Raw genomic sequence first — 72089 nt, forward strand, 5'->3', positions numbered from 1 at the left:
TACTTTGTCACCTCGGTGGCTGCACCATCGTGCACCTCGCTGACTCGTTACTTTGTCGCCTCGAGGGCTGCATCGCCGTGCGCCTCGCTGACTCGCTGCTTCGTCGGCTCGTGGGCTAGGCCATCGCCTGCCACGCTGACTCGCTGCTTCACCGGCTCGGGGGTTGGGCCACTGCCCGCCTCGCCGACTCGTTGCTTCTCTAGCTTGGGGGTTGGGCTATCGCCCGCCTCACCGAGTCATTACTTCGTCGCCTCAAGGGCTGCACCACCATGTGCCTCGTTGACTTGCTGCTTCACCAGCTCGGGGGCTGCACTATTGTGTGCCTCATAGGCTCTCTACTCCATCGCCTTGGGGGCTGCACGGCGGCGCGCATCGCCGACTCTCTACTTCATCGGCTCGAGGCTGGGTCATCGCCTGTCTCGCCAACTTGCTGCTTTGTCGACTCTAGGAGGCTACGCCACCGCCTCGTCAACTCGGGGGCTCAAACCTTTCAGCTGATTGTTTCTCAAGTCAACTTGAAGCTCGGGGGCTACACCCAATGGATGCAAAGGCGGAACAAAATTGCACTCAAAAGCATAAAACAATAAAAAAAAACATGATTCATTTTTGGAGTCTCGAGTCAATTATCCTAAAAATTGACTTGAGCACCCATTGGGTGCACCTGCAGTGGATCCAATAGATGCAAAGGCGGAACAAAGTTGTACTCAAAAGGCATACAATAGTAAAAAAACATGATTGATTTTTGGAGTCTCGAGCCAATTACCCTCAAAAATTGGCTTGAGCCTTAGGGGCTTGTGGGAGATAGATATCCCTCGGGTCCTTATGAGCACAGAAACGCAGTTCTGACTCGCCCGAGGCCAACCTCAGACGGGAGATGTAGTTCCGACTTGTCTGAGGCCAACTTCGGACTGGAGCTGCAGGTCCGACTCGTCCGAGGCTAACCTCGGACGGGAGAAGCAGTTCTGAGTCACCCGAGGACAACCTGGGAGAGGCTGTTCTGACTCGCCTGAGGCCAATCTCAAATGGGAGACACGGTTCTGACTAGCCCGAGGCCAACCTCGGACGGGAGATGCAGTTTTGACTCGCCTGAGGCAAACCCTCGGACAGGAGATGTTGTCTCGACTCGGCTGAGGCTAGCTCTGGACGGGAGACGTTGTTCTGACTCGCTCGAGGGCAACCTCAAATGGGAGACATAGTTTCGACTCGCTCGAGGCCAATCTCCCATTTGAGGTTGGCCTCGGGCAAGTCAGAGCTGCGTCTCCCGTCTGAGGTTGGCCTCGAGCGAGTTGGAACTGCATCTCACGTCCGTGGTTAGCCCCGGACGAGTTAGAACTGCGTTTATGTGCTCATAAGGACTCGAGGATATCTTTCTCCCCCAAGAAGTGCTTTTAGTTTTGTACTGCAAGAAAGCCGACTTTTAGAAAAAAGTTGCTTTCTGGTTCGTACCCTTTGGTTTGGCTTTTGACTTTTAGGGAGAAAAAGTTAAAGCCAAAAGTCAAACCAAACACACTTAGAGTGCCCCAACCCATAGGAGTAGTGGCATACGTACCACAGCAAGTCTCTACTATCTCTCTCTCTCTCTCTCTTAATGAAAAAATAAAGTAAAATTATACATAAAATAGAGTTTTAAACTTTGGTTATTAGCTTTATATTCAAACCCACTTAACCAATAGAACACATATATTTTTGTGTCTTATTATAACAAAAATCTATTTATATGATATATAGAAACCGTGATAATACACAAACATTTGAATAGTTGGTAATAAACTTAAGAGTGCATGGTTTCTATATATCATGTTCTTTAAATATGCTGCCCAATATTTAGCACATCTACAACCCTGAGTATTTAGATCGTTTTTTAAATGTAAGAGATAAATAAGAGACTGCATGATAAACTCTGAGCCCTTAGATATAAATGTAGGTAAGAGACAATATGTATATAGAGTCGTGTAGAGACGTGCTCTTCATGAAGAAACTATCAGTTATACTTTTCCAATTAATTCTCTAAAGATTTTTCAAGAAGCCTCATATTAAATGGAGTTATGCATGCTCTTATAGGAGAGGGGAAAAAGTATTATGACTACCTACGACCCTAGGAGACCCTTACATACAACTAGGTGCATCCTAGACATTCAACACCCTATTTGCAAGTACCCACTTGACGTTGTTCAGACCCTTTAATCCATACCAACTTATACTACTTTTATAATATTTTGTATTTATAAATTGTAGTTGCAGCAATCTGAACAACTTACTTTAATCCTAAGCGAGCAGTGTCGTCTCCGGTGACTTTGAGGGTTTCTCAGCACCATCTACCTCGATCGGCTGCCTCGTGTCGTGCTGAATGATGGATCAAGATGTCCTCTCAAAGGAAAGCCAGTAAGACTGTCTCTAGGAGAGTGTGTAAAATAGAGAACACGAAATTATAGATAACACTATTTATAGAGAGAAGTTTGAAATAGAGGATGATATAAGGAATCTGTTGGAGATGGCCTAATTATGTATGAAGCTTGTGTTATGAAGACGCCTTTTGGCGACTGTCACTCACTGGGCCTGCTTCGTCAGTGAAAGCCTTCTCGTGGGCGGCATGAATGCGTAGGACCCTTCAATCGAGGGTTGAGCCGGATGGCTTGTTTGTTAGAAAGGGATTACAGTGTATCGGGGGGATTAAGGGGAAAATAAACTATTTTCTCTTTTAATCTTCCTCAGAGCTTATCGGATTAAGAACGGATTGAAGTGGATTGTAGAGGATTAAATCATTTACTAGTCAAAATTGAGCATAAAGAGATTTAATTGTTCACAATCTTCTCATAACCCTATTTAATTAAGGCCTTGTTTGGAAACAAAGTTGTTTAAAACCATAGTTTTTGAAATACTACAGTATACTTTAGTCATGACAATACCACAACATAAAATACTACAGTTTTAGAAATTGGGATCTGGACCTAAGTTTAGAATACTTTAAAACAACTACAATATTTGCAATACTTCAGTTTTGAAAATAGAGATTTTAGCTAGCTTGCCAAACACCATTCCATATATAATACTATAGTATTTGAGAATACTGCGATACTTTTTTCAAAACTATGAAAAAACTTTACTCCCAAACACCCACTAAATAAGATCTCAGTTCCCCTTCAATCAAGAAGACCGAGACTATGTGCAGCGTTATCTGCCAGTCCCTCCCCTTCTATTGTTGTCGTTTAGTGTCATCCTACCACCGCAACACATGCCCCTGCCTATTCCCCTAGCGCGGACAACAGGTCTACGCCACATCGGGTGGCAGCAGGGCCCCTCCTTTCGAACCTTCGCGCACGACATTTCTTTTTAGTAGATGAAAAAATGGTAATAGGTGATGTATAGATATGAAAAGTAATATTTTATGATTGTAGTGGGAGTATAATGAAAGAATTTAGAATTTAGGGAGAACTCTTGCGGGGGATAAAAAAGTAGAAGGTGGAATTTGGCGATGTGGCATAGAAGTGGGACGTAGGGGGTAAAAATTTAGAAAAAAGTGTTGCAGATAGTCTGAAAGGACATGCACAGAAATAAAATGGGTGGGATCCACCATCGGTTGAAGAGGGGCGGGTGGCACATCAAAGGGGTTCCTCAAACGACATGTTTATTCCTTTGAATTTGTACAATACCTGATACATTACATGTAAAAATTACAGAAACTTGTACAAGTAAAATTCAAAGGAAATTAATTATAATATATCTCCACATACTTGTATATATAAGACAAATTAGAAAGCACACTATACAGAGCAAGAGAAATCTACGGTCAATGCCTTGGAAAGAATAAGAAGAACACTAGGGGCACGCAGTCGTGCTCATCCTCCTGTCCTGTCCCCTTCCCTTCCCTTTCCTTTCTTTCTCCCTCGCACAAATCCTTTGTGCCCGTCTCCTCCCAGCAATGTGGAAGAAGAAGAAGTGGATGCAGCAGCGGATCTTATGAGAGTATCACCTACAAGAATAGATAGCAGTCGGGGTTAGGGTTTGGGTAAAAGATTTGAGACGGAGAGGGAGAGGGAGAGGGAGAGGAGGCAACGACGATGGATTATGCGATGGCGGCGCCTCCGATTGTCGCTCTGCAGTCGTGTAGAGAAGAGTCAGGTGGAGTCGCATGGTGGAGAGTCAAGACACGGCCGTCGTGTCGAGGGATCTGACTGCGCCGTAAACCGAACGGTAATGAGATGGAATGGGACGGAGCTGACTCCCACCGTGATGGACCATAGTGTTGGGGCGAAGGCGAAGACGCCACCCTTCGCTCGAGGCCTTCGCCGTGGTCGTTGGTCTAGCGGAGACAAGACAACGGGCAAGGACACCCTTCGCTCCATACGACATCGGACGAAGACCTATGACGAGGTCATCCCACCGTGCGGCCTCGTCCAACATGGAGGCCCACGTGTGATCCGACCCATTGTAACAGGCCCTGCGTGGCCGCTGCGTGTTACGGGCCTAATTTGTAAAGGCGCCTCTGTAATTACAGTCTGTAACCCCGCTTTATGGGAATATTCCGGGGATAACCTAGGTGTCTGAGGGCACATGCGTCCTTAACACGAGACGCTGGGCACTCAGATACCTATAAATACCCCCGCACAGTGTCCTAGAGAGGCTAGATTAACAGAGCTATTGCCATCTTGCGCGAGAACCCTGTTACCGTCACTGTTCGCCCTCGTTGGATCCCCTTGCAACTGAGAGCAAGTTCCAACATTTGGCGCCCACCGTTCGTGCTACGAAAAAACCACCCGCGATGGCACCCAAGAAAGCTAACTCGAAGGCTGACGAGGCTACGAAGGCAGCACTACTTGCTGCAAGAAAGGGCAAGGCCCTCGCCCTCACCCAATCCACCCACCAAGAGGCCACTGAAGACGACGTTCTCCGCACCTGCGAAGACGATACTCTCCGCACCTGCGGCCCTGAAGGACAATCGCAGCCTCCCCCAGGCTTCGCCCCACCAGAGGGTGCAGACCTCGCCGAGGACGGTGAAGTCCTCGACGTCTCAGCGGAAGAACAGCTACAGTTGCGCGCCCTGTGCCTCAAGCACCGCAATCTGCAGAGGCAAAAGGAGATACTGGAGGCCAAGCGCCAGCTCGTGTCCGCACTAGCCAAGGTGCGGCAAATGATACGCGACGAAGAGCAGAAGGCCCAGGACCTCGAGCGGGAGATCGCGCTGATGCAGCGCGAAGGCCACCTCGGCCTGCAGCACGGGCCACCCCTGCAACAGCGCGCACAACTGGAAGACACGCGCGAAGGCCACCTCGGCCTGCAGCATGGGACACCTCTGCAACAGCGCGCACAACCGAAAGACCCGCGTTTCCCCAGCGCGACCACACCTTCCCGCACGCCACACCATTCCAAGGGGTCAACTACCTCGACGAGCGAAGTCCCCTTGCGCCACATCTGCAAGTGATGCCCTGGCCCGCAAACTTCCGGGCAGGGACCTATCCCAAGTACAACGGCAGCACCGACCCAGCACAATACATAATGAGTTATCAGGTCGCCGTTGCATCTTCCGGAGGGGACGACGCCACGATGGCCAAGTCTTTCATCATCGCCCTCGAAGGCCCAGCTCTCACCTGGTTCACCAGGTTGCCTCCTCTGTCCATTGATTCCTGGAGAAGCCTCCGGGACAAGTTCCTGCTCAACTTCCAAGGGTACCGCCCAGACACCGATGCCTTGGCCGAACTCTCGCTCTGCAAGCAGCTGGAAAAGGAGACCCTGTGGGAGTATTACCGCAAATTTCTAACACTCAAGTCACAGCTGCCCTCAGTCGATGACCAGATCGCCATCCACTACGCCATCAGTGGCCTTCGCGCCGGCGTCCTCTATAGCCACTGCATCAGAGATCCGCCCTGGGACCACCAGGAATTATATCAGCTATTTGAAAAATACGCCAAATCCGAAGAGCTCCACCAGCGCAAGGTTGAGTCTCAAAGGAAGCCCAAAGATGCTCCACAGTCCAGCCGCACGTGGATGAGGACTCCGCAGCAAGACTCCGGTCGAGATGGCCGCAATCAACAGCAAGTGCACAACATCGCCAACCAGCACCCCGCTGCTGATGCCCCTCGCCGCCAGGAATATCCCCCCAGGGTCGCGGAAATGGAACTCGCGGTAGGGGTCAGGGGCGTGCGCAGCTGCCGCACCGATTCTACTGTCTCTTCCATGGCGAAGACTGCGCCCACCAAATCAAAGACTGCCCAGAAACAAAGGCCATCAGAGACAGGATGGCACGGGCGCAGCCAGCCGACAACCCCAGAGTTGTCGCGCACACTTATCAGCAACCACCTCCACCCTACATCCACGCCCCGCCCCGCATCCACCGCACCACGCATACCAACACCACCAGGAAGTACAAATCGTACCTCCTCCACCGCCACCTCCACACCAGCAACATCAGAACATCCCCCACCCCCACGCCCCAAAACAAGAAGACTTCGCCGATCAGCCGTATCGCGGAGTCATTCATATGATCACTGTGTGGTCCAGCTCCGACTTCGACACAAAGCGGCAGAAGCGGGACCACTACCGCAGCATCAACCACGTCGCCATCACCGGCCCAGTCGTGCAGACGAAGTGGTCCCACGTACCGCTAACCTTCGACGCACGAGACGTCGACCTGCGCAGCGCCCCCCACATCGACGCCATGGTTATCAACTGCAGCGTGGCAGGCTGGGATCTGCACAAAGTCCTAGTCGACAATGGCAGTCAAGCAGACATCATTTTCCTCCATGCCTTCGACCGCATGGGCATAAGCCACAGCCTGCTCAAGCCTTCGGACAACCCGTTGTATGGCTTCGGCGGCAAGGGCACTTTTCCTGTCGGCAAAATAGAGCTGCCTCTCTCCTTCGGTGTAGCACCCAATGCCCGAAGTGAGCAAGTGACCTTTGATATTGTGGATATGGTATATCCGTACAACGCCATCATGGGCCGGGGCTCCATCAACAAGTTTGAGGCAGCTATTCATGGACTGTACCTGTGCATGAAGATACCAGGTCCATTAGGCGCCATTGCGGTCTACGGCAATCAACAGACCACGCGCAACATAGAGCGGGACTTCGTCCCCGGACAAAGAAACGTGCACTGCCTCACGGCCCAGCGCGAGGTCCCTGCGTCCGTCAGCCCAACCGACAGAGAGCACGACAAGGCACAGCTGTAGAGCAACGACGGGACCAAGACTGTCCCCCTCGACCAGGCCACGCCCAAGCAGACAGTCACTATCAGCGAAGACCTCACTTCGCATGAAGAGGAGAAACTCCTCTGCTGCCTGTCCAAGAACAAAGATGTCTTCGCCTGGTCAGCCCTCGACCTGGTCGGGGTCAGCCGATCCATAATTGAGCACAGCTTGGGAATTGACCCTTCGGTGAGACCGAAAAAACAGCGGCTTCGCAAAATGTCCGACGAGAAGGCAGAGGCCGCCAAGGCAGAAGTGCACTGCCTCCTGAAAGCCAAATTCATCGAGCCGATGGCTTACCCCACGTGGCTCTCCAACGTTGTGATGGTGCAGAAAAAGAGTGGGAAGTGGCGAATGTGCATCGACTTCACCAGTCTCAACAAAGCTTGCCCAAAGGACAACTTCCCGTTGCCGCGGATCGACAAAATTGTCGATAGTGCGGCCGGATGCGAAGTCATGTCACTCCTCGACTGCTTCTCCGGTTACCACCAGATATACATGAAGGAGGAAGACAAGGCTAGCACCAGCTTTATAACACCCTTCGGCACATATTGCTTCATCAGAATGCCGGAGGGACTCAAGAACGCCGGGTCCACCTTCTCCAGGCTCACCAAGACAGTGCTCGAAGGGCAAGTTGGCAGAAATATATTCACATACGTGGACGACATCGTCGTCGCCAGCAAGAGCAAGGAGGACCATCTCGCTGACCTAGCAGAGACATTCGCAAACATGCGAGACGTACGACTCCGCCTAAACCCAGAAAAGTGCGTCTTCGGCGTTCGCCAAGGCAAAATATTGGGCTACCTGGTATCACACCGCGGCATCGAGGCCAACCCAACTAAAATTCAGGCCATCATAAACATGACGCCTCCCCAGTCCGCCAGAGACGTCCAGCGCCTGACGGGCAGATTGGCCGCCCTCAACAGATTCATCTCCAGATCCGCTGAGCGAAGTCTTCCTTTCCTCAAAACTCTCCATGGCGCAAAAGACTTCGCGTTGGGACCAGAGCAGGCAGTGGCCTTCGCCTCATTAAAATAGTACCTGTCGGAGTTGGCCGTCCTTACAAGCCCCGACTCTTCGCTACCACTATTGCTCTATGTTGCGGCTTCGCCTCATGCAGTCAGCGCGGCACTGGTGCAGGAGCAGACAGTTGAGGGCGTGATCAGGCAGTGCCCAGTTTATTACGTCTCTGAAGTGCTGACACCGTCCAAATGTAACATGACAGAACTGGAGAAGATTGCCTACGCAGTTGTTATGTCTTCGCGCAAATTGCGCCATTATTTTGAAGCATTTAAGGTCCGAGTCACCTCAGACAGAGGACTCGGCGAATTGTTCAGAAACCCGGAAGCATCGGTGAGGATTGCCAAGTGGGCGGCCGAACTCTCCGGCTACCACATCAATTTCGAGCCCAGGACAGCCATCAAGTCACAAGTCCTGGCAGACTTCGTCGTCGACTGGACTGGGCCAATAACACAGCCAGACCCGTCCGCAGAGAAGGTTTGGACGATCCACTGCGACAGTGCATGGTGCCATGCGGGGGCAGGTGCCGCTGCAGTCATCACCTCACCAGCCGGGGTCAAGCACAGATATGCAGCACGCCTCAGCTTCGCTCTGGAATCTGACAGATGCACAAATAACATAGCAGAATACGAAGCAGTCATCCTCGGCCTCCGCAAGCTGAGGGCCCTTGGGGTCACCACCTGCATCATCAGAACAGACTCCAAGGTAGTTGCTGGCCAGGTCGAGAAAGACTATGCAGTAAAAGACCCCGCACTCATGCAATACCTCGCAGCCATCCGAAGTCTCGAGAGACAATTCAAGGGATTCACCTTGCAGCATGTGGACCGGGCCAAGAATGAAGAGGCCGACGCATTGGCCAAGGCTGCCGCTAGAGGCGAGTCCCTGCCCTCCGACGTGTTCTACCATGTCATCGGCACACCAGCCGTCCGGAGCCCCGAAGGGCTCCAAATAACCAATGACAGCGAGGGCCACCGCATAGTCAACCTCATCATGACCGAAGACTGGCGGGCACCAATAACCCTGTTCCTACAGGGGTTCTATCATCCAACCGACGTCAGCGAGGCCAAGCGCCTCAAACATCGAAGCCGGGACTTCGCACTGATTGAGGGCCAACTCTACAAGAAGGGGGTCAGTCAACCAATGCTTAAATGCGTCACCGAAACCGAAGGCGTTCAGATCCTACGCGAAGTCCACAGTGATACTTGCGGCTCACACGCAGGGCCAAGGGCCCTAGCTGCTAAGGTGATCCGCCAAGGATTTTACTGGCCCGCAATGATCTGCGCCGCAAATCGGGTCACAAGGTCCTGCGAAGCCTGCCAGAAGTTTTCTCCTCGATCAGGCAGCCCCTCTCAATTTACAAAGCTGATCGCCCACACATGGCCCCTCCAGCGCTGGGGCCTGGACATTGTCGGGCCCCTGCCCACGGCTCAGGGGAACCTTAAGTTCGCCTTCGTCGCTGTCGAGTACTTCACCAAATGGATCGAGGCAAGGGCAGTTTCCACAATAACATCAAAGACTGCCCAAAAATTCTTTTGGCAAAACATTGTTTGCCGCTTCAGAGTACCGTCTGAACTAACAGTTGACAACGGCAAGCAGTTTGACAGCCAAGACTTCAAGGATTTTTGCTTCTCCATTGGCACCAAGCTTGCCTTCGCCTCAGTCTATCACCCGCAGTCCAACGGAGTTGTGGAACGCGCCAATGGAAAAATCGTCACAGCTATCAAAAAGATGCTCCTCGACGAAAAAGGGCAGGTGGACCGATTTATTACCCGAGGCGGTCTGGGCGCTAAACACGACTGAATGAAGGGCGACCGGGTTCACTCCTTTCCGCCTTCTATATGGATCGGAGGCCATGACCCCACAAGAAATAAAGCATGGGTCCCCGCGAACAGTTCCGTCAGCCGTCCCCGACGTGGACGAGCCCACTTCGAAGGATCTCATCGATGGAGACCGAGTCTTCGCCTTACAGGCTCTAAATAAATACCAAGCCCAGACAAAAGCATGGCGCGACCACGCAGTCATCCCGAGGGAATTCAGCGAAGGGGACCTCGTAGTCGTCCGAAAAGCTCGGACAGAGTCCAGGGGCAAGCTGGAGCCCAAGTGGGAGGGCCCCTTCATTGTCAAGACGAAAGCTTCCCCCAGCGCTTACAGGCTCGCAACGCCAAACGGCGAAGACCTCGAGCACTCCTGGAACATCGACAATCTCCGCATATTTTTTGTTTGACTCATCAGGGCCGATTCGCCCTTGTAATTCACAGAAACAATTTTATTCTGGCCCGCACTCTTTTCCTCCCGGGGGGTGAGGTTTTTAACGAGGCGGAGCCATGTAATATACAAGTGAAAAATCCCCCGCAAAAACATGCGTCGAAAAAAGACCGCGATGACGGTCTTCGACATTCGACCAATACAAAGTCACTGCGAGGCTCAGCGCTAGCCATCCTCGCGTGCGACAAATCCGTGCAGAAGTCGCCTAAGGGTGCAACCGGACTAGCACAACAAGTGCGAAAAACCAAAGTCTACCGCGAAGACTATCCGTGCAGAAGTCGCCTAAGGGTGCAGCCGGACTAGTACAACAAGTGCGAAAAATCAAAGTCTACCGCGAAGACTATCCGTGCAGAAGTCGCCTAAGGGTGCAGCCGGACTAGCACAACAAGTGCGAAAAACCAAAGTCTACCGCGAAGACTATCCGTGCAGAAGTCGCCTAAGGGTGCAGCCGGACTAGCACAACAAGTGCGAAAAATCGAAGTCTACTGTGAAGATTATCCGCGCAGAAGTCGCCTAAGGGTGCAGCCGGACTAGCACAACAAAGTGCGAAAAACCGAAGTCTACCACGGAGACTATCCGTGCAACAGTTGCCCGAAGGCACAGCCAGACGAAGCGTAACAAAAGCGAAAACGACCACACCAAACTGTCCGCGCAAAGACCGACCACATGCGCACCAGTCCAGCATAACAATTACACCTGACCAAGTACGTAACGCCTTCGCGAGCATAGCCGAATGTGCGAGGGCACACAACTTCATCATACAAGCCATTACACATGTACAAGCGAGGGCATCACACTCTACATCGGCTCAACCTTCGGAATAATTCCCATCTCCCTATAGTTAAATAACATTATCCTAAGCTCCTCACCCGCAAAAAGACTTCGCAATTCCCCCTCACCTGTACTCACGGCGGCCGGCAAGGACAACAGTTCTTGCCGGCCAGCCCTACTCACACGAAGCCGACCGCCCTCCACACCACTCACTCTATGCTTCGCAACCGCCCTTCGCCGCCTACGCCCAGTACTCGGACCAGGCACATCTTCTGCATCTGCAGCGTGCGGTGAAGCCTCCGCCGCTGCCACATCCAAGGCCGCGAAGTAGTCCAAGTCCTCATCCGACGACTCCTCAGTCCACTCAACCGAGCTCCCAGAGTCCCCAAAATCAGAAAACTCATATGCAGACCCATCCGATTTATTACCATCACCCACGGTCGAAGCCGCCAAAAAATTAGTAGTGGCGGTTGCGTGCGCAGGCCCAAAATCTTGAACCTGCGCAGCAACCAAGATTCAGCAACATATCCAAAATTCCCTAACTACCCACACCCACTACGCCACCTGCGAAGACCCAGCCGTCGCGGGAGCCTCCGCTGTCGCCTCCGCCGCCACCATCACAGGATCCTCAGCCCTCGGCGCAGCGGCTGCGGGGGCATCAGGAGCGCCTTCGGCGGTCTCCGGGGGCGGGCCTCCGCCGGCCGCAGCGGCTGCGGGGGCATCAGGAGCGCCTTCGGCGGTTTCCGGGGGCGGCTCCAGGGCGGCCTCGGACACAGCCTCCGCCGGGTTCGACTCCGGGTCAGGCAGCGCGCTGTTCAAAGCCCCAAAGTCATCCACCCTCTCGCCACGCGCCGCCTGAGACACAGCACACAAATTCAGCAAACCCATACATAGCCCACATCCAACAAACATCAAACAAAAGCCAAACGTTACCTGACCCCTCGCCGTCTCGGCCCGCTCCCTAACCACCTCTCGACCGTGCGGGCCCCACATCCGGTCGTAGATGGCTCCGGTGGATTCCTTCACTATAGGGTCCTCAACCTTGTAGATATCACGCTCGAAATCCTCATCAGCTTGGTCGAAGACCTCATAGTGCCGGCACCCTTCGTGAGAGAGCGCATTCATCACCCCCTCGCAGGTGACCAGGGAGGCATAAGACATGAACCCCTCCACGATAGTGGGGAGTGCCTGCAACTCCTCCTGTACCCACTCCAGGCAGCAAAGTCCGGGCTCTCGGTCCGGCACTTCGAAGTCAGCGGTCCGCGCGCTCAGCTCATGGTATGAATCCATAAGCTGTTTGCGCGTCCGCTCAGCCTCCTTGCGCGTCGCGGCCTCGGCCCTCTCCACATGGCTCTGCAGGGCGTTGAGCAGCTCCTCCAGCTGCTCGGCGCGCTCCCTGGCAAGACTGCCCTCCACCCGCGCCAAATTAGCCTCCGCCAGCGCAGCCTGCGCCTTGGCGAGGGCCTCATTGGCCTCCCTCCTCTACTCCGCCAGTTGACGCCGGAGGTCAGTCTTCTCCCCCTACAGCGCGGCCACCTTGCCCGCCAGCTTGCGGCACTTACTGTCGGCGGCCGATTTTTCCCGGACGGCGTCAGCATGTTGCGTTCGAAGTCTCTCGACTTCGGCAGACACAACTGCCGTGAGGGCCCCCGACGCCGCGCGGTCTGCGAAGTCAGCCGCTTGCAAAACACACGTAAGACCACAACCCCAACGAAGCCAAAAAACCCGAAGTCTAGCTCAATGTACCTGACTTAGTGCCTCCTTCATCTCCTTCAACCGGCGGGACACAGCGCCTGCCTCATCCCTGACAGCAGCGAGCGCCGGCATCTCCCCGCCGGCACTAAGGGCACCGCCCTATGCCTTTGGCACTACGGTAGCCGCCGTGGTCGCCACGGTAGGCGGAACAACGACAAGTTGGCCTTCGCCCGACCATGCGACGTATCAACAAATTAAAAAAAAAGAGGAAAGAAAATCGAGCCAACGGCTTACCAACAAGATAGTTGTCCACGCTAATGTCGGTGGCGAAGTCGGCAACGCGCTTGCCCGGCAGCGGCAACTCCCGGGCCGCCTTCGCGGCCTCCGGCACCCTGCTGGACGCCGGTGCAGCCTTCGCAGACTTGGAACCACCGGCGGCAGCCGCAGCCTCCGGCGCCTTGCCGGATGCAGGGACGGCCGACTTCGCCGCCAGCAGCGGCTTGCCTCCGCCGGGGGCAGCAGCCTTCGCAGCCCCGCGCTGCCTTTTCGGCCTGGCTTCATGAAGCCTGACGACCGCCTGGCGCTTCTATGCAGCTCCCTGGCGATCCTTGTCCATCACTGCCAACACAACAGCAGCAATATTCCGCCCGTAAGGAAACACTTTCCATTCACGAACCATACGAGATGTAAAAAAGTCCTCGCCGGCCGCGCGGGGGATAGGAACATTATTAGGCCACCAACCCCCGGTAACCCTCAGCATACGCGCCGAAGACTCCCGGAGCTCGGGCGAAGACATCCTTCCCCCCGGGGCCGCGCATGTCCTCATCAATTCTCTAGCAAAACCATCGGAAACCCCAAGTCCTCCCATAGCAGTACCTAGTTTCCTCTTCTTAGAGGACGGGGCGACCGCCGGCGCGGGGTCGTCTCCAGACTCTACCACCGGTTTCTTCCCGCGACGATCCACATCGTCTTGGCCGGGATAACCGCCATATGGCAGACGATTCAACTCAAAAACCCTGTTCAAGCGGTCATTTGACCCGCGAATATCCCAGCTACGCTGGCCCTCTGTCCTCGGCACGTACCGACCAACGATTCGCACCGCCCCATCCTCCGCCTCACGCACAAAGGCGGCCGGATCGCGGCTATGCAGATCAAGCGCGAAGGCAGGACTTCGCACCAGCTTCCCACCATGGGAAGGCATCTGGCGAGGGCACACTTCGCCCAACGCCCAGCCATGCGCCAAAGGCCATACCCCGTACGCCACAAATTCCTCAACCAAATCGCGCCCGCTGCTCAGGCCGGCGGCGCACCGAAGGGCCCCTTCGTCCGCATCATCCTCCGCCACTTCAAAAGGCGGGTATGCTGAGTAAAGATGCGAACACATCTCGGACACGGGGAGCCCCGGATGGTCTTCGAATGTACCCTCCGCAACGTAAAACCAAAACTCATTCCAATTGCCCCACTTGTTGCGGGCGCAAGGAACCAACTCAACTACCTCCATCGTGGTCTTGCCGGTCTTCGGCGTAAATGTACAGGACCCAAACTGGGCAACTTCATCTCCAATCATCCTCTTCTGCCAGTGCAGGCAATAGTACTTCGCGAAGACTTCGACTGATGGCTGTCCGCCGTACGAAGTCGTCGCCCAGACGTACTTCGACAGAGCCACCACGGCATTCAGAGTCAACTGATGGATCTGAACATTAAATCTGCGCAGGACTTCTCCAACAAATCGGTGCGCAGGCAGGCGGAGACCGGCGGCGAAGAACGCCTCGAACACAACCAACTCGCCCTCCGGCTCGGGGACTTCCTCCGTCCCCGGGACACGAGCGACTCCGCCGCCAAAGTAACCCAGCCGCTACATATCTTGCACGCGGACTGACGACATCCGCGACACACCAAAATCCACCGTATCGCCGGCACGCAACTCCTCCACCGCCACAGTACTCAGCGTTTCCTCAGACGACGCGTCGGCCGGCGGCGTAGCGGCAGCAGAAGAAGAAGAGGTCGGCATCGCAACATACCGTTGGTGGCGGCGGGTGGTTTGCTTCACTCGAGCCAGAGCTCCGGCGAACAAGAGCAAGGAGGGCAGGCGAGCAGCGAGACAGTGGAAAAGGCGGCTAGGGTTTTCACGGAGTGCGGAAGGATAAAGTTCAAAACGCGCCGCCCCCCGCCCCCTTTTATACACAGGGCACGGCGCTTCGGGAAACCCGCAGTCCAACAGTACGGTGTCAATCAACGGTCATGTCAAAAACCCCCGCGGAACCACTTCGAGCGAGGGCAGCGTCTCCACCATCTAGCGACGTCTTCGGCACCAGATGACTTAGTCGAACTGGTCCCTCGGAGGGCAAATGTTGGGGCGAAGGCGAAGACGCCACCCTTCGCTCGAGGCCTTCGCCGTGGTCATTGGTCCAGCGGAGACAAGACAACGGGCAAGGACACCCTTCGCTCCATACGACATCGGACGAAAACCTATGACGAGGTCATCCCACCGTGCAGCCTCGTCCAGCATGGAGGCCCACGTGTGATCCGGCCCATTGTAACAGGCCCTGCGTGGCCGCTGCGTGTTACGGGCCTAATTTGTAAAGGCGCCTCTGTAATTACAGTATGTAACCCCGCTTTATGGAAATATTCTAGGGATAACCTAGGTGTCTGAGGGCACATGCATCCTTAACACGAGACGCTGGGCACTCAGATACCTATAAATACCCCCGCACAGTGCCCTAGAGAGGCTAGATTAACAGAGCTATTGCCATCTTGCGCGAGAACCCTGTTACCGTCACTGTTCTCCCTCGTTGGATCCCCTTGCAACTGAGAGCAAGTTCCAACACATAGACCATTCGAAACAAACAAAAGGAACAAGATCGAGTTGTGATGGAAAGGGTTACGGACCAAAATAAGCCCAACCAAACAACTCCTAAGTGTATTTACTAGGGTATAAAGATCAACAGGCTTCGCTCTTTCTATCTTCTTTCTTCTTCTCTCTTGATAATTTGTGATGACTTGGATGTAGTGTGTCCACTGTCCAGCAGTTCATTCATATGGCCATATAAAACACTGTTTTGCACGGCATACTGCACTGTTCGTAGAGTGGAGTTTGAATATAGCTATGGAGCTGTTGGATTTATTTATACGCATGCGACTGAGAACGGACACTACGCTGCCTAAACCCAATGCAAGTTGCTGGGCTAAACCATATGCAAGAGCGGCTGGAGAAGTACAAAATGGTCTAAATCATTATGTTAATTTATAGATCATGGACTAACTAATATTAGGCCATGTGAAGTTATGGGCTAAAGTGGATAAATCTTTGGGCTTCATTCTTTCCGCGTCTTCTATATAGTGTGCTTCAAACGGCTTCATTCTCTTGCTCTGTACAGTGTGCTTTCTAATTTGTCTTATATATACAAGTATGTGGAGATATATTTTTTAAAGGGAAAGGCAAAAGATTTGTCTTTCCAATATATTAGAAGAGAGAAAAAAACTTTACAAACTGGCCCAAACTGGCACAAACCCATACAACTTAACAATCCTACACTAGCCGGAACACTAACACTGAAACAAAGACCCGACCCCTTGACCAGAACAACCTAGTAAATAGACATCAAGAAAGAGGGTTAGGGCAACCAGCCGCTACAGACAAGCTAAACCTCCACCAACAAGCTCTTTCACCACCTGCGCAACTTGCTATGTCGTTCTCTGTTGTCCCTTGAAGATTCTGTTGTTTCTTTCCAACCATAAGCTCCACCAGAAGTAAATTAGTAGGCCATCGAAACATTTTCTTGATTGCTTGCTACAGAGCATCCTCAGTCTATGCCACCAAGTGTCCAGGGTTCCCATCTTTGGAGTACCATCCAGGAACCGCAGATCGGCCCAAGACAAGATCATGCTCCACACTTCCTCGAAGAAGGGGCAATCCTTACAAAGGTGCACTGCTGTCTGAGGAGACAAATTACAAATAGAACAACTTGGATTGCAAGGCCATCCCCGTTTTTGCAAATTATCTATAGTTAAAATTTTGTTGTGCAACAATGTCCAAGCAAAGAAACGGTATTTTGGTTCGGTTTTTGCTTTCCAAATGGGGTTGATTTTAATTTTACAGAAGTTCGTTGTGAACTGAATTTTGTAGGCACTACTTGAACTGTATTCCCCATCTGTCGTCCATCTCCAAGAAATGGTGTCTTCGAAATCATTGAGGCCTTGTGTACTGCTAATTGAATGCCATAGCGAGACGAATTCTCTCACTTCCTCCTCCCAAGTGAAAGGCGCGTAGAACTGTATCCAGTAATTGTTTCGAAGAGCCTTGGACACCCTGATGTTCTTTCTTCTTGCTTTATTGTATAGATTTGGTGCAATAGTCCTTGGTGCCTGTCCTTCAATCCAACTGGATCCCCAGAAGTCCGCCATCTTCCCGTTACCAATAGTCACAATTGTTGATGCGTTGAAGAGATCCACATCCGCCTTGTCACATGGTAATTGCATGCCAACCCATGCTTTTTCTTTAACCTTCCATCGTAGCCACAGCCATCTTAGTCTTAGCGCTCTTGCAAAACACTCAAGGTCTAGTATTTCTAGACCCCCCTATTCTTTGGCAAACAAGTTGTGGGCCAGTTATAATCAAGCAATAACCCCGTTACAAAATTTTGGACTATTCCCTTTCCAAAGAAAGCTTCTTCTTAACTTGTGAATTCTTTTAAGTAGCCATTTCTGCACCGAAAAGACCGTCAGATGGTAAATAGGCTGAGCAGACAACATAGCTTTAACCAAGGTTTCCCTACCTGCCTTTGAGACTAGCATGCCTTTCCATCCTGCTAGCCTTTTATTAATTTTATCAATAAGTGTTTGAACGTCAACTATCTTAACATTCCTGAAATGAAGAGGTAGACCAAGATACTTCCCCAGAAATTTGAGTATTTGCTAGGGAACACCTCCATCAGATCTGGCCATAGAGTCTGAGGGTAGCGAATCGGGAAAATTTCAGTTTTATCGAAATTGATCTTCAGCCCTGAACACCCTTCAAAAACTTCCAGAATCCTTTTCAGAACTTTCAAATCCTCTTTATCTGCTCTAACAAACACTCCTGCATCATCTACATAAAGAGAACAACGCAGTTTAGCCTTTTTTGGCAGAACCCGCTCCAGAAGCCTAGCATCTGCCGCCATCTCAATCATCCGCTGTAGAGGGTCCATTGCTAGGATAAACAAGAACGTGGATAGCGGATCACCCTGACGTACACCACACATGTGCTTAATTGCATTTGTTTGTTGACCATTGATGATGATTTTAGAAGAGGAAGAACCTAAGATTGTGGCGATCCAATTTCTCCACTTCTGGGAGAATCCTAGAGCTCTCAATACCTCTAAAAGATATGCCTAGTTGATGGAATCGAAAGTTTTTGATATGTCAAGCTTGACAAAAAGAGCTGGTTGTTTGTCCCTATGTAGTTTCTGAATAACTTTTTGTACGCAGAGAAAATTATCATGTATTGATCGTTTTTGAATGAACGCGTTTTGGGCAGTGGAGACGATCTCATTCATTCTTGGCGCAAGTCTATTTGCAAAAAATCTTGGTTATTATTTTCATGAAACTGTTGATGAGACCGATCGGTCTAAACATGTCAATCCTGTCAGCACCCTCTCTTTTTGGTAAAAGAGTGATATTTGCCTCATTAACGAGGTTCAGGTTTTTGCATTTATGATGATAGAAATCATGAATTGCACTGGATAGGTCATCTCTAATCAGATCAAAACAACACTTATAAAAGAGCCCTATGAAACCATCTGGGCCCGGTGCCTTTTCATAGTGCATCCCCATAACCACATTTTTAATCTCATCATCATTGATCATATAGTCTAGATCTGATAACTCAAAAAGACTATAGCCTAAGTTGTCCCACCGAACAACACTTTGTCTAGTACCCCCTGCCAATAACTTTAGTGAAGTGATGTTGAGCCTCATGCAATTTATCTTCCTGACTAGTGAGCAGTCTACCATCTTGAACAAGCGATCTGATAAATTTTCTTCTTCTTCTGTTATTTGCCATCAAGTGAAATTTTTTTGTGTTTGCATCTCCCAGGCGCACCCAGGCAAGTCTAGAGTGTTTTCTAGCTCTTGCTTTCTGAACTGCCACTAGCCCTAGGATTTTCATTTTTAGTCTTCTCCTGAACTCTAGCTCGTCCCCAGAAAGTTGTCTGGATTCCTGCGCTTTCTCGAGGAGGGTAAGGACAGTCTGAATGATTGCTAGTTGCACTTTAATATTGCCTACTGTATTTCGTCTCCAGATCTTTAGAGCTTTAGCCATGCGGGCCATTTTCACATGCAGCCAAAGGATGGCATCTGTGGATCTAACACTAGACATCCAAGCTTGCTGAACCACCTCATTGAACCCATCAATTTTTGTCCAAAAAACTTCAAATCTAAACCCCCTATAGAAACTAAAGGCGGACAGACCTTGCATAATTAAAGGGCAATGGTCCGAGGTCATGGTCCCAATGGCCTGCAGATCGGCCTGAGGAAAAATATCATGCCACTTCGTAGTCGCTAAAAATCTATCAATCCTAGACATCGTAGGGTCATCTTGTTCAATTGTCCATGTGAATAATTTACCATTGAGGTCAAGCTCTAAAAGCTGAAGGTAGTCAATTGTGTGGTTGAATTGTCTCATCAATCTTCTATTAATTGATCCTTTGTTTTTCTCCCTTGCTCTCCTTATCATGTTAAAATCACCTAGAATCAACCATTCAGGCTTCATCATATTACGTATATTGCGCAGCTCTGCCAGGAAGCTCATTTTATCATTTTCAGGTTGAGGGCCATATACTCCTGTGAGGTCCCACGCCACGTCCTCCAAGCGGGAACTGATTCTGACGGATAACGAGTAGACTGATGCGTAGGAAATAATATTTATGTCGAAAAAATCCGCAATGCATGCAATTAGGATCCCACCTGAGGCTCCTAGAGATGGTAAATGAACCGTCTAAGTTGCTAGTTTACATCCCATTGTTTCCTTTAGTAAGTAGCTATTCTAGCTCGTTATCTTTGTCTCCTGGAGACAAACAATAGTTGCCCCAGAAGAGAGAATCGTTTGTTTCACACTTTCCCTTTTAGCTGGGTCATTTAACCCCCTCACATTCCATGATAGAATACAACAGTTGGTATTCATTAATCAATAACAGCTCCCCTACTTAAACAAATAGTGCCACACATGGGGGACAAAGAAGAGGAAACAAGTTCCAACCAGCCTTCCAACGTCCACAGCAAATTTCCGGAAAGCGACAACACACGTCTTACAACTAAAACTAAGACAGACAGAAACACAAGTATTGAAAGCCAATGAAAAAGACACCACTGCCCAGCCAACAACTTGCTACACAAAGCAGCCATCAAAAGAAGTTGGGTGACCCATAGGCTAGTACACGAGCAAGGTAACATTCTGCACCAGACCTACCCAAACACCTCATAAAATCAACTCAGATTCTCTTAGCAGCCTCGATGATAGGAGGCTTGAGAGGTGTCACCTTGCTGCCCTTCTTCTTGGTCCCTTCCTTTTCCTTTCCCAGATTTGCCAGCTCCATAATTGCCTCCATTTGATCCTTAGTAAGAGGCCTTGTGAAATGTCTTCCAAGCTGCTCAAACAAATCCACCTGGTTATTAGAATTTAATGCATTTGAGCTTTGAAAGTGCTTTGATGCAGAGTTATTTAACTTAGCAACTAGAATTCCTTGGGCTTTGACTATGGCATTTCCATTTCTCCCAATCTTCAATTTTTTCTTTGCAGCCAGTCTAGCACTAGATCTCTTGCCATTAGAGGTGGAGCTCGCACTCACATCTACAGCAAGCTGCACTGGTCCCCCTGAAAGGGAAATGTGCCCTTGGGCCATTTCTAAGTATTTTGGTGATTTAGTGTCCAACACAAGTGCCTAAGTGTTAAATGGTGGACAAAGTACAAATCAAGTATAAAGGTATGTTTCTCAGACTTAGTACATTGTTTTAGAGACTAATGTATTGTGTCTAAGTGCTGGAAACAAGAAAAATCAAGTTGAAATTAAAGATGGCTTTGTTCAGCCAAAGTCAGCTCTGTCTGGGTGCACCGGACTGTCCGGTGGTGCACCGGACAGTGTCCGGTGCGCCAGGCTAGCTCAGGCGAACTTGCTGCTCTCGGGAAGTGATTAACGGCATACGGCTATAATTCACCGGACTGTTCGGTGTGCACCGGACTGTCCGGTGAGCCAACGGTCGGCCGGGCCAACGGTCGGCCGCGCGATCCGCGCGGGACACGTGGCCGAGCCAACGGTCAGAAGGGGGCACCGGACTGTCCGGTGTGCATCGGACTGTCCGGTGTGCACCGGACAGTGTCCGGTGCGCCAACGGCTCCAAAGCGCCAACGGTCGGCTTCGCCAAATAAGGAAGGAGATCCGCACCGGACTGTCCGGTGCGCCAGGCGACAGAAGGCAAGAATTGCCTTCCTGGAATGCACTCAACGGCTCCTAGCTGCCTTGGGGCTATAAAAGGGACCCCTAGGCGCATGGAGGAGTATACCAAGCATTCTCTAAGCATTCATAAGCACCAAGACTTCGATTCCGCGCATTTGATTCCTTGCGATAGCAATTAGAGCTCCGTTTGAGTTGTGAACTCGCTGAGTTGTGTTGTGAGCTCTTGTTGCGACTTGTGTGCGTGTTGGTACTGTGATTTCGTGTCTTGTGTGCGTTGCTCATCCCTCCCTTACTCCGTGCTTCTTTGTGAACATCAAAGTGTAAGGGCGAGAGGCTCCAAGTTGTGGAGATTCCTCGCAAACGGGATATAGTAAAGCAAAGCAAAACACCGTGGTATTCAAGTGGGTCTTTGGACCGCTTGAGAGGGGTTGATTGCAACCCTCGTCCGTTGGGACGCCACAACGTGGAGTAGGCAAGTGTTGAACTTGGCCGAACCATGGGATAAACCACTGTGTCTATCTGTGATTGATCTTCTTGTGGTTATCGTGTCTTGCAAAGACTCTTCTCTAGCCACTTGGCTTAATTGTGCTAACTCCTAATCAAGTTTTATGGATTAAGTTTCAAGTTTTTACAGGATCACCTATTCACCCCCCCCTGTAGGTGCTCTCAATTGGTATCAGAGCCGTTCTCTTCAAGAAAGGGACTAATCGCCCGAAGAGATGGATCCTAAGGGCAAGGGGATTGTGATCAATGATAAGGAGAAGGAGTTCTTCGTCAACGAGCCTAAAGATGACAAGTCTACCGACTCGGGCTCGGGCCACAAACGAAAAGATGGAAAGAAGAAGAAGACGAGGCGCATCAAGGAGATCGTCTACTACGATGACAGCGACGAGTCCTCTTCTTCCCAAAAAGACGATGACAACGACTACGAGAAAAAGAAGACGGTTAACTCAAACTTCTCTTTCGATTATTCTCGTATTCCGCATAGCTCAAATGCACATTTGCTTTCCATTCCTCTTGGCAAACCTCCTCACTTTGATGGAGAGGACTACGGATTTTGGAGTCACAAAATGCGTAGTCACTTGTTCTCTCTCCATCCTAGCATATGGGAGATAGTCGAGAATGGAATGAAATTTGATAGCTCGGATAGTCCTTTGTTTATCAATGAACAGATTCATAAAAATGCACAAGCTACTACTGTGTTGTTAGCCTCATTGTGCAGGGACGAGTACCATAAGGTGAGCGGCTTGGACAATGCCAAGCAGATCTGGGACACCCTCAAGATCTCACATGAGGGGAACGATGTCACCATGCTCACAAGATGGAGTTGGTGGAAGGCGAACTCGGGAGATTCGCGATGATAAGAGGGGAGGAGCCAACCCAGACTTACAACAGGCTCAAGACCCTCGTCAACAAGATAAGGAGCTATGGAAGCACGCGATGGACGGACCACGACGTCGTCCGACTAATGCTAAGGTCTTTTACTGTACTTGATCCACATCTTGTGAACAATATTCGTGAGAATCCTAGGTACACGAAGATGACGCCCGAGGAAATCCTTGGAAAGTTTGTAAGCGGGCGAATGATGATCAAGGAGGCTAGATATGTCGACGATGCATTAAATGGCCCAATCCAAGAGCCTCAAACTATTGCTCTCAAGGAAACAAGGAGCAAGGAGGCGCTACCTAGCAAGGTGGTGCAAGTTGAGGCGGCCGGGCTTAATGATGAAGAAATGGCCCTCATCGTCAAGCGGTTCAAGACGGCGCTAAAGGGTCGCAAGGAGCACCCCAACAAGAACAAGACAAAGGGGAAGCGCTCCTACTTCAAATGTGGTAAGATTGGTCATTTTATCGCTAATTGTCCCGATAATGGTAGTGACCAGGAAAAGAAGAGTGGAAAGTGGGAAAAGAAGAAGAACTACAAGAAGGCGAAGGGAGAGGCACATCTTGGAAAGGAGTGGGATTCGGATTGCTCCTCGTCCGACTCCGACAACGAAGGACTCACCGCCACCGCCTTCAACAAGTCATCCCTTTTCCCCAACGAGCATCACACTTGCCTCATGGCAAGGGAAAAGAAGGTAAGCACTCGTAATACTAGTACTTATGCTTCTTCAAGTGAGGATGAGTCTAGTGATGACGATGAAATAGATTATTCATGCTTATTCAAGGGCCTAGATAGAACCAAGGTTGATAAAATTAATGAATTAATTGATGCCTTGAATGATAAGAATAGGTTATTAGAAAAGCAAGAGGATCTTTTGTATGAAGAGCATGATAAATTTGTTAGTGCACAAAATTCTCTTGCTCTAGAAGTTAAAAGGAATGAAATGCTTTCTTGTGAACTATCTACTTGCCATGAAACAATTTCTACTTTAAGAAGTGTTAATGATGTTTTAAATGCTAAACTAGAAGTAGCAAATAAATCTAACTCTTATGTAGAACATGTTATGATTTGCAATAGGTGCAAAGATTTTGATGTTGATGCTTGTAGTGAACACCTAGCTTGCATTTCTAAACTAAATAATGAAGTGGCTAGTCTTAATGCCCAACTTAAGACTAGCAAGAGTGAATTTGACAAGTTAAAATTTGCAAGGGATGCCTACACGATTGGTAGACACCCCTCAATTAAGGATGGTCTTGGCTTCAAGAGGGAAGTCAAGAACTTAACTAGTCATAAGGCTCCCATTCCCGCCAAGGAGAAAGGGAAGGCCCCTATGACTAATAGTTGCCAAAAGAACTATGCTTTCATGTACCATGATAGGAAATTTTCTAGAAATGTTCATTATGACAGGAGTTGTAATGCTTACAATTCAAATGCCATGATTGCTTCGAGTTCTTCTATTATGCATGATAGAAATTTGACCAGGAAAAATGTTATGCCTAGAAGAAATGTTGTTCATGTTTCTAGGAAAGTAAACAATGAACCTTCTACAATTTATCATGCTTGCAATGCCTCCTTTGCAATTTGTAGAAAGGATAGAAAGGTGATTGCTAGGAAATTAGGGGCAAAATGCAAGGGAGATAAAACTTGCATTTGGGTCCCTAAGGATATTGTCACTAACCTTGTAGGACCCAACAAGAGTTGGGTACCTAAGACCCAAGCCTAAATTTGCCTTGCAGGTTTATGCATCCAGGGGATCAAGCTGGATTATCGACAGCGGATGCACAAACCACATGACGGGGGAGAAGAAGATGTTTACCTCCTACGTCAAGAACAAGGATTCCCAAGATTCAATAATATTCGGTGATGGGAATCAAGGCAAGGTGAAAGGGTTAGGGAAAATTGCTATTTCATCCGAGCACTCCATTTCTAATGTGTTTTTAGTTGAGTCGCTTGGATATAATTTGTTATCTGTTAGTCAATTATGTAATATGGGATATAATTGTTTATTCACAAACATAGATGTGTCTGTCTTTAGAAGAAGTGATGGTTCATTAGCTTTTAAGGGTGTACTAGACGACAAACTTTATTTAGTTGATTTTGCAAAAGAGGAGGCCGGTCTAGATGCATGCTTAATTGCTAAGACTAGCATGGGCTGGCTGTGGCATCGCCGCTTAGCACATGTGGGGATGAAGAACCTTCACAAGCTTCTAAAGGGAGAACACGTGATAGGTCTAACTAATGTTACTTTCGAAAAAGATAGACCTTGTGCAGCTTGTCAAGCAGGTAAACAGGTGCGAAGCTCTCATCATGCCAAAAATGTGATGACCACATCAAGACCTTTGGAGCTGCTTCATATGGACCTTTTCGGACCTGTCGCCTATCTAAGCATAGGAGGAAGTAAGTATGGTCTTGTTATAGTTGATGATTTTTCCCGCTTCACTTGGGTATTCTTTTTGCAGGATAAATCTGAAACCCATGGGACCCTCAAGCGCTTCCTAAGGAGAGCTCAAAATGAGTTTGAGCTCAAGGTGAAAAAGATAAGGAGCGACAACGGGTCCGAGTTCAAGAACCTTCAAGTGGAGGAGTTCCTTGAGGAGGAAGGGATCAAGCACGAGTTCTCCGCTCCCTACACACCACAGCAAAATGGTCTGGTAGAGAGGAAGAACAGGACGCTTATAGACATGGCGAGAACGATGCTTGGAGAGTTCAAGACCCCCGAGTGCTTTTGGTCGGAAGCCGTGAACACGGCTTGTCACGCCATCAACCGGGTCTACCTTAATCGCCTCCTCAAGAAGACTTCGTATGAGCTTCTAACCGGTAACAAACCCAATGTTTCGTATTTCCGAGTTTTTGGGAGTAAATGTTACATTCTAGTGAAGAAGGGTAGGAATTCCAAATTTGCTCCCAAAGCCGTAGAAGGGTTTTTGTTAGGTTATGACTCAAATACAAAGGCATATAGGGTCTTTAACAAATCATCGGGTTTGGTTGAAGTCTCTAGCGACGTTGTATTTGATGAGACTAATGGCTCTCCAAGAGAGCAAGTTGTTGATCTTGATGATGTAGATGAAGAAGAAGTTCCAACGGCCGCAATACGCACCATGGCGATTAGAGATGTGCGGCCACAGGAACAAAATGAGCGAGATCAACCTTCTTCCTCAACAATGGTGCATCCCCCAACTCAAGACGATGAACAGGTTCATCAAGAGGAGGCGTGTGATCAAGGGGGAGCACAAGATGATCATGTAATGGAGGAAGAAGCACAACCGGCACCTCCAACCCAAGTTCGAGCGATGATTCAAAGGGATCATCCCGTCGACCAGATTTTGGGTGACATTAGCAAGGGAGTAACTACTCGTTCTAGATTATTTAATTTTTGTGAGCATTACTCTTTTGTCTCTTCTATTGAGCCTTTCAGGGTAGAAGAAGCCTTGCTAGATCCAGACTAGGTGTTGGCCATGCAGGAGGAGCTCAACAATTTCAAAAGAAATGAAGTTTGGACAATGGTGCCTCGTCCCAAGCAAAATGTTGTGGGAACCAAGTGGGTGTTCCGCAACAAACAAGACGAGCACGGGGTGGTGACAAGGAACAAGGCTAGACTTGTGGCAAAAGGTTATGCCCAAGTCGCAGGTTTGGACTTTGAGGAGACTTTTGCTCCTGTGGCTAGGCTAGAGTCCATTCGTATTTTGCTAGCATATGCCGCTCACCATTCTTTCAGGTTGTTCCAAATGGATGTGAAGAGCGCTTTCCTCAACGGGCCAATCAAGGAGGAAGTGTACGTGGAGCAACCCCCTGGCTTCGAGGATGAACGGTACCCCGACCACGTGTGTAAGCTCTCTAAGGCGCTCTATGGACTTAAGCAAGCCCCAAGAGCATGGTATGAATGCCTTAGAGACTTTTTAATTGCTAATGCTTTCAAGGTTGGGAAAGCTGATCCAACTCTTTTTACTAAGACATGTAATGGTGACCTTTTTGTGTGCCAAATTTATGTCGATGACATAATATTTGGTTCTACTAACCAAAAGTCTTGTGAAGAGTTTAGCAGGGTGATGACTCAAAAGTTTGAGATGTCGATGATGGGCGAATTAAGCTATTTCCTTAGGTTCCAAGTGAAGCAACTCAAGGACGGCACCTTCATCTCCCAAACGATGTACACTCAAGACTTGATCAAGAGGTTTGGGATGAAGGACGCCAAGCCTGCAAAGACTCCAATGGGAACCGACGGACACACCGACCTCAACAAAGGAGGTAAGTCAGTTGATCAAAATGCATACCGGTCTATGATAGGGTCTTTACTTTATTTATGTGCTAGTAGACCGGATATTATGCTTAGCGTATGCATGTGTGCTAGATTTCAATCCGATCCAAGGGATTGTCACTTAGTGGCTGTGAAGCGAATTCTTAGATATTTAGTCGCTACGCCTTGCTTCGGGATCTGGTATCCAAAGGGGTCTACCTTTGACTTGATTGGATATTCAGACTCCGACTATGCTGGATGTAAGGTCGATAGGAAGAGTACATCGGGGACGTGCCAATTCTTAGGAAGGTCCCTGGTGTCATGGAGTTCTAAGAAACAAACTTCCGTTGCCCTATCCATCGCTGAGGCCGAGTATGTTGCCGCAGGACAGTGTTGCGCGCAACTACTTTGGATGAGGCAAACCCTCAGGGACTTTGGCTACAATTTGAGCAAAGTCCCACTCCTATGTGATAATGAGAGTGCTATCCGCATGGCGGATAATCCTGTTGAACACAGCCGCACAAAGCACATTGACATCCGGCATCACTTTTTGAGAGACCACCAGCAAAAGGGGGATATCGAAGTGTTTCATGTTAGCTCCGAGAACCAGCTAGCCGATATCTTTACCAAGCCTTTAGATGAGCAGACCTTTTGCAAGTTGCGTAGTGAGCTAAATGTCTTAGATTCGCGGAACTTGGATTGATTTGTAGCATACATGTGTTTATGCCTTTGATCATATTCCTTAATGCATTGTGTTGTTTATTTATGGTATCAAGTTGTACAAGCACTCCCGGACCTTACAAGTCCATTTGCAAGTGATGCACAAATTTAGGGGGAGATGTGCTACAACTTAACCCTTTGAGACTAACTGTGTACTTGAGTTTGCTTAATTTAGTCTCAAAGGAGGTTTGAAAGGGAAAAGGTGGACTTGGACCATGCAAGACTTCCACTGCACTCCGATGAAAGAGTAACTTATTCCAAGTTCATCTTTGTACTCTTATTGCCTTTTTACTCTTAGTTGAAGATTTTGGTGAGGCAATGGGGTTAAAGGGCCAAAATTGATCCCGTTTTGGTGCTTGATGCCAAAGGGGGAGAAAATAAGGCCAAAGCAAGAAATGGATCAACTACCACTTGTGAATTTTGAAAATAGTAGAGTTAGAGTTTTTGTTTGTCAAAATCCTCTTATTGTCTCTTTTTGTCATAAGTTGGTCTCTTGTGGGGAGAATGGTTGATTATGGGAAAAAGGGGGAGTTTTTGAATCTTTGATCAATTTCTCGTGGAATACCTCTCTTTATGTCTCTACAAGTGAATTTGACTTAGAGATAGGAAATTGAGTTTGATTTGCAAAAACAAACCAAGTGGTGGCAAAGAATGATCCATATATGCCAAAATTGAATCAAAACAATTTTGAGTTCTTATTTGAATTGATTTTGCACTTGTTCTACTTGCTTTATGTTGTGTTGGCATAAATCACCAAAAAGGGGGAGATTGAAAGGGAAATGTGACCTTGGGCCATTTCTAAGTATTTTGGTGATTTAGTGTCCAACACAAGTGCCTAAGTGTTAAATGGTGGACAAAGTACAAATCAAGTATAAAGGTATGTTTCTCAGACTTAGTACATTGTTTTAGAGACTAATGTATTGTGTCTAAGTGCTGGAAACAGGAAAAATCAAGTTGAAATTAAAGATGGCTTTGTTCAGCCAAAGTCAGCTCTGTCTAGGTGCACCGGACTGTCCGGTGGTGCACCGGACAGTGTCCGGTGCGCCAGGCTGGCTCATGCGAACTTGCTGCTCTCGGGAAGTGATTAACGGCATACAACTATAATTCACCGGACTGTCCGGTGAGCCAACGGTCGGCCGGGCCAACGGTCGGCCGCGCGATCCGTGCGGGACACGTGGCCGAGCCAACGGTCAGAAGGGGGCACCGGACAGTGTCCGGTGCGCCAACGGCTCCAAAGCGCCAACGGTCGGCTTCGCCAAATAAGGAAGGAGATCCGCACCGGACAGTGTCCGGTGCGCCAGGTGACAGAAGGCAAGAATTGCCTTCCTGGAATGCACTCAACGACTCCTAGCTGCCTTGGGGCTATAAAAGGGACCCCTAGGCGCATGGAGGAGTATACCAAGCATTCTCTAAGCATTCATAAGCACCAAGACTTCGATTCCGCGCTTTTGATTCCTTGCGATAGCAATTAGAGCTCTGTTTGAGTTGTAAACTCGCTGAGTTGTGTTGTGAGCTCTTGTTGCGACTTGTGTGCGTGTTGGTACTGTGATTTCGTGTCTTGTGTGCGTTGCTCATCCCTCCCTTACTCCGTGCTTCTTTGTGAACATCAAGTGTAAGGGCGAGAGGCTCCAAGTTGTGGAGATTCCTCGCAAACGGGATATAGTAAAGCAAAGCAAAACACCATGGTATTCAAGTGGGTCTTTGGACCGCTTGAGAGGGGTTGATTGCAACCCTCGTCCGTTGGGACGCCACAACGTGGAGTAGGCAAGTGTTGAACTTGGCCGAACCACGGGATAAACCACTGTGTCTATCTGTGATTGATCTTCTTATGGTTATCGTGTCTTGCAAAGACTCTTCTCTAGCCACTTGGCTTAATTGTGCTAACTCCTAATCAAGTTTTGTGGATTAAGTTTCAAGTTTTTACAGGATCACCTATTCACCTCCACCCTCTAGGTGCTCTCACCCCCCAACCATGATATTTGCAACTAAGTTGCTATTGGGTGGCTATCGAATTAGCAGTGGTTCAGGTGCCTTAGAGATAGTTGCAATGGATTCTTGTAGACTAGTGCTTGTGGAGCCTGGGATGTCACATGACGGGGGGGGAGGTAATAAGGCTGATTTTTTGTTATTGTATGGGACGACAGAGGAACTATTAAAGTCTGAATTTTAGAGCACTTGTGTTTCTACATCCAACAACTGATGTAATAAGTTTGGGGCTGCTGCCTCCTTTGCTGCACCTACTAGTTGCAAAGCACTCAAGGTTGAAATATGATTAGGATCTGCAACCTCTAAGGATTTAAAGCTTAACAAAGCATCTGAATTACTTAAGTGGTCTGAAACGAATACCTTGGATGGAGCAACAACATGATGTTGTGGTGCTGCATGGTCGCCGGATTTCATGTCGCCAGAAGGTTAAAGCTTTCTTCTCCCTCCGGCCCTTCCACTACAGCTGGTGACCACACAGCAGAGATGAGGGGGTCAGCAAAGGAGACCGACTTTGTCTTTACCTTGGGGATCCAGCGCACAGCCGGCCCAGCCGCCAGTCCACGACGACGGAATGGGGTGGAAGGCATGTATCTTCCGCTTGAACTGATGCAATCATCCGGACCGGCACGACACCTCGATGAACGCGCCCAGCCACATAGATTGCGGTGTCTACGGGTGCCATGACGTCTATTCTGCTGCAAATCCTCATCATCATCATGACCCCAGACGAGCGAACTCCCTGCCTCTGCGATCCTCTGATCTCTCTCGTTTTTCTCTGACAGAGTCTGGCACACTGTAGCTCCACACAAATTATCTGCGTGGCCTGCGGCTAGAAGGGGCCCCTCTAACATCCCTCCCATGGATGAAGGAGAGGTCTTCGACGACTTCAATGTTATTGCGAAAGGTGTACACGTGGCCTTCCTTCAGATCAGTTGGTGCGTCGTGCTGAGCCCCAACGAGAGGCAGAGGGGTACTAGGAGTGGGAGCTCCCTATCATGTTCTGTGACTGTAAGCAAGACTTCCTTGGAGATATATTATAATTAATTAATTTCCTTTGAATTTGACTTGTACAAGTTTCTATAATTTTTACACATGTAATGTATCAGGTATTGTTTTCCATATCTGCATGTGCACAGGAGTAGCGCTATTTGTCAACAGCAACAATACGTGCCTGTAGCAATTTCCGTCGTTAGTGAACGCGATTAACAAACACCGTTAATGATCAATGATGATGTTCAAATAAAACAAACAAATCCAGGTAATCATTACACTGACTGTAACCAATAGCACCCGCAGCCCATTCCATTACCATTCCCATTAGGCCTTGTTCGGTTAATCCCAATACACATGGATTGAATGAGATTGGAAAAAATTATGAAGAAGTTTGACTTGTTTAGGATTCAAACTCATTCAATCTCAATCAATCCACATGTATTGAGAGCTAACCGAACAAGCCCTACGGGAGTGAACCAAACACTACCTTATATATATATATATATATATATATATATATATATATATATATATATATATATATATATATATATATATATATATATATATATATATATATATATATATATATATATATATATATATATATATATATATTAGGCGTTGCGCGTTGGGTTTGGAGGAATGCAATAATTTGCGTATTCCCCGTCTACTTTTATGTTTGCATAAGAAAATAACATCCAAAAATCCTGTTTTATTTTAGAAGAAAAAAAAAATCCTGAGTGTTGGTTTACAAATGACTGCTGATCATCGTGCTTCTTAGCGGATATAATTCTTGATGAATGTTTTTTTCGTATGATAATAATGACGTCGAGCGTGCAAGACGACATCATTGAACATGAGTATCAGAGCGAGTATGTAGTTGGATAGGGATGGCAAGGAACAGCCGCACCCTGCGCATGCATAGCAACGTCATGTAGATCACAATTGTATTGGCACGATGGCATCCATGTTTTTGGCCTTCCCGTTGAAGAACCACGCCAAAGCATAGCTTAAAAGGCAGAAGAAAAAATCAAGAAATAACAACTCGATCGGTGTTCTCGCACACACCCGATCGACGACCACCGAACTGCATCTTTTTTCGAAAGCTTAAAGAAACTATCGAACACCTAGCAGCAATCTATATCTAATCTAGCGCGCGGCTGACGGCCGAACAGCGGCATCTTCTCTTGTGTATGAGCAGCTTCTTGGTACGTAGTAGTTCGCGTACGGGCCTGTCGTTGGCGCGATCGGGGGGACCCGAAACACGCTGCAGGCCTCGTCGACGTCACCGTACATCAGTTCCACGAGCGCGTCCTCGCCTCCGAGCCGCGCCGCCACCTCCGGCATCCCCCTCGCGTTGCGCCGCACCCGCTGGTAGTGATCCATCTGCTTCGCCGTCTTGATCATCGCGCGATGCCCGTCGTGCGCGGGGAACTTGAAGCCGCCGCCGGCCAAGGGGATGAGGCTGGCGCTGTCCTCCGGGACGGGCACCCGCACCATGACGCCGTCCAGGCACACCATCGAAAAGCTTTCTGGCACGGTCACGGCGGTATTACTGCTGTGGCCGTCCATGGCACGCGCTGATCGATCGCCTTCTCGCCGGGTTCGCTGGAAGTGTGGGCGAAATCTAATAGCTAATAATGATCGCGATACCGGCACAAATATATATAGGCCGTGGGTGGCCAAGGCGGCGTGGATTTTTATTGGCGCTCGGGCCAGTTGGGAACTTGGGATATGCTTGATCCCATGTTTCCCGGAATAAACTCAGCCCATGCATGTAATATTAATGCTTGTGCAGAAAGCCACGTCGCTACGTGAACTCCATATATGCCTTGCCAACATTTTCCATCTTAGGATCAGGCGCGCCTCTAGGAATGGATCCTAAACATATAATATTTTTTTTTGGCAACTTTAATATTTTAACATAGATGTACATAAAATTTAGGGTAGTTTAGAAACTCTATTTTTTAAGAGTTTCTTATTTTTGAATGAAAAATGAACTAATTTCTTTTAAAAAATATGGTCGTCGATCTATATTTCTTAAAGGCTAGTTTGGTGGACATAAAAATGCAGGGGATCTATAGAAGGAAACTTTTCGTTATTTGAAATTGAATAACGAGAGTAAGTAGAATTGGGCAGTAGGGTTCCAATCCCGGCTGAACGTCGGCTAGCCAGGAAAACAAAGACTCGACTACAGCAGCACAAGCAATTGGGAGACGGTGACGCCAGAGAGGTGCCGCTTCCAGGAGAGCTGCCTTGAGTCAACCACGGCGCAGGGGGTAGGGTGCTGAAGGTCACATCGTTGAGGTGCTTCCATAGAAACCAGCACACCATGAGGAGGAACGTGTTGTATTGTGCAACAGGGATCATCTGAGGTCAGGGGACCTCCCAAAGAGACGACACATCATGAGAGCCATCTCCTCTAGCAAACAGGCTCGATCTCTGATCCGATCCGGAGTTGAGTTGTAATGTCGTCAAAGCAGCTTCAAGAACAACCAGTTTGGCTTCAGCAGCGCGAGTGAGTCTTGGGACCAAGAATCGGCGTAGACCTCTTCGTTTAGCGGCGGCCACACTGATCGCGGGGTTGAAGAATGACAGAACAGTGCTGGGTATTGTTCTGCACTTCTGCTAATGTTTTATCACCCAGCCAGACATCATCCCATAAACTCGTAGCTTCCCCAGATACCATGTAATACTGCGGTAGAAAGGAAGAATACGGCGCAGTGCATCCCACTGGGCACCAACATCCATAGGCCCTCTCAAAGCTTGTTCGGTTATTTTCAATCCATATGGATTAGAGAGGATTGATACAAATTGAAAAAGATTTTGACTTACTAGTGATTGAAACCCCTCAATCATGTTCAATCTATATATATGGATTGGGGTAAAACCAAACAAGCCCTCAGGGAGATAATATCAAGACCTTCCACAGCCCAATGCAAATCATTTTAAAAAAAAACATGTCCATAGGCTAAAAATTGCAAAACAACACACAAAAAATGGACTATTATCTATACTACTCCTATTAAGGATCTAAATAAGGTGTCCACAGTGCCCCGCCTCCGCGAGCTGACTCCGCATGTGCCCACGATTTGTGCCCCTCACCGCCACCCCCCACCCACGTGGCAACCCTCGCACATCATCGTCCTCGTCCCTGTCACCACGTCCTCGAGGCGCTCGACTACGTCCCACTCATTGTTGGCCCCACACTCTCCGTCCGCCTTGACTTCATCCCCATCACCACCTCACCGTGGCCCAGTACCCTGCTCCTCGTCCTCGGTGCCGCCACCCCGCGCTCTTCCAACCGCTCCCGCCCCCGCCCCTCGCCCCCGCCCCCGCCCTCGGCCTCTTCTCCAACTCCCGTCCTGGGCGCGCCCCTCTTCGCCTCCGCCGCACGCCGGCGTCACGGCCAGCGTCAGTCCCTGCCTCCTCCTCCCCCACCCCCTCCTCCGCTCGAGACTCAATCTCTCCTCCCTCCATATATGGTCCCTCTCCTATGCTTTGTTTTGGGCTCTTCCTAGCTTCCTCCTCCCGTAGAGAGAGAACCCAGAGAGAACCTGGGATGGGGAACATCTGTGGTGGCTTGGCGAAGGACAGAGTGTCCGAGGATTTCAGGGCGTCTAGTCCAAGTGAGGGCCCTTCGTCAATCAAGAACCCGCTTTGTTTTCTTTTCCGGTTTTTTGTCTTATCCTTTCCCTTGTAACTGTTTTTCATATGATTCTTCCAAATCATGGATCCTTTTGCTAGAGCGGGTTAGATTTTTAGTGGCGGTTTTCTTAAGTAACCGCCACTGATAACCAAATCATCTTGTAAAAATATACTGCCCCATAGGCTTAATTCTACTAGTGGACATTGTGAAATGGAGACGAAAGCATGTTGCATAGAGCAATGCACCGATTGGTAAAAGGAATTTTGGATGGAAGAAAGACGGGGAGATTCAGGATCGCCACCGTTCGCCTTTTATTCCTTTATTATATATTGCCGTCAGAGATGGTTTTTGGGATAATTCATTGTTTTCGAACATGCTTTAATATCCTCCAAGTCTTTATGCACGGGCCGGGTTTGGTAGTGAAAGCACCTAGCTACAACATTTTACACATAGATAACGTTCTACTCCTAAAATTGATGGCTAGCTATTGAGCGTGTGGGTCTTTTCCTTTTAGACTTTGTGCTCAGGCAGAAGTTAAAAGAGAATTCATTTTTACTGTGTCGTCAATCGTCATCTCGGTCTAACAGCGGAGAATTAATAAAATCCTTACTCGATCGAGGTATACTTGTATCCAAATTACATTATCGGATACGACATGAATATATGCACAAACGCGTATATATCGAGAACAAATTAAAGATCAGCTCGATCAAGTTAATTAACACGGCACACATATAGCATTACATTCTTATTCAGAGATACTCACACACACAACACACCAGACAACTGAAAATACGACACGGACTCACACGGTCAAAATACAACGCCAGGTTCACTCACTGACACTTGAACACACACGCTCACACATTCACTCTGAACTGGTCATTATTCTAGCTGTAAATCAACACGGAGATGGAGCACACAGTCACACACACACACAGAGACATGACCGCTAAGGATCAGGAGACCAGTAAGTAACGATCGATTGCCCCCTCCTCCAAACACATAGAATGATTTAGATGGAGAGAGGGAGACCTGGAAGAAAGGCTTAGCCTTCCCTTGCCGATAAGACTTGCCTTCTTTCTTGTGCACCGCCGAAGCATCCCTGCTCACACGCCACCAGCCCGCGGCGCCGAAGCTCCGGGCGGACGGCATGGCAAGCATGCTTCCTCGCTGCATGCACTCACACCGCCGATGATGGCGGTGCGACGACCAGTGCTTCGCTCACAGCACCTTCTTCTTCTTTGCCCCTCTTTTTCCTCTTCCTCGACATCATACGATGGAAACTGTGCTTCACGAGTTCGGTGTGAGTGGGCCGGGAACACTGGTCAGGCCTTAGCTTGGCCAATCTTCCTTTCTTTTATAGGCATCTTCTCGTCAACTGAATCACGCAAGTCTGTGCGAGCGATTGGGCTGCAGGGATTGTTAATTGGTGAAGGGAGGATTCTTTGGTTGCGTCGTGGATTCTCGCATATCTGCACCCACTTATCTTTGAGCCAGACGACCACTGGATTCTCATGCTTTTGATCCTTTTTGTGGGTGGCCATTAAGGCGCTAACACTTTGTTATGCCTAACCTACTAGGGAGATAGGTTTCAGTGAGTCGATCGCCTTTAATTTTATGCGTAGTGGGGATCCTCTGAGGTACAATCAGTGGACACCTGTCGATGACTGACAGCGACAGTTTCTGAAATAGTTATGAGATATTGAGATGAGTGTCAAAAGATCTCGATCTTGGGATCCATTGCTACATGTGCTATGTATTTTCCTTTGGAAGAACCTTCGAAAAAGAGCTAGGAGCTCACGCCCGATTCACTTAGCAATGAAATTAACGCCCCGTTTGGATCATTGGAATTGAATTCCATTCTAATAATAGTAATTTAGGCATACATCAATTAAGCTAATTCAATTTTATGCAAAGTATATTTGTATATTATTATTAGCAAGATGTCGGAGATATTTATGTGCTACATTTTTACTATAGTGGAGTGAGACGAAAAGTGTCATGTAAGTTATAGATTAGAAATCAATTCTAGTAATACATAAAATCATTTCCCACCCTCTACCCCATGAATTTGAGATAGGCTTATATCTGAACTTTGGAAAGTGGTGGAATGTTAAATTCCAAACTAAATAAGTTACTTTATTGAGTGAATTCCAATTCCTCTAAAATGAAGGGATCCAAACGCTCCGTAAGGAAAAAATATATATAGCCCGTTTTACAACGGAAATTAGACCGAGAAACTATACATGAGTAACATGACTAATTAAAGGAAAACCTGGACATAGCATCAGCTGCTAACGCAACTCAACCACAAACACATACCAGTTCATAACTTCATATCGTTAACTCGTTATCGGGTTCAAAACAAGCAGCTCTAACTTCTTACCCCTACTTTTCTTATCATACAGTTCTCCAACCTGAAAAAAAAGTGGAGGAAATAACTTCTTACGTTTTTGTATGCAACAAATGACTCTTTTTAGTACCATACCATCTCCACAATCTAAGGGCTTACTTTTCATATAAATATGCCTGCACAAAACAAAGTTGTCTTGGCAATATTTACAGTTTTATACATACATACTATACATTTTTCTGAAGATTCAGACAAGTCCAGCTGGAATGTTTAAAAGGAGATGATCCATCGAGTTATATATGGCCCCAGAAGATCCGGACATTCTTGGCCCTACCGAAGAAGGGTGGAAGCTAGGAGACGACTCCCTGCAGTAGTGTGGCTGTGCGTAGTAGTCTCAGGCTCTCAGCATGATTCACGTACCAATGCTAGTGCAGGCCAGCAACGCAAAAGGAAACTAAAACAGTTGCACGCTTTTGGAAAGCGCCATGCATTAGCTAGCACGTCCCTGCAATCCTCGAAAAGGAAACAGCAGATCAAACTGGAATCTGATTGTTTATGGTTATGGATGATCCGGGTCCCGCCAGATGGTCTATCCATCGCCCACCACCATCCAATGCGGAATGGGGTGCACTCTGAAATTTGGGAGATGTCGCGTCTTCCAGGCATCAGATAGATCCATATCCTATTCACTCTCAGCGTCCGGGCTTACAGTACCCAGCTCTATCCGAATCAAAAGGTGAAGCTTTTCACTGGGTGGGGTTGGTTGATAGATGTGCTTGTCCTAAGTAATGGCCTTATCATCTTCTTATTGCCTTCAACTTGCGTGAAATGGAGACCATTATATGCCACTTTCTCATGCTCATACCTGGCCTTTTCACCCGGGATATGATAGTTTATGTAGCTAAAGGACAGGCCGCGGTCTGGAAGATAGAGCTGATGAGGGTGACCTTTGCGAAAAAAATTGGTGCAGACCGGCTGCAAACCAGAGCTTCTCACAAAAAGGAGGATAGACCTCACTCACAACAGCAATAACACAACTAAAATATTACCTGGTGGACCTGCAGGTATGGTCTATCCTCCTTTTTGTGAGGGGCCGCAAATTTTTTTCCGACCTTGATAGTGCTTTGTTGATTATCATCATCGGTCTCCTACTTGATTTCACAAGTGATAACAAAATGGATAGTGTTTACTGCTCTTTCTCAGGGAATAAAAGGAGACTTGATACAAGCGGCCAAGCGGGCTTGTATTGTTTCCTTTGCATACGCGAGAAATTAGAAATTCTATCCGTTAACTGTGGCATGTATGAAAATAAAAAAAATCTGATTTGAATGCTTTATTCCTTTCATAAATATAAGATCTCAATATCAACCATGCAGCTAGACTCGTTAAAACATTTTATGAAATATATTGCTACTAACTATGCTACACAGTGTAGTTATTTATGTAATACGGTACGCTGCATAAAAAATCAGTTTACTGTTGCATGTGCACAAATTTAGGATGACAAAAATGTGTGTTGAGAGGAAAATGGATTGACATGCATGAAAACAAAAAATCTGATTTTAATGCTTTATTTTCTACATAAAAATAGGATCTCACAACAGCAATGCAGTTAGACTCGTTGGAATCAGTTTATGTACTAATTGTGCTACACTGTGTAGATATTCATGCAGTGTGGTACACCGCGTAAAAAATTTGTTTCCTGCTACATGCGCACAAATTTAGGATGATAAGAACGTGGGTTGAAAGGAAATAGATTGGCATAAATCGAAACAAAAAAACTGATTTAAATGTTTTTTTCGTTCATAAAAGTAGGATTTTGACAACAGACATGCATGTATGATCGTTAGAACCGGTTTATGATATATACTGACACTAATTATACTACACGATATAGATATTTATGCACTGCAGTACAACACAAAAAAATCTGTTTCCTAATGCATGCGCACAAATTTAAGATGACAAGAATGTGCGTTGAAATGAAATAGATTGACATGCATGGAAACAAAAAATCTGCTTTAAATGTTTAATTTTCTGCATAAATATAGGATCTCTGCAGCAGCCATGCATCTAGGCTCGTTAGAATCAGTTTAAGATATACAGTGAGACTAATTATTCTACACGTCAAAAGTGTTTATGCAATACAGTACATTGTGTACAAAATATGTTTACTATTGTATGCGCACAAATTTAGGATGACAAGAATGTGGGTTGAAAGGAAATGGATTGACATACATGGAAACAAAAATCTGATTTTCAATGTTTTATTTCGTCCATAAATATAGGATTTCTCCAACAGCCATGCAGTTTAACTCGTTAGAACTAGTTTATGATATATAATGATACTAATTATACTACATGTCCAAGGTATTTATGCATTGCGGGACACTACATAAAAATCAATAAACGTTTACATACAATGTGAATAGAAATATCATAAAAACCTATTGATGTTGGCATAAATATATATACAAAATAGCATAAAAATAGGGTCGTCGATCCGCCACCGCTCGCCGCCTAAGGAAGTTCGTCGTCGTCGCTCGCGCCTAGGGAAGGCCGACTTCGTCGCAGGAGGGGGGACGCCAGCGGGCGCCACTCCGCGGCACGCGCCTCCGGGATTTGCCGCCGTGTGCGCTCCTCCAAAATTTGTCGTCACTGCTGTCGAAGCCTACCGCGCCTCGCGCAACCACCGTCACCACCGGGCCAAGGGTGCGCCACCGCGCGCTCGTCCGGTTCGGGAGCGCCGTCAGTGCTTGCGCGCCCGCCATAGGAGCGTCGCAGCCGGTCGTCCGCCTCGGCGTGTCACAACCGCTAGCCCCCGGGATCGTCGCTGCTCGCACGCCCGAGTGAACAGCCACCACCTCCGCTCGTCCGGTTAGGCACTACCGGAATCGGTCGCTTTGCTGAGTGCCTGAAGCACTCGTCAAAGCCTGAAATACACTCGGCAACGTCTTTGCCGAGTGTCGCACTCGGCTAAGAGGGCTCGGCGAACAGTACATCAGCAAAGGCTTCTTTGCCGAGTACTTTTTCTTGGGCACTCGGCACAGACTTTGCCGAGTGCCAGATAGTACTCGGCAAAGAAAAGCCACCGTCACGGCGCCGCGGTGATGGAGACGGTGTCTTTGCCGAGTCTCTCCTAGTATACTCGGCACAGAAGTTACTCTTTGTCGAGTGTCTACCTACCAGCACTTGGCAAAGAATCCGTCAGCGGGTCCCCTTGTCAGGTTATTTTCCGAGTGCATTATATGGCACTCGGTAAAGCATGCCTCTATGCCGAGTGTCAGGGCCACTACACTCGGCAAAGAACCTATATCGATGCCCAGGTCTTGGTTCTTTGCCGAGTGCTATGGTCCTGACACTCGGCAAAGCCCCACTTTGCCGAGTGTTACACTCGGCAAAGTGACCAACACACACATTTTTTATTTGTTTTTCCTATTCCATCCAAACAAACAAAAGATACATCACAGATATCATCACATATATACATCACAGATATCATCACAGACATAAATATCCAACACAAACATAAGTATCAACACAAGTTTAGAAGTGTCAACACATAAGTCTCAAGCTCTGACATAAGTATTCAACATAAGTTCTGAAGTCTGAACACTAAAAACATAACTCTCATCGAGGTGGGCGGTTGGAATGGTGCTGCGATGGGCTGGGCGCTTCATGAGGGTTGTTGGATGCCGCCCCAGATTGGCCCTGCACAGAGAAGAGATTACATGTGTTATACCAGATGCATTACCAACATCTAACTACAATTTTGATACTCACAGGAGTATGGAATAGAGCAAGGTCAATTGTAGGGAACAATGGAGGTGGCGGAGCGAAACCCTATGCGGCGCCAAGGCTCTACATGTATTGGAACATCTTCGCCATCCTCTGTTGATCTGCCAGGCGAGCTGCCCGCTCCGCCTCCCGCTCTGCTATCATCCTCGCCTCCATCTCGTAACGTTCCCTCCTCTCTTCTTCTAGCTGGGTCTGTAATATTACAAGCCAATGTTATAGTAACTCAAAGAGAAGGTATATAACTCAAGTAATGACTAGTTACAGAAGCACTAACCTCGAGTTGCTGTATGTGATGCTGTGAGTTGTCGTGCCGAGGTCGTATGGCTGGACTCGAGCCTGTGCTCCTTGCTCGCACCTGAGACAGAGTGGGAGTGGACGATGAGTTGATTGCCCCGTCATCAATCCAGTACCGCCCATGTCTCTTGCCTCCTCCGACCCTCATGAACACATCGGGGTCGATCTCCTCGGTCCTCGGATCGTATTCTGGGCCACCATGGACCTCCTGCGCCATGGCGGTGTAGTCATGAAGGCGACTGTAGACGGCGGGGTTGTTGTACGCCTCGGGCCCGTCATTCGGGTTGTAGGTGACATCGGACGTTGCCTTGCCCTTGTGGGCCATAGCATAGGCCAAGAAGATGGAGGAAGGCTGGCCACCATGTGACGCCGACTTCAAGAAAACCAATGAGATAGTTAGAAATAATATCTAATCCAGTGTTATATACCTAAATAAAAAGAGGGCGTACCCATGCTTCTGCATATTTGTCGAGGCTGCAGCTGCCTTGGTGGTGCGAGGGACCTTGCATCATCAGATGCCGTTCCCGGCTAGCATTGTGCGCCTCGTCCCACTCAGACGAGCACCACCTATCCACCATCTGCTCTCAGCACAGAGGATGTGCGGCGCACCAATATGGAATCATCTACAAAGTAAACACGTAAACTGCATATCAGAAGATAAAATTAAATTCATGCATGGAGTACTGGTACCAAACATGCATGACTTTACCTGCAGGTACTGGTACCTGGTCAACGACATGGTTCGGGCTTGCTGCTTGGTCACCTTCTCCCCAAGGACGGAGCCGTCGTAGCTGACGATGGCCTGGATTTGGGCCTCATAGTGCATGTCCACGACGAGCTTCTTACAGCTCGTGGTGGCCACCACATCTGCCCTAGCCTCGTGTCCAGCCTCGTATCTGTAGAAATCCTGCATACAAAAACGATGTATCCATACGTTATTTCAAGAATGTGCAACGAATGCGACATAATTTACATTATACTAAGACTTACCCATAGCTCTTGTTTCACCCGCTCTGCCTTGTTATTGAATTCTCGGTCGTCCCGGTCTACTGCATCAGGGGCGACGACGTAGTGGCCGAAGGTGTAGGCTGGGCCCGTCACTCCGGCGTACTCAACTAGTCCAGGGAAGTGTTCCCTGCACAGCAGGCCGAGGATGCCATTGGGGTTGCGACGATGACCCCCGGCATTCTCCACAACCGTCCAAGACATGAGTGATAAATAAAAAGTATTAGTTTATATTATGATTTTGAACACATAATATGAACCAGAATGAAGAACATAAAGTTACGTGCCTCTCCCCATCCGGCTGAATCAACAGCCGCCTATCCCGAAGTTTGGGACGCTGAGGAGGCTCGCGGGACCTCGCAGGTAGACGCTCCTCGAACCTGAGGTGTCAGAACCTGAGGCGTCCTACTGAGCTTCATCGTCATCCTATTGCTGGTCGTCATCGTCCTGCTGCGCCGCCTGCTGCTGGACAAGGTCGTCCTACTGCGCCGCCTGCTGTGCTTGGTCCTGCTTTGCCTCGTCCGCCGTCCTGCTTGTCCTCCCCCTCCTCCTCCTCAGCCAACCGCCCACCATCTTTGTCCAACAACCTACAATTAAGAGTAAACAAATAAGCACATATAAAAAGATGTATTTAAAAACAGGTGCGAAATAAAAAGTCATATAGCATTACATCGATTAAAAATAATCTTCATATGTGTCGGGGTTAGCCGGATCATAACTCTCATCATCACTATCAACCATTTCATAGTCAACACCATCTCAAGGCGCTAGTTCGTCATTAATGTCATTGCCTTCAAGGATTACTAAGTCATTCTCATTTGGCACCTCATCATCCTCCTCATCAACAACCATTTTAATATCTACGTCCATTCTGATAGCTTCAGTTAAGTCTATCTCAAATCGCCCTTCTAGTCCATCTTCTTGGAAGAACTCTCCATCATATGTGTCCGGGTCTAGGTTATAATCTTCATCGTTAGGAACAGGTAATCTCCCGTGCGGCGATACCTTATACACAACATCCCAACCCTTAAGATGTTCTTTCGTTTGGCACGCATATGGGAGATAATACACTTGTGTGGCCTGTTGGGCCACGATATAGACATCATCTCCTGGTAAGGTGGAATCTTGTTGAATTTCGACTATCCCAAGATTAGAATGTGTCTGTCTCGTCACTTGAGGGTCAAACCAATGACATTTGAATATCACTGGAGTAAGAAGTTTGGAACCATAAAAATTGAGCTCATATATTTCTTTGATTTGTCCAAAATAATCGACATCGTCAAGGCCGGGCGTAAAGACTCCAGAACACGTTGTTTTCCGATTGGGCTGACTTTGGTCGTAGTTTGTTGTGCGAAAACGGTATCCATTGACGTCATACCCAGAATATTTCTTGATCCTATAAGCAAAGCCGTTGGCTACTTGTCTCAACTCGACACTCATAGACGGATCTATTTGGCCCTGCAAGTATTCACAAGTTAAAAGACGCTAAATTGAGTTCATAGACGGATATCTTTGACAAACTAAGCACGTACCTTATGTTTGAACCAGGAAATGAAATCGGGCAATCCATTTCTCGCACCCTTTCTAAGAAGAGTGTCATATTCCTGTGGAGTTGGGTCAATACATATAGCATGATATGCCGCCACTCTTCATGTGTCAGGGTATTGGTGGTCGAGCCACTTACGCTTCCGAGTTGGCCTCAAAATATGGTGAGGTTCGATTCATTGTCGCCATCATTGTAACGAGGGGTTGGATTATGCACGCTCGGCAGTTTGTCACCATAGTAAGTTGTTGTGAAGTTTGGCACCTCCTCTAGAATGTCTGCCTCTGCAATGGAAGCCTTGATTTCGCATTTATTTCTACATTTCTTTTGAATAGTCTTTAGACATCTCTCGATTGGATAGCACCAACGTCCCTGCACAGGCCCCCCATTCGTGCCTCATCAGGGAGATGAAGAATCAAATGCTGCATTGGATTGAAGAAGCCGGGTGGAAATATCTTCTCAAGCTTACACAGTAACACGGGTGCCAATCTTTCCAAGTCTGCAACCACGGTCCAAGATAACTCTTTTGCACAAAGCTGACGGAAGAAATAGCTCAACTCTGAAAGCGCTAACCAGACATGCTCAGGGACATAGCCTCGAACCATCACAGGAAGAATCCGTTCAATCCATATGTGGAAGTCATGACTCTTCATCCCTAAGACTCGCAGAGTAGATAAGTTCACCCCCTACTCAGGTTAGTTGCATACCCATCAGGGAACATCAACATCTTGATCCACTGAAGTACTTCCTTCCTCTGGGCCCTGTTTAGGACGAAATCGGCCTTAGGCCTTCTCCATGTCTTTCCAACACTTGGCGGCTTCATCTCTTGGTTTGGTCTATCACATAACGCTGCCAGATCCACTCTTGCCTTTACGTTATCCTTTGATTTATCAGGAATGTCCATAATTGTTGCCCAAAGTGCCTCGGCAACATTCTTTTCAGTGTGCATCACGTCAATGTTGTGTGGAAGGAGTAGGTCGTCATAATAGGGGAGCCGAGTCAAGCCCGACTTATGTGTCCACATATGCTGCTCACCATATCCCACAAAACCACCTTCTATATTGGCCACGAGCCCATCTATCTGTTGACGAATTTCGGCACCAGTCATCGTTGCAGGTGGGCGGTCTGTCACTACGACACCTTTCGTAAAGTTCTTGATGTCTAGGCGGAATGGATTGTCAGGAGGGAGAAATTGTCGATGTTTATCGAAGGACGAATATTTGCCACCCTTTTTCAACCAAATGAACTTAAGAGCTTCCTTGCAAACTGGGCATGGGAACTTACCGTGAACACTCCAGGCGCAGAATAGCCCATACACCGGTAGGTCATGCATGGAGTACTGGTACCAAACATGCATTCTGAAGTTTGTCTTCGTATATCGGTCGTACGTCCATATCCCTTCCTCCCAGGCACGTACCAATTCATCGATCAAAGGCTCCATGTACACGCCCATTTTATTCCCCGGGTGTCCGGGAATTATCAACGACATGAATATATTCTGCCTTTGAAAGCACACACCAGGGGGGAGATTGATTGGGATAACAAACACGGGCCAACATGTGTATGGGGCAGCTCTCATTCCTTAGGGATTGAACCCATCTGTGGCCAGCGCAACACGTACATTACGAGCCTCTTCGGCTTTCTGACGATGAATGGCATCAAAGTGTTTCCATGCTTCACCATCGGATACGTGCACCATCTTGTCAGGATTGTATTGTTTTCCATTTTTGTGCCATGTCATTTGTTTCATGGATTCCTCGGTCATGTATAGACATTGGATCCTCGGTATGAACGGAAGGTGCCGTAGGATTGTAAAGGGGATGTCGAGCTGCCTCTTCTGTCCATCACCAGAGTCTACCTCCATGAACCTAGACGATTTACACTTGGGACAGTACTTTGCCTCTGCGTATTCTTTCCTAAATACTCCCTCCGTTTCTTTTTATTTGTCGCTGGATAGTGCAATTTTGCACTATCCAGCGACAAATAAAAAGAAACGGAGGGAGTAGCACGCAGCCCTTCGGACAAGCATATATCTCCTCATACGTCATCTTGAGTGCACGAAGGAGTTTCTGTGCCTCGTACATGCTCTTTGGCAGAATGTGATCATCCGAAAATAGGCTCCCAATAATCGTCAACAAGCCATCGAATGCGTCTCGACTCATGCTGTACCGCGACTTGAACGCCATTACACGCCCAATGGCATCCAGTTGAGAAACCTTTGTCTGGCCGTGAAGGGGCTTCTGTGCCGCGTCAAACATGTCGTAGAACGCCTTTGCAGTCAGCTCTGGTTCGTCATCCGTACAGCCTCCGTCGTACTGTGCATCGTGATAGTCGTTCAACATATCCGCTACCCCCGCATCGGCATCATAATCCTCGACACGTTGTCTCAGCACCTCCTCTCTTGTACGATGCGCTTCACCATGAAAGATCTACCGAGTATAGCCCGACGTAAATCCATTCTTCCAAATATGTTCTACCATGGTCTTCTTTGGTTTTGTTTTCCGATTGGCACATTTGCTGCACGGGCATGGGACTAGACTCACTCCTTTAGCAGCTTCGCCATATGCCCGTTCCACGAAATCATCGGTCTTTCTTATCCATTCAGGGGTGACATCGTTCCTTCCTCTACGGCCCGTGTACATCCACTCATGGTCCTCCATCCTCTAACAGAAGCCTAACAATAGAAAATTTTGGCAGCACCTCCCCTGCACGGGGAGGTTTCGAAATCCTGCAAATAAAAGTATCAGCACGATGGCTGACATCCACGCATAATTCAACGACACGATGGTCGGCAATCACATCTATATATATTCAATCCATGAGACATCAATACATGATGTGTGGCCAGGTCTCCTTTGATTACATTAATATAAACATGTCTTCTTTGATTACATTAATATAAACATGTGTTTGCTCAAATGAAAGCATGATAAATAATATTGTTTATTAATTAATACAAGTTAATTCTCAACAAATAACAAAAAACATATGACTAAAAATTTATACCTTGTAGCAGAAATAGACGGGTCGACGAATTTGGCGGCCGGGCGGAGATCGGGACAGCCCGATGGCGGTTGCCGAGGCGACGTGGTTGGCGGGACGGTGGTGAGGGAGATGGCCGAGTAGGCGGGCGCGGCGGCGGCATGTGTGGCGGAACTGCCCGAATTATTCCAACTTAAGTGTCTAAGTCCTTCCTTAGAGGCTAGACCACACTTAAATGGGAATAACCCGTCAATCCCTCGGATCTAGTCCGACGAGGCCACTGACAGGATCAAGTACCACAGTCTCACTCGATGGTGAGTCACAGAGCAAATACAATAAAGCATAAAACCATACATTAAGGAGTATTAAACTTATTACATCATCATCGGAGTTTTAGCAAAAGTAGTCATCATTGTTCGAAGTGCAGCGAAATAAAACTAACGGTAAATAAACAGAGAGATGGGGAAGCCTATCCCATCACTCCTCATGTTCCTCCTCAGCCGAGGCAGGGTCCCACTCGACAGTCCATCCCGGTGGCAAGATGGACGGCCAAGTCACTCTAGCAACCATGTCCTCCAGAGAACCTGTAAAATTATGCCACAAGCAAGGCTGAGTATACTAATACTCAGCTAGACTTACCCGGTGTGAGGAGTCTACTCCTCTACCTCTAGACATGCAGCTGTTTGGCTGAGGGGTTTGGTTGCCAAAAGCACTAGCTGAGTTTATAAATCAAGTTTTAGCCTTGTCAAGTTTTAGTGTGACTCTCTTAAGACTAAATGTATACCTATCTAATCATACATGATATCAAACATTTAGCAATCAACAACTTTTGCCAAGTCATCTCATTTCCACTTGTTACTCAATGTAGCAGCATGGATCAAGCGGTCTCATTAGTTGCGAGAAACAGACGATTCGAATCGAGTTTTTAAACCTTGCAAGGTAAACCTAAACACACGATGTGGCGAGGCACTCCGTCCCCACACACATCAACCGTCCCCATCGATTCCCCGTCAGCAGATCAGGGCTCACCGCCTTGGCGCACAATGCCTCACTGACCCCGACTGCCATCATGTAGTGACCGCACTTGTACCCACCATAACCGGAATGGGAGACTACATCTCAGGTCGCGTGAGGGGATATGTCCACTGCCAGGTTCACTCAGGTACTAGGCTTACCGATTTACCATATTTCTCAGCATGTGCTTAGTACATTCAAACGCTTGACACACAGTACCACACCTTATTCCTTATTCCAATTCCCGTCTCGCAGACAACGCATCCCCATGGACCGTTGTCCACAGACTATTATCATTACGATATCAAAATGAATACAACCAATTCCTGACCTCGCACGAGTGCTAGAAAAATCACTCAACTTCTACCGAGATCCCTAATTAATAAAGCAGCTACTCGACCTAGCATACTAGTATCCATCACAAAAGGATTCTTGAGATCATGCAACTAGGGTTTCAAACAACTCCTACACTTAAGTGCACATTCAATCCTACAATCATTAAGTGTAGTAGAATAGCATAATAAATAGGTTATGCATAAAACCGGGGCTTGCCTTCCAAAGCTAGGGCAGGCAGATCGTCTGGGGCAGGCTCTGGTGCTAGATCCGGGGCTACCTCCTGAGCAACTCCTTGCTCCGGCACGAGGACGTACTCTCCGTCCGCGAGGTTGCAATCTATCGAATGCAATGAATAAGATATATGCATGCTATGATATGTAAAATTTAATAACAATTATGCCTTAGCGCAGAAAACTAAGTTAGTTAATCATTTAGGGTTTCCTTGTCATAAGAGGCTCTTAGGGTTTTAGGCTTATCAATTTAGGTTTGAGGCTCTTGCCTAAGCATAATGGATTAATACTTGTGATGCCCCTTGAATGTTTTAGTGGGTACTCAAGGGGTTTTGCTGGTTTAGTCAGGGTAACATTAGTCTCCACTATTAATTCCCCTTTTTCAATTTCTATTTATGAATTCTAGTGTAGGTTTGAACTACAACAGTGATTTAACTCCATCCAAAAATTCTAAAGAAATTACAGTGGGTTACTACTTGTCACTGTAGTCTGTCCTATAAATTTGAGGTCCAGAATAAATAGAGTATGCCCTGGACAAAAATAACAAAAGTTGGGGCAAAGGGGTCACTTTGCACTACAACTCTTAACTAGGTGTGGGTTCTGTCCTAAAGGTCATTTTTGCTGGTATCTAAAAGTAATAACATGCTTATGTGCCAAAAATCACAGAAGGTTATTTGGTGGTTATTTAGTTGTGATTTTCTAAAGTTTAATGTTAAAAAGGCACTTACTACTATCTTGTTATTTGAAAAATGTCAAACAACAGATTTCATATTTTTCCTATGTTCTTAATAACAAAACATTAGTTATCCCAAGGTTTGGGGTGTTTTCTCCTTGGGGTTATTTTTCTAGGGTTTTTCTAAGTTTTCCTTGTTTTCCTAAAATAAAAGGTATCTCATTTCTTCTGTACTAAACAAGGGTATAATCAATTTTTCTAGTGAACTATACTGAATAAGTAAACTAACAAAAATGTGGGTGTTCCCTGGTTCTTTATTTAAACCACCTTTTATATTTTCTTCTACTTTAAGCAAAAAGTGATTTAAATGGCAAACTCTACCTTAAAGGGGTGTACAGAGGGGTTTATTATTTTTGAACATGTTAGGAAGTGATCAAGTACTTCTCTAAATTTTCTTAACCCCAGTCAAATACTGTAGCTATTTTTCCTTATTTCTTTTAGCTTTTGACCAGTTAATCATTTAAATCAAAATTTTAAAGTTTTCTGTAACACTTAGGGGTTTTATATTTTTCCTAAGTAGTTTACATTATTTAGGATCTGGCAAATTTGGTTTGACACGATTTGGGTAAACCAAACTGAAGTTATGAATTTTTCAAGTTCTGTTTGGATTTAAATCAGAATATTTGAAAAGGTTTCCTGGAAAACTACTTTGCACCGAAGACCCTGGGTTCTTTCTAAATCAATCCATTCATTTCTACCCCTGCGCCACTATTCCCTTGAGTCACTGACAGCGCACAAAACCCCCTGGCCTTTTCTTCTTCTCCCCTGAGGTCCCTCCCCTTATGTAAATAGTAACCGCAGAAAGGAAAAGGGTGGCGCGGCTTACCGACGATGAGAGAGGTCCGGCGAGGGACAGGGTTGGCTTCGGGAGGTCCTGGCGGTCACAGCGAGGTACGGCTCAACGGCGGTGGTGGCCGGAATCGACCGGTCCACGTGCGCAGGCAGGTGAACTCGTCGACGACGAGTGTTCTGGCCTAACCACGGCGATCTAGTCCAATTAAACGACACGATGAGCTCCACGGGATGACGTAGAAGCTATGCGCACAGGGAATCGGAAAATGGTGCAGAGACTTACCCGGTCTACGTTCACCGGCGGTCGGGTGAAGTCCAGCGACCGTGGACTGGCTTCTCCAGCGAGGCAAAGTCCGATTCCTTACTCGGGGAGCTTCACCGAGGCATGCACGGTCTATTCCGAGGGTCGGGCATGGCTGGGAAGGGCTCCGCTGGCTGGTCTACGGTGGCGGGGGATCGGGTGGCCGCGGGCACGTCGTTTGCAGGGCAAACGCCGGTGATCTTTGGCTCCGGTGAGGTCGAGTGTGCGCGGAGGAGTACGGTCGACGTCTATGGGGGCTTTATAGGCGTGGGCAATGGCGCCGGCTCGGATTTGGCGCGACGCGGGGCATGCGGGCGCGCGCGTCGGGCGTGCTCTCGCGAGCTTAGAGCGCGTCGAACACGTGGCTCTTTGCTTCTGTTCGTGTTCTACCCTCTGCTGAGCGGCCAAAACGTGCGAATCTTGCCCTAAGACCTGCGAGAGATCTCTTCCCTGTACCTAGGGCTACCTAGTTCATGTGAGTTCCAAGGGGAGATGTGGTCGGGTTAGAGAGATATGGGGGTGGGAAGTTGTCTTTGTCCTAGCTGTCCAAACCGAGACAAAACTTGTGACAAGTCGTGTCAAACGACTTAGGGTTGGGTTCAAACTTCTCCAGTGTGTTCTAGAGGTATTTTGGCGCCACTTTGTCAATTGGGCCAAGTGGTTTTAAGTTTGGGATCAAGGTGAACATGTTTGATCTTTGGAAAGGGGGTGGTTTTGGACTTAGAAGAATTCTGATTTTTCTTTTGTGCTCAACCCTTTGGTGAACCTTTTGGGGTTTTTCTGAATTCTTTTTGGGGTCACTTTCTTACTATCATTTGTAGGGTATTAAGTGTACTACATCTTTTATAATTGGCCCAAGTCATGATCATGTGGTTTCCATACCCTTTTATTCATACTTACTTCTAGTGCTCCACTTGTCCAAAGGGGTTTGAATTAGGGTTTGGGCAATTCTCCCCTTATATGTGCATAACAAGCCAAGGTATGACTTCTAAGATGGTTTGCACTTACTTAGGATCTTGAGCTCCAACTTTGGTGTACTTTTCCCAACTTAAGTCACATGTGAAGATGGGCTTACTTGTGTAGTCTTGAGTGAAAACCCTAAGTAACACCTGGGGTGTTACAGCCGTCCTCCCTTAAAGGAATCTCGTCCCGAGATTTTAGGTAGAGTCCTTTGGAGGAGTGCCATGAAGGTGTGCGAGTGTGTGGTTTCTTCCTTTATCCAAGTTTCTCCAGTTAACTGCTCTTCGAATGTCATTCTCTTTGCGACTTCAGAAGGAAGTCCTTTTTGAGTCATTTCCAAAACTTACACTACCTTTAACACCTAAGTTTTTCTTATATTTGAATTCAAAGGGCAGGTGGGGTGGGGTTTTGGGTTACGTACCGACTTCTTTGGGCAGAAAGTCGGGGAAACGAAAACGTAGAAAATCCTTAGTCTCCCACGTAGCTTCTTCTACTGAATGGTGATGACTCCATTGAACCTTATACATTTTGATCGAATTTGCCCGCGTTGATCTCTCCTTCTGATCCAATACCTTGATGGGGTGCTCTTGATAAGACAAGTCTGGTTCTATCTCAATTTCTGGTTCAGGTAATACTTCAGTGGGTAAGCGGACACATTTCCGCAGCTGAGATACATGGAACACATCATGAACAGCTGACATGTGGGGTGGCAACTTCAATTGATATGCTACAGGTCCACAAGTTTCCTTGATCTCATAGGGTCCAATGTAGCGAGGAGCTAACTTGCTCTTGATTCCAAATCTCTGGACACCTTTGGCGGGTGACACTTTAAGATAAACCTGATCTCCCACTCCAAACTGTAGAGGCTTCCTTCTCTTGTCATGATAGCTCTTTTGCCTGGCCTGAGCAGCTTCTAGGTTCTTCTTAATAACTCTGACCTTTTCCTCTACTTCACGTACCAAGTCTGGTCCAAATATTTCCCTCTCTCCCGCTTGTGACCAATTCAGCGGGGTCCTACACCTTCTCCCATATAAGGCCTCAAAAGGTGCCATCTTCAAACTGGACTGGTAGTTGTTATTATAGGAGAATTCTGCCAATGAAAGACACTTGTCCCAATCCTTTCCATAGTGTAGCACACATGCCCTCAACATGTCTTCCAAAATCTGATTTACCCTTTCTGTCTGGCCGTCTGTTTGAGGATGGTATGCTGAGCTTCTTATTACACGGGTCCCAAGTGATTCTTGTAATTGCTCCCAAAATCGTGCCACGAATGGTGCTCCTCTGTGCGATACTATAGTCCTTGGTATTCCATGCAAGCGAACTACCTGGTCAATGTAGATTTCTGCATACTTCTCCGTCCTGTGGGTGGTGTGTACCGGCAAGAAATGAGCTGTCTTGGTCAATCTGTCCACAATGACCCAAATGGAATCATGGTGCCGGGAGGTATTGGGCAATCCCACGATAAAATCCATACAAATGTCCTCCCATTTCCAAGATGGTATGGGAAGGGGTTGCAAAGGGCCTGCTATCTTCAAATGACTGGCCTTGATTCTCTGGCAGGTGTCACATTCGGATATATACTTGGCAATTTCCCTTTTCATTCTGGTCCACCAGTATTAAGATCTGAGATCATGATACATCTTGTTACTGCCGGGGTGCATGGAGAATTTTGAAAGGTGAGCTTCATCCAATATCTTCTTTCTGAGCTCAGGGTTCTTGGGAACAACCAATCGGTCTCCAAACCATAGGATTCCTTTGCTGTCCTGACGAAAGCATTTGTATTTTCAGCTTTCTGCTTGATCATTTCCTTAATGAACTGAACACCCTTGTCACCAATCTGTGCCATGACTATTTGCTCTTGTAAGGTGGGCTCCACTGAGATATAATTCAATGCACCGGAGGAAATGACTTCTATTTTCAACTTGCACAACTCATCACATAGGGTGGTGATTCTTGCATCCATATTCATACAATTGCACTGGGCCTTCCTGCTTAAGGCATCTGCCACAACATTTGCCTTGCCAGGATGGTAATGCACCTCCAAATCATAGTCCTTGATTAGCTCTAACCATCTCCTCTGCCTCATATTAAGATCCGCTTGAGTGTGAAAATGTATTTTGAGACTCTTATGATCAGTGTAAATGTTACAGTGAGCTCCCATCAAGTAATGTCTCCATATCTTGAGAGCATGAACTACAGCTGCTAGTTCCAGATCATGTGTGGGGTAGTTCTGCTCATGGGGTCTAAGTGCTCGGGAGGCATAAGCAATTACTCTGTTGTCTTGCATTAAGACACATCCCAATCCAGTACCGGAAGCATCACAATAAACTTCAAAGGGCTTGGTGTTATCAGGTTGAGCTAGCACTGGTGCTGTTGTCAAGTGTTGCCTCAGTGTATGAAAGGTGTAGCACCCAAAATCCTAATTTTGGGATTTTGGTAAAATTCTTCCAAAAAAAATTAATAAAATTTCATAGTGAGGGAAATAGAAAAAAAGAGTCTCATATAAATTATACTTTCAAAATATTTCTAAATATTTAAACTAAAGTATTTTATGGAGATTATGTGCTATTACATAAGTAGTAAGAAAACATTGAATTTTAAGTGTGCCTTTAATTGGACTATGCATTTGTAAGGGTGTTCGACTAAAACAAATTATTTTGTGTGTGCACTATATATTTGAGCAATTTGTGAAAATGAACAAAATAATTAATATATGCTGTATATTTTGGATATTGCATATAGATGCAAAATTGAAATCTGAATTTAATTCTAATTTGAAGATTGAAAATGGAAATCACAAATGAAAATAGAAATGAAAGGATTAAATGAAGTAGGAAGAGGAGAATATGTACTTAACTTAGGCCCAGCCAACCGCATACACGTACGACCCGTAGTTTTATTCCTTTCTTTATTTCCCTTGCTGCGCATGACGTAAGCATGACATCAAGCTAGCAACCAAATCAGCCATTGTTCTGTTTATCGTATGGAGGAAATGACGGGTGGGCTCTCCTGTACGCGCATTATCTCTGGCAAGTGGGACAACATCTGCATCAGGGACTTCTCGAAGCCGGGCTTGCAACAAAATTGTAACGGACGCCAGATAAATCGGAGGGGGGTTACGATACTAGCTTAAGCCCCTTGGCGTATATAAACTACATCGTCTGATCGAGTTCTCCGCATGTCGTCCGCCGCGGCCGCTTGGCTGGGTATCTGCACTGACGCGTGGACCCACCTTGACCGCGGCACCGTCTCCGTGAACTTGTTGCAACAGAGCGCGCAATCGCCGGAGTCTGGTGGGATTCGTCCTCATTGCATCCGGATCGCGAACCCGTTCATTAACCACCCCCTGTCCCTATATAACCATCGGGTCGCGATTCCTTTGCCTCCCAGCTCAGTCTCCATCATCTTCTAGGCAGAGCGACCGAGAGAAGAGAGAGAACGGTTGGTGATCCGCCGTCATGGGCTTGCGATGGCGTTGGGGCTGTGGCTCGTGGTTGCGATCGGCGCGCGTGGAGGGTTGACGGCCTCGCGCCATTCGGGTACGAAGCCGGCCGAGGCTGTGTAGCCGCTCTCCCTGGTGGTCGCGTGGAGGAGAGAGAGATGCAAGAAGAGAGAAAATAGGGTAGGGCGTTCGGTCGCCGGAACCGTGTGGGCGAACATGTCGTCGTGGAAGATCTCGGGCAACGCAATCGCTCGCTCCGGCAGTTCTCCTCCTGCTTCGGGATCGACTGGATGTTCGCCGTGGAGTGCCGCGCCGCCAGGTGTGTCGCGCGGGCCACTGCTGCTGAGGGCTGAGAAGGAAGACGATGGGAGAAACGTTGATTTCTGGTGGACGGCTCAGATTGAACGCTGCGTACACCCCTTCGCTGGTTTGATCTGTGCGGTTGGTTCCGATCGGACGGACCTGGTGTGATCACGGTTATTTAAAATATAGGCCGTTGGTCTGGCCAGGGACGGTTACGATTAGACTGGGCGCTTACCTCTTCGTTGGTTGAGTATGTACCGTTGATCTATAATATAACGGTTGTGATGTGCGCGGGGTTAGGCAGCCGAGCCAACTTTACATAAGAGCCCTCGAGATTTAAGGTAATAAACCCACCGTCCATTTTCAGTATAAAGAAAGTAAAATTAAATGAAGACTTTGCGTTTTAGCCCATGGGGTTTGTTTTTAGGCACAAAATTGATACAAATATGCACAAAAGCTAAGAAAATCCATATCTTGCTCATGTTAACTCCTTTTTAGTCCGTTCAAGTTGTGTTAGCTTCTTAATAAAATTATCTACACTTTGGTAACCTTATTTTATAATGAAACATGTTTTAAATAATTAATTTGTTTACTCATTGGAGTAACTTCTTTAATTTAAAATTAAAGTAAAATTTTCACTTCCTAGTTGTAATTTGACTTAAATATGTTTTCTAATCAAGTTATAACTTGGGTTAAAATTAAATTAATGGTTTATTAGGAATATCTTTCTCACGTGATTTATAATAATCAACCTAGAACCTAGTTTTTCTGTTTAATCACATAAACCTTCAGAAAATCATAACTTTATAACCGTAGCTTCGAATTTAGCAATTCTTGAGCCCGCGATCTCATAGCTTCGCGTAGATTATTATTACACAGTTTATTCTTATGTTTGGTGTAATGTTAATTTTGCCTATACATGTTTGTCTGTATTGCTACGTTTAGCAGTGAGGACACGTGTCATCTGAAGATCATCCTAGTACCTGGAACCTCAAGTCCCAGGCAAGTTATGCTCTTGATCACTTCTTTTTACCCAGTCATGTTCTGATTAATTATAATGATCTGCATAGGTTAATTTTGATGGGACCCAACAGGTTATCCTAGTTTGATTATCTTTATACCTTGATTCCACTAAACTTTTTGGGTAGTACCTGCTATTGCTTTATGTGGTTTTGGGTATGAAGATTACACTATTCATGATTATACTTTTGTTATTAGTTGTTATTTATTGTTCATGTTAAGATCATTATGTTAATTGGAACATGGAGAACCACCCGGGAAAATAGTGCTACCACAAGGGTTTATGGACGCCCTTGGCTGATTAACTAGGAAAGCTAGTGGATGATTACCTTACCCAAAAGGGGCAAGGGCAGTAGGGGAGTGATCAGTGTAGGGAGGTCCTTGGTTGATTTTGCTGCGATGGCAGTCAGTCGAGGGACTCCTGCACTAGAGCTTCCTATAAACTGTAGCGGGTTTTCTAAAGCTAGTGGAACTTTATAAAGGCCTCGTAGTGTTACCCTGCCTCGCCTCCTCGGTAGAGGTGTATGGGATTGACCGTCTCTTGGCAGATGGGTAACATGACTCGTGGGTAAAGATGTGCAACCTCTGCAGAGTGTAAAACTGGTATACTAGCCGTGCTCACGGTCATGAGCAGCTCGAACACTCACATGATTAAATTATGGAACTTAAACTCAATTTGTCATATGCATTGCATCGCAGGTGAGGTTGTTACTTTTGTTCTACTACTTAATTGGGCTGGTATTTACTTATACTTAGTAATTGCTAATAAAATTTTGACCAACTTTAAAAGCAATGCTCAGCTCTAACCATCCTCTTTGGTAAGCCTTACACTTCACGTGAGCTCCCACCTTTGGCGAGTTCATGCACATTATTCCCCACAACTTGTTGAGCGATGAACGTATGTGAGCTCACTCTTGCTGTCTCACACCCCCCACAGGTCAAGAACAGGTACCGCAGGATGAGGCGCATGGAGGATGTTGTGATGAGTTCGTGAGTGGTCTAGGCCGTCGTCTCCCAGTCAACTTTGGGTTGCTGGACCGTTGTCTCCTTATAATGTAATTATTTATTTTGTATAGAACTCCTATTATATAGTAAAGATGTGACATTCGATCTTGTGCCATGATTCATCATATATGTGAGACTTGGTCCCAGCACACCTGGTGATTATGTTTGCGCCCGGGTCTTGGTGCCCCAAAACCCGGGTGTGACAAAAGGCATCCTCACACTTCTGGCTCCAATCATATTTGACTCCTTTCTTCAACAGTTCAGTCATTGGCTTGGCAATTCTGGAGAAATCCGGAATAAATTGTCGATAATACCCTGCCAATCCCAGAAAACTCCGAATCTGTCTCACTATGGTAGGAGGTTTCCAATCCATTACTTCTTGTACCTTCTCAGGATCAACTGATATCCCATCCTGAGAAATTGTGTGACCCAAGAATTTAATTTCCCTTAGCCAGAAATCACACTTAGACAACTTAGCATAAAGACGATGATCGCGCAGTCGCTGAAGCACGATGTGTAGATGCTCAGTATGCTCGTCTTCATTCTTGGAATAGACCAGGATATCATCAATGAAAACCACCACAAATTTGTCTAGCTCTGGCATGAATACTGAGTTCATTAGATACATGAAATAAGCCGGGGCATTGGTCAGCCCAAAAGACATCACCAAAAACTCATAGAGCCCATATCTGGTAGAGAAAGCCGTCTTCGAAATATCACTGGCACGGATCTTGATCTGATGGTAGCCCGAGCGAAGGTCTATCTTGGAGAACACTTTGGCTCCCACCAACTGATCAAACAAAACATCAATGCGGGGCAGTGGGTATTTGTTCTTGATGGTCACCGCATTGAGAGGGCGGTAATCAACACACATTCTCAAACTCTCATCCTTTTTCTTCACAAATAAGACCGGACATCCCCATGGTGAAGTACTTGGGCGAATGAACCCCTTGTCCAACAACTCTTGCAGTTGCTTTTTCAATTCTGCCAATTCCGCTGGAGGCATCCTATAAGGTCTCTTGGATATAGGAGCAGTCCCAGGCTGCAATTCAATCACAAACTCTATGTCCCTATCGGGTGGCATCCCTGGCAATTCGTCCGGAAAAACATCTGGGTAGTCACAGACCACTGGGATCCTCTCAACTGGGGACTCTATCATAACGAAGGCACAAGAACGGGTACAACCCTGGTCGGGCAAATATAATGTGGTTTCACCACAAGTGGGCGAGTGCACCTCAATGGCCCTTGCCGCAATATCCATCATGGCCTGATGTTTGGTTAACCAGTCAGTTCCCAATATGATATCCACACTATCCAAACCCAAAATGAGGAGGTTGGTTTTGATTATCAAACTACCAGACTTTATAGGCACATTCTTGCTGATTTGGTAGGTGGCAACCCTGCCTCCTGGTGTTGAAATTGTAATACCCCCATTGGTGTGATGGAAAGGTAGCTGACATTTGACACTAAATTTTGCACTGATAAAACTATGTGATGCACCAGAATCAAAAAGAATAATTGCAGGATAATTCAAAACTGAAAAGATACCAGTCATGACGGGTGCTCCCTCTGGAATGTCAGCCATGGTGGTGAAGTTCAGCCTGCCTTGCCTCACTTGCACCTCTGCCTCTTGCCTTGGTTCTGGTTGGCATTCTGTCCCTGCCGCTGCTGTTTTCTGGGGCAATTCTTGGCATAATGTCCGGTGTTACCACAAGTGAAACACCTGTTGTCATTGACCTGACGGTACTGCTGCTGTTGTGGCTGATTGTTCCTCTGAACTAGAAACTGGGTGCGGTTGGGTGCCTGCTGCTGCTGCTGCTGTGGTCGGATCACCCAACGTCCTTACTGCTGCTGAGGTCCTCTATTCTGAGTGTCAGATACAATCCTGAAGCGTTATGGCTGAGCTGAAGGTCCTGCCATAGGGGTCTTCCGCTTCTTTTCTGCCTGACGAGCTGTGATACAGTCCTCCTGAGAAATGGCCATGTTGACTAACTCATTATAGCTGTTGGCCCTGACTGTGTTGAGACGGTCACGGAGCTTAGTGCTGAGCCCCCTCCTGAACCTGTCCCTCTTCTTCTCGTCGGTGTCTGGATGATATCCGGCATACTGGCACAGGTCATTGAAGGCCTGAGCATACTGTAACACTGTCCGGTTCCCTTGAGTGAGTGCCAGAAATTCGTTGAGCTTGCGGTCCATAATGCCTGTTGGTATATGGTGCCCCCTAAAAGCTGCCTTGAATTCTCTCCATTCCACCTCACGGTCAACTGGCTGCATAGCAAGAAAGTGGTCCCACCATGTCCGCGCGGGTCCATGAAGCTGCTGGGTGGTGAACCTGACCTTAGTCATCTCTGAACAAACCCCATGGAGTAGCGGGAATTTGGATTCCACTACTCTCAGCCATACATCAGCATCAAGGGGGTCCTCTGCCCTGGTGAACAATGGTGGTTGGGTACTGAGGAACTCCTGATAAGTGGCTGCTGCGGGGTGACGCTGATGATCACCACCACCATAGTGCTGAGGTGGTGGCTGACGCTGAGCTAGCTGTCGCAAGATCTCGTTCTGTTGAGCCATCAACTCTTGCAGAGTAGGAGGCGGTGGCGGTGGTGGAGGAACGCGCTCATTCTGACCACGACGCGCTCTTCCTGCCATCTGAAAAATCATGTATATTCTCAATACAACATTTCTGAGGTTCAAGGTTCAATCGTGGTGAAAGAGTCAAAAGGGTACAACCAATATATTTTTGCATAATTATAAAAGATCCCACATGGCATAAACTTTTCTTCTTAAATTTAAAACTGGCATCATTCATCATCCATGCTTCCAAAAGAGTTTGTCATGATTACATCAGTAACTCAAAAGACTCAACTCTATCTAGCCTAGTACCCCAAGGGTGCAAAAGCTAAGCTAGCTTCGAGGAGTTCTATCGTCACAGGCTTCTAACTCTATCTCGACGACCTAGTGAGCAAACGAGGCAACGCTCGACTCAGGGGAAGGTGGTCTCCCTGAGCCAGCAGTGTCCAAACTGGAGGCAGGCTCCTCTCCTCCCTCGATGTCGACATCCTCGTTGGCCTCCATGTCCTGGATCTCCTGGTGGTGCATATCCAGATGTTGGTTAGCCTCTGCGAGTTGCTGCTGAGTGTTGATAAGCTGATCCTCGAGAACCTCGATGGTGTTCTCCCTCGTTCCCACTAGCTCCTCAAGCTCTTGGATCTCATTTGACAATTGTTCCACTTGTAGGTCTTTTTCCACCATCTCAGTGGACAAGTCAACCACAAGTTCCTCTCTGTTATCCAAAGTGATCTTGGTCACCTCCAAAAATGCCATCAGATGGGACATTGCCTCTCCACGCATCACTTGCAGACGATACAGGGCATTCATGCACCGCACCGTTAAGTGAGCAGTCTGGCCTGGGTAGATAGCCCATATATCCTTGGCATGCTCCACTCGATCCTTCCACATTGGGTCGTCCTCCTTTTCCGCAGGGAACAAACCAATGGGGTGAGTGGACAACTCCAAGGGGTGGAATCCGCAGAAGGTGGTCAGTCCATGAAGAGCAATTGCCTCCATAGTACCCTCAGCCCTGTATCCAAAAGACTCAGAGTCCAGCGAACACCAGCCTGGCTATAGGGGATGAGGCTCCAGGGTCATCCTCACCCTACAGCGGGGCACTCGGTGCTTCTCGAACAGCTGCACCGCATACTGGGGAGGCGTCGTGTAACCAGCTCCCTGAAGTACCTCCCACAAGATACAAGGGAAACCCTCTCGTGCAAGCCCGTCAGTGTGGGACTGTGCATTCCCTTCATCCGAGGATCCGTGAGAAGTCATCTGTGTACGGTTAAGCGTAAGTAAAAGAAAAAGAATTATAAAATGAAAAGGGATCGCGACTCAGCCTCTCTATAACTACGACAATGGTACTGGGGTACTTAATTTTTCATCATTGTATATTTAAGTTCTTACCCGATTATTAAATAGTTTAATTAAGAATGCATGCATGCTCGTCCTAAACGACCTCACATCAACTTAGAGGGAATAGGAAGAAAGTCCCATCCCTTATAGTAGACTATAGGGCTTACTCAATTAGCCACCTAGCTACCCCTCTATCATCCTAAGGCTCCACGTCCTAGGTCTATCCTGATCGTCCTACGATTATCCAACATTTGTTTCTACCAAGTTTTATTTTTTAAAAAAAGGATGGTATTTATAGTTTATTGATTCCTCTGGGGTGGTACGAGCTCCGATACCAGCTATGGCGGAACTGCCCGAATTATTCCAACTTAAGTGCCTAAGTCCCGCCTTAGAGGCTAGACCACACTTAAATGTGAATAACCCGTCAATCCCTCGGATCTAGTCCGACGAGGCCACTGACAGGATCAAGTACCACAGTCTCACTCGATGGTGAGTCACAGAGCAAATACAATAAAGCATAAAACCATACATTAAGGAGTATTAAACTTATTACATCATCATCGGAGTTTTAGCAAAAGTAGTCATCATTGTTCGAAGTGCAGCGGAATAAAACTAACGGTAAATAAACAGAGAGATAGGGAAGCCTATCCCATCACTCCTCATGTTCCTCCTCAGCCGAGGCAGGGTCCCACTCGACAGTCCATCCCGGTGGCAAGATGGACGGCCAAGTCACTCCAGCAACCATGTCCTCCAGAGAACCTGTAAAATTATGCCACAAGCAAGGCTGAGTATACTAATACTCAGCTAGACTTACCCGGTGTGAGGAGTCTACTCCTCTACCTCTAGACATGCGGCTGTTTGGCTGAGGGGTTTGGTTGCCAAAAGCACTAGCTGAGTTTATAAATCAAGTTTTAGCCTTGTCAAGTTTTAGTGTGACTCTCTTAAGACTAAATGTATACCTATCTAATCATACATGGTATCAAACATTTAGCAATCAACAACTTTTGCCAAGTCATCTCATTTCCACTTGTTACTCAATGTAGCAGCATGGATCAAGCAGTCTAATTAGCTACGAGAAGTAGACGATTCGAATCGAGTTTTTAAACCTTGCAAGGTAAACCTAAACACACGACGTGGCGAGGCACTCCGTCCCCACACACATCAACCGTCCCCATCGATTCCCCGTCAGCAGATCAGGGCTCACCGCCTTGGCGTACAATGCCTCACTGACCCCGACTGCCGTCGTGCAGTGACCGCACTTGTACCCACCATAACCGGAATGGGAGACTACGTCTCAGGTCGCGTGAGGGGATATGTCCACTGCCAGGTTCACTCAGGTACTAGGCTTACCAATTTACCATATTTCTCGGCATGTGCTTAGTACATTCAAATGCTTGACACATGGTATCACACCTTAATCCTTATTCCAATTTCCGTCTCGCAGACAACGCATCCCCATGGACCGTTGTCCACAGACTATTATCATTACGATATCAAAATGAATACAACCAATTCCTGACCTCGCGCGAGTGCTAGAAAAATCACTCGACTTCTACCGAGATCCCTAATTAATAAAGCAGCTACTCGACCTACATACTAGTATCCATCACAAAAGGATTCCTGAGATCATGCAACTATGGTTTCAAACAACTCCTACACTTAAGTGCACATTCAATCCTACAATCGTTAAGTGTAGTAGAATAGCATAATAAATAGGTTATGCATAAAATTGGGGCTTGCCTTCCGAAGCTGGGGCAGGCAGATCCTCTAGGGCAGGCTCTGGTGCTAGATCCGGGGCTACCTCCTGAGCAACTCCTTGCTCCGGCACGAGGACGTACTCTCCGTCCGCGAGGTTGCAATCTATCGAATGCAATGAATAAGATATATGCATGCTATGATATGTAAAATTTAATAACAATTATGCCTTAGCGCAGAAAACTAAGTTAGTTAATCATTTAGGGTTTCCTTGTCATAAGAGGCTCTTACGGTTTTAGGCTTATCAATTTAGGTTTGAGGCTCTTGCCTAAGCATAATGGATGATACTTGGGATGACCCTTGAATGTTTTAGTGGGTACTCAAGGGGTTTTGCTAGTTTAGTCAGGGTAACATTAGTCTCCACTATTAATTCCCCTTTTTCAATTTCTATTTATGAATTCTAGTGTAGGTTTGAACTACAACAGTGATTTAACTCCTTCCAAAAATTCTGAAAAAATTACAGTAGGTTACTTTTTGTCACTGTAGTCTGTCCTATAAATTTGAGGTCCAGAATAAATAGAGTATGCCCTGGACAAAAATAACAAAAGTTGGGGCAAAGGGGTCACTTTGCACTACAACTCTTAACTAGGGGTGGGTTCTGTCCTAAGGGTTATTTTTGCTGGTATCTAAAAGTAATAACATGCTTCTGTGCCAAAAATCACAGAAGGTTATTTGGTGGTTATTTAGTTGTGATTTTCTAAAGTTTAATGTTAAAAAGGCACTTACTACTATCTTGTTATTTGAAAAATGTCAAACAACAGATTTCATATTTTTACTATGTTCTTAATAACAAAACATTAGTTATCCCAAGGTTTGGGGTGTTTTATTTTTGGGGTTATTTTTCTAGGGTTTTTCTAAGTTTTCCTTGTTTTCCTAAAATAAAAGGTATCTCATTTCTTCTGTGCTAAACAAGGGTATAATCAATTTTTCTAGTGAACTATATTGAATAATTAAACTAACAAAAATGTGGGTGCTCCCTGGTTCTTTATTTAAACCACCTTTTATATTTTCTTCTACTTTAAGCAAAAAGTGATTTAAATGGCAAGCTCTACCTTAAAGGGGTGTACAGAGGGGTTTATTATTTTTGAACATGTTAGGAAGTGATCAAGTACTTCTCGAAATTTTCTTAACCCCAGTCAAATAGTGTAGCTAGTTTTCCTTATTTTTTTTAGCTTTTGACCAGTTAATCATTTAAATCAAAACTTTAAAGTTTTCTGTAACATTTAGGGGTTTTATATTTTTCCTAAGTAGTTTACATTATTTAGGATCTGGCAAATTTGGTTTGACTCGATTTGGGTAAACCAAACTGAAGTTATGAATTTTTCAAGTTCTGTTTGGATTTAAATCAGAATATTTAAAAAGGTTTCCTGGAAAACTACTTTGCACTGAAGACCTTGGGTTCTTTCTAAATCAATCCATTCATTTCTACCCCTGCGCCACTGTTCCCTTGAGTCACTGACAGCGCACAAAACCCCCTGCCCTTTTCTTCTTCTCCCCTGAGGTCCCTCCCCTTATGTAAACAGTAACCGCGGAAAGGAAAAGGGCGGCACGGCTTACCGGCGGCGAGAGAGGTCCGGCGAGGGGCGGGGTTGGCTTCGGGAGGTCCTGGCGGTCACAGCGAGGTACGGCTCGACGGCGGTGGTGGCCGGAATCGACCGGTGCACGTGCGCAGGCGGGTGAACTCGTCGACGGCGAGTGTTCCGGTCTAACCACAGTGATCTAGTCCAATTAAATGGCACGATGAGCTCCACGGTATGACGTAGAAGCTATGCACGCAGGGAATGGGAAAATGGTGCAGAGACTTACCTGGTCTACGTTCACCGGCGGTCGGGTGAAGTTCGGCGACCGTGGACTGGCTTCTCCGGCGAGGCAAAGTCTGATTCCTTGCTCGGGGAGCTTCACCGAGGCATGCACGGTCTATTCTGAGGGTCGGGCGTGGCTGGGAAGGGCTCCGCTGGCCGGTCTACGGTGGCGGGGGATCGGGTGGCCGCAGGCACGCCGTTTGCAGGGCAAATGTCGGTGATCTCTGGCTCCGGTGAGGTCGAGCGTGCGCGGAGGAGTACGGTCGACGTCTATGGGGGCTTTATAGGCGTGGGCGTGGGCAACGGCGCCGGCTCGGCTTTGGCGCGACGCGGGGCGCGCAGGGGCGCGCGTCGGGCGTGCTCTGGCGAGCTCAAAGCGCGTCGAACACGTGGCTCTTTGCTTCTGTTCGTGTTCTACCCTCTGCTGAGCGGCCAAAACATGCGAATCTTGCCCTAAGACCTGCAAGAGATCTCTTCCCTGTACCTAGGGCTACCTAGTTCATGTGAGTTCCAAGGGGAGATGTGGTCGGGTTAGAGATATATGGGGGTGGGAAGTTGTCTTTGTCCTAGTTGTCCAAACCGAGACAAAACTTGTGCCAAGTCGTGTCAAACGACTTAGGGTTGGGTTCAAACTTCTCCAGGGTGTTCTAGAGGTTTTTTGGCGCCACTTTGTCAATTGGGCCAAGTGGTTTTAAGTTTGGGATCAAGGTGAACATGTTTGATCTTTGGAAAGGGGGTGGTTTTGGACTTAGAAGAATTCTGATTTTTTTTGTGCTCAACCCTTTGGTGAACCTTTTGGGGTTTTTTCTGAATTCTTTTTGGGGTCACTTTCTTACTATCATTTGTAGGGTATTAAGTGTACTACATCTTTTATAATTGGCCCAAGTCATGATCATGTGGTTTCCATACCCTTTTGTTCATACTTACTTCTAGTGCTCCACTTGTCCAAAGGGGTTTGAATTAGGGTTTGGGCAATTCTCCCCCTTATATGTGCATAACAAGCCAAGGTATGACTTCTAAGATGGGTTGCACTTACTTAGGATCTTGAGCTCCAACTTTGGTGTATTTTTCCCAACTTAAGTCACATGTGAAGATGGGCTTACTTGTGTAGCCTTGAGTGAAAACCCTAAGTAACACCTGGGGTGTTACAGCGTGCAAGGGCGCGAGGAGGCGGCTGCGCGCGAGGGAGGTGGGCACGCGGGGAAGGGAGCATGCGGCGACGTGAGGGGATGGGAGAAGGAGGCGGCGTGCAAGGGCGCGGTGGCGGCGTGCAAGGGCGCAGGGGAGGTGGGCGCGCGGGAAGGCGGCAGCGCGCGAGGATGGGAGAAGGCGGTGGCGGCGGGAAGGCGAGGAGGCGGGAAGGCGGCGGCACGCGAGGGAGTAGGCAGCGGTGACGACGAGTGAGATAGAGTGAGAATGAGAGAAGAGAGGAAGAAGGAGAGGTCGCTCGACCTGTTAAGTTCAACCTCTTTGCCGAGTGCCTGCGATCTGGCACTCGGCAAAGATTTTTTAAAATTTTAAAATATTCTTTGCCGAGTGCCCTATAGCTGGCAATCGGTAAAGAAGTCTTTGCCGAGTGTCATCTGACAACTCGGCCAAGGTCTATTTTAGGGTTTTTGAAAATACTTTGCTGAGTGTCTCCCGTCTGACACTCGGTAAATATTACTTTGCCGAGTATCATCCCCTTGGCACTCGGCAAAGTATATATTTTTATTTTTTTATTTTGGCAACCAAACTTTTTGTGGTATGTTCCTACACTATGTAGACCTACATGTACCATTTTGGTACAATTATAAAAGTGTTTCCTATAACTATTGGATTTAGTTCGTTTAATGGATTTTTCCTCCGATAATTCAGATTTGAACTGCAAGTCACTCGAAACTTGGAAAACCGTGCATGCCAAAATAATATTCATACTATTTAGCACAAGTTACGACCGATTTCAGGAAGGGACCGGAAACTTCGAGCACCAAGCTCACTAAACATGACTGTGAACTTGCCATCCAGCTGTTAAATTGTATAAAACACAAACAGAGTCAGAAAATCATGAAACTTGTCCACATGTCATGATATCATATATAGAGGTTGTAATAAAAATTTAAGAATGTTTCAAGAAAGTTGTGAGACAGTATGTGTATAAACCTAAGAGAACTACAATGAAACTCTATGATTTCATGTGTAGTTCTCTTAGGTTTATACATATACTGTCTCATAACTTTCTCGAAACATTCTCAAATTTTTATCACAGCCTCTATTTATGATATCATGACATGTGGACAAGTTTCATGATTTTCTATCTTTGTTTGTATTTTATACAATTTTTAAACAGCTGGATGGCAAGTTCACGGTCATGTTTAGTGAGCTTGGTGCTCGAAGTTTCCCGTCCCTTCCTGAATTCGGTCGTAACTTGTGCTAAATAGCATGAATATCATTTTTGCATGCACGGTTTTCCAAGTTTCGAGTGACTTGCAGTTCAAATCTGAATTATCGAAGAAAATTCCATTAAACAATCTAAATCCAATAGTTATAGGAAACACTTTTATAATTGTGCCAAAATGGTACATGTAGGTCTACATAGTGTAGGAACATCCCACAAAAAGTTTGGTTAGGAAAAGAAAACAATAAAAAATATACTTTGCCGAGTGTCCAATAATAGCACTCGGCAAAGAGTTCTTTGCCGAGTGTTAGACGGATCACACGCGGCAAAGTATATTTTTTGTCGAGTGTCAACACGCGGCGCTCGGCAAAATCTAATGGCCGTCAGTTGTAGACGGCTGTTGACAGCCTTTTGCCGAACGCCGGATTCGCCGAGTGTTTAGCACTCGACAAATATAGGTTTGCCGAGAGTCCGGCTCTCGGCAAACGCGTTCGTTACCGAGAGCGAGACTTTGCCGAGTGCGGCAATCGGCAAAGGTTTCTTTGCCGAGTGCCCAACAAAAAGCACTCGGCAAAGCGCCGAGCACTCGGCAAAGCCACGAATTCCGGTAGTGAGGGAGCGCCGTTGGTGCTTGCCCGTCCGCCATAGGAGCGTCGTCGTCGGTCGCCCGCATCGGCGCGCCACAACTGCTAGCCTCCAGGATCGCCGCCGCTCGCACGCCCGAAGAAACCACCGCCGCCGCTCGCTCTTCCGATGGAACCACCACCCCGCTAAAACTTAATCCCTAGCGGCCTGGGGGTCTTTTTATAGCGGTCTGCACCTGATGCGGCTGAACCGGATGGCACCGTTGAGTCAGGGCTTACTCTAGTTATTGGAAGCCCAGAATTCTAAATATACAAACTATATATATATATATATCATTTTAAGAGGAGATGCAAACATGTACTTCTTTAGGGCCCATTGACATGTGTTTCCCAAAGTAATTACAAACTGTCTAAATAAGTTTTTTTTATTCCTCAAAAGAAAAGGACAAATAACAATGTATTAGTCACGCATGCATGCTTCTCCCAAACATGACGGCATGTATTTCTTACGGCTGAAAAACGGGGCTCTTCCGTCTAAAAACATCAATATCAGTTGCTTTAGAACCGTTATTAACTCAAGCGTTAGTACCGGTTTAACTGTAGCGCCTTAAAAAACATTAGTCAGTACTATACTAAGACTAATGTTAAGTCACCAGTATCGATTAAAGGCACAAATCGCTACTAATGATATTAGTACCTGTTGAGCACAAAAAATGTCCTTGCGAATGGTCCGGCCCAGAGGCCGGACGGTCCGCTATCTGGACTGTCCACCGTAGCGACGCAGATTGTCTGCGCGTGCGCAAAATTAGTTAGGGTTCTAGATTTCTTGCTTGATTTGTTAGCTAAACCTGCGGAATTAACTTGAGAACCGACTTGTAACGGGTCCAGACCTCTCCATTTATATAGATGAAGGCCTACGGCCGGTTGAACCCCCACACAATCGATCCAATCAACTCTAATTATCGTTTTTACCTATGCATTAGGAGTAGCTCTAGTTTAGGCCTAGTTTAGCCTCCCTCCACCTAAAATCTTTACCTCTCTTTGGCTCTACGTCGACTAGAGGCGCCTTGGGTGGCCTGCTGATGCCAAGACACAGCCTAGGATCTCTCCTCTCCGACGGGGTTAAAAATCGCCTAGAGGGAGGTGAATAGGCAGAACCTAAAATTTATAAACTTAAACACACACTAAGGCCGGGGTTAGCGTTAGAATTAAATTCGAGTGCGGAAGATTGTTTCTCTTGCTATGAGTTGCTCAATTAATACAAGGATGACGTTTGGGAGCAAACTCAAATCAACGTTAGCAAGGAAACTTTAGAGAGAGGAAAGAGGGCAAATAAATCAAGCGAGGATCAAAGCGAGTGAACACGTGATTTGTTTTACCGAGGTCCGGTTCCAAAGAACCTAGTCCCCGTTGAGGAGGCCACAAAGACCGGGTCTATTTCAACCATTTCCCTCTCTCAAACGATCACTTAGGCCGGATGAGCCTTCTCCTCAATCAATTGGGTCACTAAGACCTCGCAAAGACCACCATACACTTAGGTGTCTCTTGCTATCTTTACAAAGCACTTTAGAGAATTAAGAGTGGGAAGGAGAAAGCAATCCAAGCAGCAAGAGCAACAAATGAACACAAAACTCTGTCTCTCAAGTCACTAAGTGGTTGAGTTGATTTTGGGACTTGGAGAGGATTTGGTCTTTGGAATGTGTTTTGGAGTGAATGCTATTGCTCTTGTATTGAATAGGAACTTCAGAAAACTTGGATGCCATTGAAGGAGGTGGTTGGGGGTATTTATAGCCTCCAATCACTTCCTAGCCGTTGGCTGGTTTTGTTGGCAATGGGCACACCAGACAGTCCGGTGGCTTACCGGACATTTACTGTTCACTGTCCGGTGTGCGCCACGTCAGCTCGCCCGTTGGGATTTGGAGCGGTCGACCGTTGGAACCCTTGTCCTGTAGCTGCACCGAACAGTCTGGTGTGCTCTAACTTCTCTGCTCTGACTTCTACAGCGCACTGTTCCCTTTTGCATACGACCGTTGGCGTTAGGTCACTGTTGCTCTGTTGGCTCACCGGACAGTCCAGTGAATTATAGCGGAGCGCCCCTTGGAGAAACCCGAGAGTGGATGGTTCGCTTAGTGCTCGGCCTGGTGCACTGGACACTGTCCGGTGCGCCACTTGGCAGCACACTCTCATGTCTTGCTCCAAATATTGCTAAGTCCCCAACTCAAATTCTTTCTTTGTTTGTGTTGAACCTTATGCACCTGAGATAAATGACATCTAGGCAAACTAGTTAGTCCACGTGGTTTGTGATGAACGTCAACCACTAAAATCGATTATAGGAAATGATTAGGTCCATTTCCCTTTCAATCTCCCCCTTTTTGGTGATTGATGCCAACACAAACCAAAGCAAATATAGAGTGTAGAAATGTAACTAGTTTGCAATTATGATAGATGTGCATAGGTTACTTAGATTTAAACCAATTGAAAGACTTTACACATATGTCTAAGAATATTCGTGATTGCTTTCTTCTATTTAGTATTTTGGAACACATTTGCACCACTTGTTTGTTTTTGCAAATCTTTTGGAAAAATATTTTCAAATTCTTTTGCATATAGTCAAAGGTATAAGAATATGATTGCAAGAAGCATTTTTAAGATTTGAAATTTCTCCCCCTATTTCAAATGCTTTTCCTTTCACTAAATGAAAGCTCCCCCTGAAGAAATTCTCCCCTTAGCTTTCAAGAGGGTTTTGAAATGATTTCTCCCTTTTTGAAATAAATACCAAATGAAATTATACCAATTGAAATTTTTATACTAATAGAAATTTGGAACTAAATGAGATACCAATTGATAATTTGAGATACCGAATGAAAATCTTGAGATTAACTCAAATACCAATTGAAATAAACACTAATTTCTTCTTTTAGTTTTGGAAAATTTTAAAATGATGGTGCGGTCCTTTTGCTTTAGGCTTAATACTTTCTCCCCCTTTGGCATTAATCGCCCAAAATGGAGAACTTGAGAGCCCTTGATACTTTCTACCCCATTGGTAAAAGAAATATGAGTGAGGATCATACCAATTGATAGTTTTCCTGAGTAACGACAAAGGATAAATGATACCGTCAGAGTTGGAGTGGAAGCCTTGTCTTTGCCGAATACTCTATTTTCCTTTCAATCTAAGACTAAGCATTGAAATACACTTGAAAGCACATTAGTCTTAGCCTTGGCACAAGAAAAATAAGAAATATGCATTTGTACCAAATGAAAGAGACATGATCAAAGATGTATAATTGAGCTATGTGTGCAATGTTTCAATCAAAGTTCCAACAATCAAGTATATTTAGATCATTCCTAAGTTTGCTAAAAGTCTTTTCATCTAGTGGCTTGGTAAAGATATCAGCTAATTGGTTGTGGGTGCTAACTTAAGCAATTTCGATACCCCCTTTTGTTGGTGATCTCTCAGAAAGTGATACTGGATGTCTATGTGCTTAGTGTGGCTATGTTCAACGGGATTATCCGCCATGCTGAAAGGGAAATGTGGCCATGGGCCATTTCTATAATGTTTTGGTGATTAATTGTCCAACACATATTGATTAAGTTCTTATGTGCTAAATAAGTAAGAACTGCAAATCATATAACGAGGTATCTTTCTAGACTCAGTAAATTGGTTTTTAAGTACTAACATATTTGTCCAAGTGCTAGAAACAGTGCAGAGAAAAGAGAAACAAATTTGGAAAAGGATTGGCTGTGAGCAGCCAACATCAGCTCGGGCCTGACACACCGGACTGTTCGGTGGTGCACCAGACAGTGTTCGGTGCGCCAGGCTGGCCGACGGTGAACTGGTTGCTCTCGGGAAAATGACAGAGGCGTATGGCTAAAATTCACTGGACTGACCGGTGGTGCATCGGACTGTCCGGTGAGCCAACGGCGCCAGCGACAACGGTCGTCCGCGCAATCAGCGCGCGACACGTGGCTCGCTCCAACGGTCGGCTGGGTGCACCAGACAGTGTCCGGTGCGCCAACTAGCCCCGAGGAGCAATGGACGGTTGCGCCTGATATGGAAGAAGATCGCTCAACGAACATGAACAGTAGTTGTCCGGTGGTGCACCGGACTGTTCGGTGCACCACTCGACAGAAGGCAAGAATGACCTACCAAATTGATCTCCAACGGCTCCTAGCTGCCTTGGGGCTATAAAAGGGACCCCTAGGCGCATGGAGCACACATCCAAGCATTCTCTAAGCATACTAAGACATCCAGACTCCGCTCACATCATTTGATTCATTATGTTAGTGATTTGAGCCTCATTCGAGTTGTGAACTCCCTATGTTATCCTTTGAGCTCAAGTCTTCTCTTGTGTGCGTGGTTGTGCTGCGTATTTGAGTCTTGTGTGTGTTGCTCTCCCAACCTTACTCTCGTGTTTTCTTTGTGATCTATATTGTAAGGGCGAGAGGCTCCAACTAGTGGAGATTCCTCGCAAACGGTAAAATACTCAAAATAGAAAAGACCGTGGTATTCAAGTGGATCATTGGATCACTTGAAAGGGGTTGAGTGCAACCCTCGTCCATTGGGATGCCACAACGTGGAAGTAGGCAAGTGTTACTTGGCCGAACCACGGGATAAAAATCGTGTGTCTCTTGTGATTGCTTTTCTCTACTATTGTCTTGTTCACAAGAAGATCACTTCATAAAAACTTGTTTAACTCACATTAACATTTCTGTAATCAATTTTGTGGGCATTTAGTGTTTGATTTTACAGGATCACCTATTCACCCCCCCCTCTAGGTGCTCTCACATGCAGATTGCACTCTCATTATCACATAGAAGAGGGACTTTGCTCAACTTGTAGCCATAGTCCCTAAGTGTTTGCCTCATTCAAAGTAATTGTGCACAGCAATGGACTGCAGCAATATACTCGGTTTCAGCAGTTGAAAGAGCTAGTGAGTTTTGTTTCTTTGAAGCCCAAGACACCAGGGATCTCCCTAGAAACTGACAAGTCCCTGATGTGCCCTGCCTGTCTATTTTACATCTAGCATAATCAACATCGAAATACCCAACTAAATCAAAGGTAGATCCCTTGGGGTACCAAAGCCCAAACTTAGGAGTGTAAACTAAGTATCTCATGATTCTTTTCACGACCCTAAGGTGGACTTCCTTAGGATTTGCCTGGAACCTTGCACACATGCATACTGAAAGCATAATATCCGGTCATGAAGCACATAAATAGAGTAA

At 46.9% G+C, this 72089-nt stretch overlaps 1 protein-coding gene across 1 annotated transcript; it reads right to left on the reverse strand.

The window, feature by feature from the left end:
* Positions 1-34944: 34944 nt before the first annotated feature.
* On the reverse strand, positions 34945-35797 carry LOC100278075 (uncharacterized). Its single transcript, NM_001151471.2, has one exon. The coding sequence runs from the start codon at positions 35505-35507 to the stop codon at positions 35214-35216; it is 294 nt and encodes a 97-aa protein (NP_001144943.2). The 5' UTR covers positions 35508-35797; the 3' UTR covers positions 34945-35213.
* Positions 35798-72089: the final 36292 nt, after the last annotated feature.

Source organism: Zea mays, chromosome 5 (assembly GCF_902167145.1).
Source record: "Zea mays cultivar B73 chromosome 5, Zm-B73-REFERENCE-NAM-5.0, whole genome shotgun sequence".
Classification (NCBI taxonomy): Eukaryota; Viridiplantae; Streptophyta; class Magnoliopsida; order Poales; family Poaceae; genus Zea; species Zea mays.

Excerpts from the sequence above, each read along its gene's own strand:
- LOC100278075 (NM_001151471.2), bottom strand. The coding sequence starts at position 35,507 with ATGCAGCGAGGAAGCATGCTTGCCATGCCGTCCGCCCGGAGCTTCGGC.